The sequence below is a fragment of the Carya illinoinensis genome, chromosome 15, assembly GCF_018687715.1.
Source record: "Carya illinoinensis cultivar Pawnee chromosome 15, C.illinoinensisPawnee_v1, whole genome shotgun sequence".
NCBI lineage: Eukaryota > Viridiplantae > Streptophyta > Magnoliopsida > Fagales > Juglandaceae > Carya > Carya illinoinensis.
This window is the reverse complement of record NC_056766.1, coordinates 6,634,781-6,695,863: the sequence shown is the minus strand read 5'-3', so window position 1 is coordinate 6,695,863 and position 61,083 is coordinate 6,634,781. Positions and strand designations below refer to the sequence as shown.

General features: G+C 33.2%; 5 protein-coding genes across 8 annotated transcripts; 1 reads left to right on the top strand and 4 right to left on the bottom strand.

Annotated features, from left to right (window-relative positions):
* Nucleotides 1-10,621: 10,621 nt before the first annotated feature.
* LOC122297747 (protein NDL2) lies at nt 10,622-15,006 on the top strand. 2 transcript variants are annotated; one of them, XM_043107896.1, is made up of 11 exons: nt 10,622-10,782; nt 11,383-11,482; nt 12,228-12,325; nt 12,627-12,715; nt 13,002-13,062; nt 13,168-13,254; nt 13,344-13,421; nt 13,508-13,564; nt 13,694-13,749; nt 14,209-14,344; nt 14,440-15,006. In XM_043107896.1, exons 1-11 carry the CDS (start codon nt 10,723-10,725, stop codon nt 14,659-14,661), a joined length of 1,044 nt encoding a protein of 347 aa, XP_042963830.1. In that variant the 5' UTR covers nt 10,622-10,722; the 3' UTR covers nt 14,662-15,006. The 2 variants fall into 2 exon arrangements, with proteins under 2 accessions (XP_042963830.1, XP_042963831.1); XM_043107897.1 differs by lacking the exons at nt 10,622-10,782; nt 11,383-11,482; nt 12,228-12,325 and adding an exon at nt 12,332-12,505.
* A 5,479-nt stretch (nt 15,007-20,485) lies between these two features.
* LOC122297379 (inorganic pyrophosphatase 2-like) lies at nt 20,486-22,084 on the bottom strand. The gene is made up of 4 exons (XM_043107416.1): nt 21,814-22,084; nt 21,559-21,680; nt 21,228-21,429; nt 20,486-21,095 (listed from the first exon to the last, which is right to left on the bottom strand). Exons 1-4 carry the CDS (start codon nt 21,949-21,951, stop codon nt 20,715-20,717), a joined length of 843 nt encoding a protein of 280 aa, XP_042963350.1. The 5' UTR covers nt 21,952-22,084; the 3' UTR covers nt 20,486-20,714.
* Nucleotides 22,085-24,424: 2,340 nt separating this feature from the next.
* Nucleotides 24,425-29,770, bottom strand: LOC122297505 (homeobox protein ATH1-like). 3 transcript variants are annotated; one of them, XM_043107582.1, is made up of 7 exons: nt 29,422-29,770; nt 29,009-29,221; nt 28,215-28,287; nt 26,002-27,391; nt 25,327-25,682; nt 25,118-25,178; nt 24,425-24,838 (listed from the first exon to the last, which is right to left on the bottom strand). In XM_043107582.1, exons 4-7 carry the CDS (start codon nt 27,181-27,183, stop codon nt 24,674-24,676), a joined length of 1,764 nt encoding a protein of 587 aa, XP_042963516.1. In that variant the 5' UTR covers nt 27,184-27,391; nt 28,215-28,287; nt 29,009-29,221; nt 29,422-29,770; the 3' UTR covers nt 24,425-24,673. The 3 variants fall into 3 exon arrangements, with proteins under 3 accessions (XP_042963516.1, XP_042963518.1, XP_042963519.1); XM_043107584.1 differs by lacking the exon at nt 28,215-28,287; XM_043107585.1 differs by lacking the exon at nt 28,215-28,287 and having other exon boundaries at nt 26,002-27,381.
* Nucleotides 29,771-33,188: 3,418 nt separating this feature from the next.
* On the bottom strand, nt 33,189-34,274 carry LOC122295774 (abscisic acid receptor PYL2). Its single transcript, XM_043105008.1, has one exon. It carries the CDS (start codon nt 34,064-34,066, stop codon nt 33,464-33,466), a length of 603 nt encoding a protein of 200 aa, XP_042960942.1. The 5' UTR covers nt 34,067-34,274; the 3' UTR covers nt 33,189-33,463.
* A 4,747-nt stretch (nt 34,275-39,021) lies between these two features.
* LOC122295616 lies at nt 39,022-40,530 on the bottom strand. The gene is made up of 3 exons (XM_043104683.1): nt 40,143-40,530; nt 39,707-39,776; nt 39,022-39,326 (listed from the first exon to the last, which is right to left on the bottom strand). The coding sequence occupies exons 1-3, from the start codon at nt 40,302-40,304 to the stop codon at nt 39,226-39,228; spliced, it is 333 nt and encodes a 110-aa protein (XP_042960617.1). The 5' UTR covers nt 40,305-40,530; the 3' UTR covers nt 39,022-39,225.
* Nucleotides 40,531-61,083: the final 20,553 nt, after the last annotated feature.

Below are 61,083 nucleotides of genomic sequence, written 5' to 3'. Positions count from 1 at the left end.
TTTTTAACCCAATTTTATTTTAAATGAAAAATATTTTTATAAAAACTTAATACAAATATAAAGAAATTCTATAAAAATAAATTTAAAAATAATATAATTTTATATAACATAATTTTATATATCAAACTATATCATTTTTTTTTATAATTTTGTTTCGTATAAATAAAATTGTATATATTAATATTAAACTTTTATATTTAAAATTTAAATTAAGATTATTTTTAATAAAATTTATTTTTAATCAATTGTATTAAATTAATATATATATTAATATATAATTATATTTATAATTAGATTTTTTTATTTATTCCTTTTATTCTTCACAATTTAGGCTGAAATGTGGGGCTGAAGCAGGAGGTTAGACAGATGGAATGGAACAAGAGAATAGAAAAGTAAGTTCTAGAGATGGGAAAGCGATGTGAAGTAGATGAAAATGACATGTTTTTTGGGCCCTACCATCACAGCTTTTATTGATGAGCTAGGGAGGCTTTGAAGTGAGCTTTGGCGTAGATTACAATGATGCTGTACTTATTTAATCCAAGATTGCTATGTTTTCAAAAGAGGTCAGGACATTTTTTTTTATGGATGTGTTTGCTTCCCAAGTACTCTTTCTTTATTTATTAATTTATGTTAGTGCTTTAGTGCATGTCAGACATCATGGAGGGAAAAAGGTACACCAAATCAGAGGAACTCATTGAATACATACATATTCTTTTCTTTTTCTTTATCAAATATATGTGTTACAAAAGGATTGGAACATGATCTCTCTCTTTTTTTTTTCCATATTATTATTTTTAATTATGGCAGTATGAAAATGATAATTAAAATTATATAATTTAGATAAAATGAGATTATCTATTTTTTAAAAATTAAATAAAATATTATTATTATATAATTTTTTAATATTAATTTTATTTTAATATTTAAAAAATATAAATTATTTATTATATTTTATATGGAGATTTAAAAAAATTTTAATGATTATATAAGATGAAATGAGATAGTTTAATTTTAAATAATCAAACCAGCCTTTATAGTAGATATAAAATGAATTAAGGTCCAGTCCCCTTATCGCCAATAAAAAAAAAAAGATAGAAAGAGATAGAAAGAGATAAAGTTAAAAGAGATCGACTAACATACAAAAATGTAAAATTGACATAAAGTAAGTAGAACTCAACTATTTCAAAAAAAAAGAAGAAAATTTGGAATGAACGAATCACTACAATCATGGGGTTATACACTCTCTTGGTACTCTCTCCTCATATTATATAGAAAATGGCATCTTCATCAACTTTATTTTTTTCATTATATTGAGAGGTACATAAGGTTATGAGAATTTGTAAAATCACCAAACATAGATGATTTCACACTCAAACGAATTGTGGGTATAGACCAATGTTTTAAAAATCGTTCCGTTCCGGTCGGAATGGCCGGAATTTTTTGTGTCGGAACAATGATCGGAATGAAATAAGTATCTATTTCGTTTCGGGTCAAATTCCGGCCGGAATCCGGTATTCCGGTCCGAAATTAAAAATAAAAAAATAAAAAATAGCTCTCTTGTAAATAAATTGAAAAATAATAGATAAAATTGTACTTTTAGAATTCAAATACTCATTTCCATGCACTAAAAGTATTGTTACTTTTAATAATCTATCTATTCTTTAATTTTTTTCTTTTATTTTTGTATCTTAACTCAAGTTTGTGATTTTTTTTAATATATATTCATTTTATAAATCCTTAATTCTTCTATATATATACACATATACATGTTACACACTTACATATATATGTATTTATTTTATTAATTGTTAGTTTATATATACATATAAATATTTATATATAATATATAATTAATCCAGAAACGGTACACCGAAATGTACCGGTATTAAAATATTCTGTTTCAGTGCCTCAACCGGAATGATATTCAGAACGGATTTCAAAATTTTGGTATAGACTTTTGTGCCAACTAAGTAAATCTAAATGTCTCTTTCTTTATTTACATTTCATATGCTTTATTTGGTACTTTATTATGGATAAGCACCTAAACACTATATCAACACCCAAGCCTCATCACGAGTCATGGGCCATTCAACTGTACCGTTGGACTCCAGTAGTCACGTTTACTCCCGAAATGACTGGTTGAACATTCATATATATATGCTATGCACGTTTGAAAGCAACAAGTATTGTTCTTGTAGCTGCCGCATGTCTCCTTGCTTTCTGGGCTCGATTTATCGCACGGTATTCATTTGCCATAAGCGATGGATTATTACTAGCATTACAAGTTACCTTCCTATAAAAATAAAATAAACAAGAAAATAGAAAACAAGTTGGTTCACTTTCTAGATGTTGCACAAGCCCATTTTAGTTTTAGACAACTATACGTGTTGCTGGAAAGATATGGGCGCCCTCCATTCTGTACATTTTGAAGGAGGAAATGGAGACCTTATATGGACTTGGAACAACAACACATGGCTGAAACCTTGAAAGGAGTATCATTAGGGTAGGTTTAGAAGTGATATGAGAATTTTGAATTTGAGATAAAAATTTAAAATATTATTTTTAAATATCATTATTATTTTAAGATTTAAAAAAATTAAATTATTTATTATATTTTGTGTATAGATTTAAAAAAATTATAATAATGAAATGAGATGTTATGAGAATTTTACATCTCATTTTACTTTCAAACTTGCCCTAATCTTGGCCAATTTGCATGTGTTTGTTATTAGATGTTAGAATAGAGTACATGAAGACCCATCACAATGTCACGAACTCCAGTGTCACCCACAATCGCAACCGCCAGCTTTTACCCACGACAATGAAGTTAAGAACAGAAATTCTCTCATCTCTATCAACTTAGAGGAGGAGAAGAAGAAGAAGAGAAGAGGGAGAAGAAGAGAAATGGGAGAGAAGTCAAGGTTGAGGATGGTGATTGTAGGTTATGGCTACGAGCTTTGAGGCATAAAAGCCAAATACATAACATATGTATCAACCTAGACTGAATTTTCGGTAAGTATTTCATGTAAAGGTTATTCTTGAGATTTTTCCTAATCATTTTATCAACGACTTTACAAATGATAAATCAATTATCAGATTGTTGAAAAAATTTGAACAGATACAGTAATCTGAAAAAATAAATGTAACTTTGAGTCGTGTAAAATACTATCTTTAAGGTAATAATTACCTCTACTTGAAAGAGTTTGCTACCGAATTATAAACAATTCATTTCTGGAATACAATAAAGTCACTAAATCTAAATAGCAATTATAAAGTTTTTCTTTTAGTATTTTTCTGTAAAATTGTATAAGTGATTGCAAATATGGGAGAATAGAATGTTAAAATTCGTGAATCCCATCCTCTATATCTGTTACTGTTATGTGCCTCGAAAGACTTGATTTATTGCACAGCATTCATATGCCATAAACGAGAAATTATTACCAACATTACGAGTTACCATCTTCTTTTATAAAAATTAAAATAAAATAAAAAATAAAGAAAAAACTAGAAAACCTGTCTGAAGTTGGTTCACTTTCTAAATTTTGCACAAGCCCATTTTAGTTTAGCCATGATGTGTTGCTGGAAAGGTATGGGCCTTCCATCCTGTGGATGACTTTTTGGACGAGGAGGAGATGGAGACTATAGACTTGAAACAACAAACACGTGGCTAAAATCTTAAAAGAAATATACAAAGTTCGAGAATATTTTATTATTATTATTTTTAATTATTTATTAGCATTTAATATTTTATTATTATTTTTAATTACTATTTATAAAATAATTAAGATTATTTTACTATCCAAACTAACCTTAATCTTGACTAATTTGCATATGTTTGTTATTAGCTGTTTGTACATGACCCAAAAATATACAAAAGGAATAGATCATAGCCCAACAATGTATCCACACCATAACCAAGCCTAAGATCTCTCAAATTCTTGGCATTCTTAAATTAAATTGTATAGGTTTTTTAAATCTTTTTTTTTTTTTAATCTCAGTGTGCATTATATTTCACCTAATTTAAAATATATAAAAATAGTATAACTAAATCGTAATCATTTAATTTAAAAAATAAAAAACAATGATTGAAATTTATAAAAAAAAAAAAAAAAAAGAAAGAAAGAAAAGAGTTTATATTTCAGCTTATCCCAAAAATCATGGAGGATCTATTCTGCATAAGTGTCCATTCTTTTTCTTCAAAAAAAAAAAAATTAAGATTGGAGAGATTAGAGAATTTGTGCCCTTGAATGGGTCCTAAATGGCGTGAATAAGTTTTAGCATTTTCTCAAGATGAATTTGAGCCATAATTTAACACCATTCTCAAGAGCAAAATAATATCAAGCAAGATTTTGAATACCATACCCATGGTTGTGCTGATCAAGGCATTGAAATAAAATATTTCAGTATCGCTATCGTTTTGTACACCGTTTTAGAATAGTCGATATATGAAGAAATTATATATATATATATATATATAAATTATAAATAAACTGATCTGAATTGGAGGTTAAAAAATAAACTTTCAGTTTGAAAAAATAATAATAACAAATGCTGAAATACCGGCCATTACGAGCTGAAATATAAGTCGGTACAAATTGAAATATTAGTCGGTACGGCCGGTAATTGAGACGATATGAAACAGATTTAATATCTGTACCGGACCAGTGATCGGTACGGAATATACTGGCCCTACAGGTCGATAGGGTACGATATTTAAAACATTGATATCAAGTTGAGAATAAGAGAATGTTTGAGAAATATGTAAATAATAATGAAATATTTTGAAAATAATAATTAAATAGTTTAATTATGATATTTTATGAAATTTTTTAAAAAAATAAAAATAAAAATATTATGAAAAATAATGATAATGAATCTCGTCTCACAAATTTAAGAGGTTGAAATTCATCTTCATCCATGCATGGAAGATACGTTCCAGGATAAATGGGATTTTTTGTTTTGGCTCAATGCATAAATTATGGGTATTTTTTGTCCAGTCATAGACACTTAATTAATCACGTGTAATTCATTGGACTTAGCTCCCATCATTTGTCGGTCCACTATATTCGAGAATCGAAACCACAAAAGATGTGAAGTGAGTTGACTCACTTTTTATTCTTTCTTATCACCCTCTGATTTTTTAAATAATGCGAAATATAATTTTAAAATCTGTAAATTTTTTATTTGTTTTTAGGGAGAAAAATGATTTATTATTAAAAATTATATTTTTTAATATAAATTTTCAATTTATTTACTTTTTTTAGAAAGAGAATACGCAAGCTGAAAAATACAAATATATTTCTCTAACTTTCCCGGTTAAGATGCAAAATTATTGTTTCCTCGTAAAAAAGTCAGGTGAAAAAAATGTGTAAAAGTCATTTATGTGCGTGATATATATATAATCGTAGAGTATATAAATTTTAAAAATATTATTTAAAAAAATAATTTATTATTAAAAAATTAAATTTTTTTATACGAATTTCGCATTTACTTATTTGTTAAAATAATAAAAAAATCTAGTTACAAACACAATTATGTATTAATATGTACATCAATTTGATGTGATTGATTAAAACGTAAATTTTATTAAAAATAATATTAATTTAAATATCAAATATAAAATAATCAATATTAATACGTAGATTAATACATAACTTTATTTATATATAACAAAACTCTAAAAAAAAATTAACAATTATAAATATAATTTTATATAGATATATTTAAAGAGAAAAAAAAAAAAACTTAAATGAATAAAACAGAGCAATGTTGACGCAAACTTGTACTTAAGCTCATGCGGGGCTCATGAGTCATCAGTCTATCACCATTTTCATTTTGTACTTAAGGTCCGGATACAAAAAACAAAATTTAACTCATCTCAATTCGTTTTATTTAATTATTATAATTTTATAAAATTTTTATATAAAATATAATAAATAATTTAATTTTTTTAAATTTATAAATAATAATAATATTAAAAAAAATATTTTAATAATATTTTATTCGACGTTTAACTTTTATCTCAATTCATTTTATTTAAACTCATTATCCAAATCTTATTTAAATTATCAAAACTATTACATATTAAATTATGACTTATTTTTTATAAGTCACACTCAATTATTGGTGTTCTCAAGAACAGTTCTAGTCTTTATAACATTTTCCAAAACTTTAGTGCAGCACATTTTAAAGAAAAAAAAAAAATTCAAAGCACTTGTAAAAAGTTAAAAGAAAAAAAATAAAGTAAAATACTCATAACTTAAAAAAAATTAAAAAAATAAAATAAAATGATAAATAGGAGAGTTTCAACTGCCACAGTCAATTATAAATAGAGTAATATTATATATAATCGTGAAGTGTACAAATATTATATAGTCGCTTTAAAAAAAGTGAGTTCAATATTAAAAAATTATTTTTTCTCATATAAGTATCTGTATTTATTTATTTTTTTTAAATGATTACGTGACACTTATACAGTCACAAATAGTCACTAATACAATTATTATTTTTCTTTTATGGATAGCAGTCTTGGAAGGAAAAAGCGATAATCATCACGAGCCTATGATACATGAACTTTGCCTCCTCACATGTAATGCCTATGGCTGTGTTTGGTTATTTACAAATAATTTATAATATTATTTATAAATTATTTTTTATTTATTTTTTATTATTTATAAATAATTTGAGATCATTTAAATATCCAAATGTATGTTAGGAGCTTAGTTAGAGGAAGATCTCCCTCCTCTTATGAGGTGATTATGAACAACATTTGGGGAGTAGAAACTCCTCCACATGGAAGGCGACCACAGAGTAGTTACGGTGAACCGATAGATCTTAATTCCTTTCTCAAGCATGTTGAGGTGGATATGAGAGTATTGAGAGTATTTGAAATATTCTCAGAATACTCAATTATTAAATTTTATATAACTTTTCAAAACTCTCAAATAAAACACAAAATCCTATATAATTTTTTAAAACTTTCAAATAAAAATTATATTCAAACAATATTATAATTTTGTAATATTTTTATTTAACTCTTTCTATCTTATTTTTTAAAATTTAATAAAATATTTTAACTCAAATTTTTTTATTATTATTTAAAAATTATTTTATTATTATTCACAAATATTATGAGATATTCTTAATTTTCAAACGGATTTATTATTGTCGCTCTATGTGAATCTCCCCTCCACTCATTTATTATAAAAATTCATCCTTTAAAGTTATTTATTAGTATTATTCATTTTATTTAATTAAAAAATTCCATTGATAATTATTAAACGCTCCCTATTGGAGTATAAAGTGTAAAGACACGACACCCCACAACACTTTATAATATTGTGCTACACTTCCAAATGTTGTAAATTCTAAAATTAAAATCAAAGACTGTCGGTTGATTAATGGATTTCAGTTGAATTCAGGTTGTGTCGGTGCTACATCCTTCGATTTCTTTTCTTTTTTTCTTTTTATAAAATAAGAGAGAACCTCACGTGCAATCTATGACGAGGTGGTCAATTAAGAACAGCTGCTCTATATATATATATATATTTAATATATTTGTTCTATATATAAATTTCTATTTTATTGGCTATTTTGATCACTGAAAAAAGACAGAACCTATGTAGAATAAAAATAAATAAATAAAATAAATCCTTGAGGGCCAATGATTAGAGCTCTAACAGTTTTCAAAAGCATATAAATATTTGTGAAACAATTAGAGTCAAGATTGTTTAGATCTTTTGTCCAAATATTTCTTTTTTTTTTTTTTTTGAAGATTTTGTTGGATGTTAGGACATAACTTTTTTAGATACAAAATTCAGATGAGCTAAAATGAAATATTTTATTAAAAATTAAATAAAATATTATTATAATATAATTTTTTAATATTAATTTTTGTTTTAAAATTTGAAAAAATTAAATTATTTATTATATTTTGTGTAAAAGTTTGAAAATTTATAATAATTATATGATATAAAATAATATTAAATAGTTTAGTTTTATGTAACTAAATCAATTCTATATGATTAACTTAATATATTATTCAAATAATCTATGCAAATGACAATAAATGCTAAACATAAAATTACATGTACATGAAACCTTGAGGAACTTTTATGGGTAATTATGAGGGATCGGATTGCACTGAAATGATTTGGATGGTTATAAAACTTTTATTCTTTTCGAATTTTTATAAAAGAACACATTATTTTTAAGAGAAATGTTACTTATCATTTCCCTATCATATACCAACATGCGACTTGTCATTTTATTATTCTATTTAAACATATATATTTACATATTAATATGTATATATTTAAATAAAATAATAAAAATGATAAATTACATATTGGTGTGGGGATGTAGAGAATGATAAATAGAATTTTTTAATTTTTATTATTCAAAAGAGTGATGCTAGATACAAATCTTCAATAGACAAGTCTCGTACAAGCAATTTGAAAAAAAGTAAGTCTCATTAATAAAAAAAATATATATTTTTACACTTTTTTAAGTAATGTCTATTTTTTTACAAGAGTTTGTATGTGATTTGTCTATTTAAAATTTATTAAAATTATTTCTTTTAACATATGAAATACACAAAAAAGAAAGAAAAATTTTATTTACAAGCTGATATGAGTAACACACATAACAAAGTATTTACATAACATAATTTGATTTGAAAAATAAAATTTAAAATTTAAATGTTATAATATAAATAATTGTAGATTGTGTGTTTTATATACCGACCTGTATATAGAACAATTCTAACATATATATATATATATATATATATAATAGAATACTTCAAAATAATTATGGGCATAAAAGGAAGAAAGCTAGAAGTGACGGTGAAACTAATGGGAAGTTTATGTTGTATTTTGTCGTGATGTTTTTGGTCCATTGTTGTTCAAAAATCATTTTCTGATATTTTATTTATTTATTTATTTATTTATATTCAGTCCAAAGATTAGAAAGAAACCTTTTTGTTAATGTCTGGTGAATGCTAAAGACAGATACCAACTTGAAAGGAAAGTGATATATTGCGTAATTAATTTATGCATTAATGAACCCCATCTTACTCTTTTATTTTTATTTTTATTTTATTTTATTTTCTTAGAGCATTAATGGACCCCATCTTGACTATAGAACATAATATCTCAACTACAGAAACCTGTGGTCGAAAGCCAGTTAGCATCTTTAAAAAGATCCTTTACAAAAAATATATAACCAAAAAAAAAAAAAATATATATATATATATATAGTTTAAAAATAGTGTGTATATATATATATATATATATATGAGAAATGATAGTTACAGTTATGAGTTTACAAGTATTATATAATTATTTTGAAAAAAGTGAATATATATAATTCACATGAAAAAAATATAATTCTTTATTAAAAAAATTAATTTTTTAATAGGAAATTATATTTTTTTCAAAATGATTGTATAGTATTTACGGACTCCACAACTGTATGTAGTATTATTCTCTCTATATATACATATATATAATTGAATTAGATTTTATAATATTTATTATATTCCGTGCATTTTTTAAAAGTATTATATAATAAATATAATAAGATTCATTTTATAATTCTAATTCTCTTTCAATTTAATCTTTAAATATATAAAATTAAGGAATTATTAATTATATATACATGTCTATCATTTTTATGATCGATATAGAAGGAATCGACCAAAACTCTAGGAACGTAATAAAATATTGATAAAATGATTAGGATTATTATTAAAATAATGATATATGCATAATCATATTATAAAAGGAAGATATTTATGTAAATTGACGTTAGTTTTATAAGTTATTTTATAAAAATATCTCTAATATAAAATTAAAATGATTGTAAAAAGGATTATGTATCTATAATTTTTCTTTATTTTATTATTATGATTGTAATAACATCTTAATAAATATGATATTTTCTTGACACGTAACAATTAATATTAGATTATCCTTTTAATATCATTATTTACAGACAATCAAATTTATAATATTTATTTTAGAAATGTTTTGAAAGTTTAATTTAGCAGTAGATGAACTTTGATTAATGATTTAATTAAATAAAATAAAGAGTAATGTTATATATAATCGTAGAGTATATAAATATCATGTAGTTATTTTGAAAAAGAATATAATACATTATTAAAATATCATTTTTTTAATGTGAATTTTGCATTTATTTTTATTTTTTAAAAATAATTTTATGTTGCTTGTGTACTTAAAATTGTAATTAATATTTCTGTAGAATGAAAGAAAAAAAAAAAAAAAAAAAAAGAGGAAAGGGAAATAAATTATAATGTAGAAGAAAAAGAAAGAAATTTAAAGAGAAAGGGGGTCGTTCAAATGGTTCAATGCATGGAAACTAAACAAACGCGTCGTTGTCGTGTCTGGGGGCCACAAGGGTAATATGGTATTTGAATAAAAACTGTCGGTCTCTCTGACTCTAACTCTGGTTAATGTTTTAACCAGACACTCTGGTCGCAGAATTTCGTGCCGACCGCTCGTGAGCATAGTCTGTCAGAGCGTCGGTGACTCGGAGCGACCCGTGTGAGTTAACCACGAGTATGTTTTTAAAATATAGGAGATAGAGGGAGGGAGACTGGTATATATAAATGCCGTGGAGGCCTAAGCCGAAGCCAAATGCCGTCTGCAAATTGAGAGAGAGAGAGAGAGAGAGAGAGAGAGAGAGAGAGAGAGAGTGATGGGTGATTCGAGCGACTCTGTGTCAGTGGATATGGAGGGGATCTCTTTCGGCGGAAGGGTAACCTGCATTCTTCTCTTATCTTTGAATCTATTATTTAATGTGCGTAATGCTTTGTTTGGTTGCTTAGAAATGTAGTGCACTGAAAAAAACAAAAGACCAGTCTTTCGTCCCAACTAAGCATGCTGCAAACATCTGTTCAACTTTTGAACAAGTTTTAGTTTGGCATTGAATAACAGAGTAATAATTTATTCATTTTGGCTTCTCTTGCCATGATTGTTATATTATCTCTTTATCGTCGGTTAATTCATTGTGTTTTCAAGGCAAAATCCGATGCTATGCTTGGAAAAATTTTCAACATTAAAGTTTCTCTTCTGGTTGTTGACTGCAAATGTTGCTGTTAGGATTAAGTATTAGATTGGTTTCATTTGTTTTTTGTATTTTTTTTATAAGTTTGTCTTTATATTTTAAATTGAGATAAGCTTTACTGTAGTGCCTACAAAACTGGACCTTGCTCTGTCTTTGATTGTAAGGTTGGGAATTCACAAATAGGATGGCAGGAATGGATATTGGGTATTGAGGAGTTTATTTGCCCATTTAATTTGCTCGGTTCTGAATATGACTGAAATTGTTATGCGCCAATTGAAATATGTCTTTCAGGAGCACCGTATAGAAACTTCTCTCGGTTTTGTGTCTGTTGCTGTGTATGGAGACCCGGACAAGCCAGCTCTTGTCACTTATCCAGATTTAGCTCTAAATCGTGAGTAAATTTAACTTCATTTTTTACAAAGTTTTTTCCGTTCACGTGGATTCGAATTTTAGACCGTCATGTATGCGGCATGTCCATTGTCCAACACTGCATCTTCCTCACCAAGCCCGTTGATTTATGGTTTATCGATAGATATACATATTAATTTCCAACGCTTTTATGTTGATTTTTGGTATATATAGTTTTTTTTTTCAATCAGTATGGAGAACATGATCAAATTGTCCAAAATTTTGGGAAATATGAGTAACATAAGCATGAATTTCTGGAAATTTGCATCGCCCTGAATTTTTTGTAAATGATAGACAGCCAATTTTTTTCAGCTTTAAGTTGCGTAGTTCTGTGAATTTGGGACAATGAATGTCTTGTAACGAAAGGTCAGAAATATGTTTGCTTTCCCTCAACTCTCATCAAAATACATGTGTTCTTCATGCATGGCCATGGTTTAAATTTGCATCCACACCGTGCATGTTTTAGGGTATGAAAAATGAAAATATACATCATATCTTTTTTTTTTAATATTTTAATTTTTTTTAATTTTTTAATTTTTTAATTTTTTAATTTTTAATTTTATTTATTTATTTATTTATTTATTTTTTATCAGTAAAACAAGGATTTTATTGATAACATGTTTCTTGATTTGTTACATCAAGAAACTAAGAAGTCAGATGATACTATAAACCTGTTTCACCATGCTACCAAGCTCTAACTTATCTTTTGGCCGTATGTGATTGATCAGATGTGTCCTGCTTTCAAGGATTATTCTTTTGTCCAGAAGCATGTTCCTTGCTGCTCCACAATTTTTGCATATATCATATTAGTCCTCCAGGGCATGAGGTTTGTAACTTACTATTTGACGTATCTTGGTAATGTTGCATGTTCCTTGCTGCATATATCATATTAGTCCTCCAGGGCACGAGGTTTGTAACTTACTATTTGACATATCTTGGTAATGTTGCATGTTCCTTGCTGCTCCACAATTTTTGTATATATCATATTAGTCCTCCAGGGCATGAGGTTTGTAACTTACTATTTGACATGTCATGGTAATGTTTGATTTTCATATCTGCATTGCATCACGATGTTATTTATTAAATGCAATAATTAACATAATTCATTTCTTCAAGAGCTGTTGCAGTTGGGAGCTGCCGAAATCAGCCCTGAAAAGCCTTTGCTTTCTGCTGATGATTTAGCAGATCAGATTGTGGAGGTTCTCAATTTCTTTGGGTATTTTTTGTTTCACTTGATCCGTATCTATTCTCTTTTTAAGCATTGGCTAATCATGAACTCTCCCAAGGGTTCCCATTTGCTTCATATAGTTTCAGTTTGTATGACTATCCTAGTTGGTGGCTAGTAATGCTTATTTAGTTGTCTGAAAAGATGTGATAAGACATTTCAAATGTTTATTAAAAAAGTTCTCATTTATGTTGTTTTATTCTTTCATCATGATCTGTATATAATTAAGGGAAGTGACTGATCTTTCTCTCTCTCTCTCTCTCTCTCTCTCGCCCAGACTTGGTGCTGTGATGTGTATGGGGGTTACAGCAGGAGCTTATGTCCTGACCCTATTTGCTGTAAGTTGTCTCCCATGGCACAGCACACATGTTTTGTTTGCGACTTTTAGGTTCTGTTTTGGACACTTGAAAGTCAAATGATCGAAATATCACTCTTGATGACAGATGAAATACAGACAACGTGTTCTTGGATTGATACTCATCTCTCCTCTATGCAAAGCACCCTCTTGGACAGAATGGTTGTATAATAAGGTTCCTTTTCTGAACCTTTTTGCTAATTTTTTTTTTTTTTTTTGGGTTGGAGAATCTTATTCTTATACGAGACTTAATATAATCTGTAGGTGATGTCAAACTTACTCTACTTTTATGGCATGTGTGGAGTGGTGACTGAGTTATTGCTTAAGAGGTACTTCAGCAAGGTATGCCTGTGCTAAGTTTCCTCCATTGATCTTCATGTTCTGAGACTTTGGTCGGTAGATAACTGGATTTTAAATAATGGTGGCAGGAAGTTCATGGCAGTGCTCAAATATCAGAGTCAGTTATAGTTCAGACATGTAGAAGAGTCAGTCCTCTTATCTTTCCTTCCTTTTTTCTTTTAATAATCTATTTATTAATTGAAAGATGAGTGATAATTGTGGTCAAAGGCTGAGCACTTTGTCTGACTTTCGTGACATTATGTTTCCTTCAACAGTCTTTGGAGGAGAGGCAGAGTTCAAATGTTTGGCGGTTTCTGGAAGCAATCAATGGGTAAATCCTGTTTTTAAGATGGTTTAGCTTTACTATTTTTTTTTGGATAAGTGTGATGGTTTAGCTTTACTTTCTATAGTAAGGGTAAAATCCCTAGAATTTATTACATAGGGCATGAATGTCTAATGCATCCTTACATATTGTTTTATGGAAGAGGAAGGGACCGTGCATCCTCAAATATTAATATGCAGACTTTATGTATATTCTCACCCATATAATATATCTTAAATTCTTTATACATCATAACTGATTAGTGTGAGGATTTGCTGTCCTTTAGAAAATGTGCTATTGATTATGTGTGCATTGATTGTTTACTGCTTTATAGATGACTGTCTTACATGGTGTGGGTTACCTTGCCCTTGTGTTTTTATAATTGAAGTCCCACATTGAAAAAACGTGATTCATACACATGCTAATGCCTAGAGATTTGGAGTAACTCTATTTTTTTATGTCTATCAGGAGACCTGACATTACAGAGGGATTGAGAAAGCTACAATGCCGTTCTCTAATTTTTGTTGGGGATAACTCTCCATTTCACTCAGAGGCTCTCCACATGACTTCCAATCTAGATAGGCGATACAGTGCATTAGTTGAGGTATGCCAGAGTTCTATCCCTTCCTGTTTTATGTTCATATATGGCGCTTGAGAATGAGCTTTATTTACTGGGGGATGTGGGGAACAAACGTACAGGTTCAGGCATGCGGGTCAATGGTAACAGAGGAGCAGCCTCATGCCATGTTGATACCATTGGAGTACTTCCTCATGGGATACGGCTTGTATAGACCATCTCAATCAAGTGTCAGCCCGAGGAGCCCCTTGAGTCCGTCTTGCATTGCTCCGGAGCTTCTTTCACCTGAAAGTATGGGCCTGAAGTTGAAACCTATAAAAACACGAATTTCTCTGCAAGTATGAAATTAGAAAGATCAAAAGGAGTGGAGGAAATAAATTTTTGTAATCTACTATGTCATAGGGGTCTGCATTTTCTCTTTTATTCGTTGGGGTTGATAAGTGAGAGGGTAACCATGTTGTTGTATAGATAGAGGTCAAGAAAAGGAAAGATGTACTGTGGAGGGGTGGGGATAGAAAGAAAGCATATATTTTCATTCTTTAATTTGTAGCCATCACTGTTAGTTGAGGTGGGCTGAGCTAAGCTGTCTGTAAATCCTCAAATAATTCTTCATCAACGAGACAAACGAATGATAATAATCACAATAATAAGCCTTGGATATGGTGGCTATGCTTTTCTGATGTTTTAAATGTCTCTTCTTCTTGGAATTATCAATTTGACTGTATTCTTTTGTTGGTAGTGGAGGAATTCTTTTTAGATATATGCTGAGTTGCTAGACTCTATTTTTTTTATGGGAATTTAGGTTGGCTGATAAGTGGAAGAATTAGTGGGTAAGTGCCTTTCTATGTCTGCTCTCTTCTCTACGTAGTTAGTAAAAAGCTTTCTGTAGATGCATAAACAATGATTAGGACCTTTTTTGGCGATTAAATTCGAAAGCAATAGATGAGTGGACTATTAAGGAGTGGTTTCTGCTTTTATCGACCATATTCACATCACGTGGGTCCAAGAAGTATGAAGTTGTGATACACGATAAAGGTAATAAGTGGTGTATGGTCCCATATTATTTATAAATGAGAAGTTTTATTTTTTATAATATTTTAATGAAACTTTAATTGTATCAATAACTATTCATTTTGGAGTATAACTACGTGGTTTGCTATTTTTTTATGATGTTATAAATGGTATTAAAACCTATTTCAACGATATGTGATAAATGGTAGATGACGTGTAAGATCTCTCATTGTTTAGGAATATTGAGAAATAGCTAAGCACGATGAAGACAAATCATTTGCTGAAATGCCTCAATGGGTTGAAACTGTTTTACTCAGGTATTACAGAATATATTTCCACTACAATACAGCACTCGGTGCTTTGTACAGTATTTATAGAGTGAAAACCAAAACCAATCTTTGTAGAATAATTCTAGATGCTTCTATATTCTTTTTCCGTAGCATTTACATGTTTTGTGCATTTGTATTGTGAGGCAGTCTGTTGAGCATTTTGTTGTGGGTGCCGTGAGCTGGTGTGCACAGGTGTAGAGTAATCAGTTGTGCTAACATCCCCCGCGATGCAAGGGGCACCTCTTTGAGAGTGATACTTGATCGTAAAAGAGAGAAACGAGCCGAGGAGAGTGGCTTTGTAAGAATATCCGCAATTTGATCTTTGCTTTGAAGAAACTTGACGACAAGTGATTTGGCAGCAACACGGTCACGGACAAAATGATAGTCCAAGTCAACATGTTTAATTCGTGAGTGCATAACAAGATTAACAGATAAGTAAGTAGCACCAAGATTATCACAAAATAAAGTCGGAATATCAGTAAGACCAATTCCTAATTCAGTTAACAAAGATTGTAGCCAAAGTATTTCGTAAGTCGTGTTGGCCACTGATTTGTATTCAGCCTCAGTTGAGGACCTTGCAACAGTGGGTTGTTTCTTTGAACCCCAAGAAACTAAATGAGAACCAAAATAAATGCAAAAACCCCAGTAGATTTACGATCATCAGGGCAACCAGCCCAATCCGCATCTGAAAAGGCAGTTATTTGAAAAGAAGAAGTTGGTGATAGGTGTAATCCAAAAGAAGGGGTGAGGCGAAGATAGCGGAGGATGCGTTTAACAGCTTGCCAATGAGGGAGACGAGGACAATGCATGAATTGACATACTTTGTTAACAACAAACGAGATGTCAGGGCGGGTAAAAGAGAGATATTGAAGGCTGCCCACTATACTCCAATAAAGTTGAGGATCCTCAAATGAGGGTCCATCAATAGCAGTGAGTTTAGTGGAAGAAGCCATCGGAGTGGTCATAGTTTTAGACTGATGCATATTGGTTCTGTGAAGTAGATTAGAAATATAACGATGTTGAGAGAGAAATAAACCAGAGGAATTTCTACAAACTTGAATTCCTAAAAAATAATAAAGAGTGCCAAGATCTTTAACAGGAAAAGATTGACGCAAAGCAAGTATAAAATCATTAATCAGAGAAGAATTAGAGGCTGTAACAACAATATCGTCTACATAGACTAATACATAAACAGAGGCAGATGCATTGGAAAGAATGAACAAAGAGGAATCAGATGTAGAAGCATGAAATCCTAAATCCAACAGACGTGAACTCAGTTTAGCAAACCAAGCCCTAGGGGCTTGTTTCAAACCATATATTGATTTTCGTAGTTTACAAATAAATTGAGGAAATTCAGGATTTACAAACCCAGCTGGTTGATGCATGAAAACATCCTCCTCTAGATCCCCCATGTAAGAACACATTCTGCACATCTAGTTGATGAAGAAGCCATTTTCGAGTTACTGCAAGAGAGAGAATTAGACGTATAGTGACCGGTTTAAAACAGGAGAAAATGTCTCAGAATAATCGAAGTCGACTTGCTGGTGGAACCCTTTAGCAACAAGTCGAGCTTTTCGACGTTCTAGAGTTCCATCAGCATGTCTTTTGGTTTTAAGAACTCACTTAGATCCAAGAATATTGAGATTGGGAGAGGGAAGAACCAAATCCCAGGTGTGGTTTCGTAAGAGGGCTTCGAATTCAGTGGCCATAGCATCACGCCAGGCCGGATATTGGGATGCAACGGTATACGAAGTTGGTTCTTCAGGAATGGTAGGAGATTCGGTTAAGGAGGCCGACGGTTTGGGAGAAGGCCATGGCAAGGTGCCATCCGTGCGATGAAGAGGACGGGAGCTGTGGGTCTTTGATCTGGTAATCATTGGATGAGAGGTAGAGGTCGGCTGTGATGAGGGTAAGCTGGGGTTTGGTGAGGATGGCGCAGGAGGTAAGGAGGCAGGGGAAACATTCGGTAGATGAGAATCAGGTAGGGTTGAAGAAAGTGAACTAGGTTGGGCCGAAGGAATAAAGGGGGAGTGGGCCGGAGAAAATGAAGGGGACTGGACCGAAGAAATAGAAGGGGAGTGGGCCGAAGAAATAGAGTGGTCTGGAGAGGAATTATGAGCAGCACGTGAAGCAGAGGAGATGAGAGGGGAAGGGCACGTACCAAACGCAGGAGAAATGGGCCGACTAGAGAGTAAAGGAGAAGAAAGGCTTGTGGGCTGAGATGAGGAAGTAGAATTGGTTACGAAATGAGTAGAGGCAGAGAAAGGAAATCTAGTTTCATTAAAGCGAACATCACGGGAAACATAAATTCTACCCGTAGGTATATGTAAATAATTATAACCCTTATGATTTAAATTGTACCCAATAAAAACACAAAGTTGAGAACGCATATCCATTTTGTAACGATTAAAAGGGCGAAGATTAGGCCAACAAGCACATCCAAAAATTCGTAAAAATTTATAATCCGGTTGTTGACGAAATAAAAGTTGAAAAGGAGAAATATTTTGTAAGATAGGAGTAGGCATCCTATTTATTAAAAAGGTAGCGGTTTGAAAGACCTCAGCCCAAAATTTAGATGGAGCCGAGGAATGGGCTAGAAGAAAGCCCAGTTTTGACAATATGACGATGACGTTGCTCTATGCTACCATTTTGAGCGTGAGAATAAGGACAAGTAATGCGATGAGAAATACCAAGACTGAGAAGGAGAGAAGAAAAGGGGCGAAATTCTCCACCCCAATCAGTTTGAATGGCAATGATATTTTGAGAGAAAGTATTTTGCACAAATTTAAGAAAGACTAAGAAAATAGTAGATACTTCAGATTTAGCATGTAAAGGAAAATACCAAATATATTTAGTAAAATCATCTACAATGGAAAAGCAAAATTTAAAGCCATTAGAGGATAGTACAGGCGCCGGTCCCCAAACATCTAGAAATAAAAGTTGAAAAGCATGAGTTGATGTAGAAGGAGAAGGTGGATGAGGGAGAGTGTGGGATTTTGCTTGAAGACAAGCATTACAAGGAGTAAAATGTGATAAAGAGGTTGTGGGGAGATTATTTTGGCGAATGGTAAAAGATGTAACACGGGAAGATGGGTGGCCTAAGCGGGAATGCCAAATTTGAGGAGTTGTTCGTTCACCAATAAAGGCTTGATGTTGTATGGAACTAGTAAATCGGAAATGACATCATCATGGGATGGAAGCATGTACAAGTCATTCTTAACGGGGCCCTGAAAAAGTACTTCCTGGGAACGTAAATCCTTCACAAGAAAACCAGAAGAATTAAACTCAAAGAAAACAGAATTATCAAGACAAAATTGACGAACAGATAATAAATTTTTAGAAATAGATGAGACATGAATTAAATGACGAAGTAGCAATTTGTCAGTGGGTGTTGGAAGAAGGCCAGTGCCGGTGTGCTATATAGGAAGAGAAGACCCATCACCAATAGAGACTTGATCAGGTCCAGCATATGATGTAGATTCCAAATTTAAATTGGAAAAATCAGATGTAAAATGATTCGTAGCAGCAGTGTCAGGGAACCATAAATTGGAAGGTGATGAAGAAGCAGGAACCGAAGTATAGTGAGCTGTAAGGGAGGAAGGTGGGGATGGTTGATAATTGTGAGTGAAGCGATGATAACACTGGAATGCAAAATGACCGACACGGGTACAGATTTGACAAGTGGGTTTGTTTGAAGCATTTGTAGAAAAGAAATTGGGAGGTCCCGAAGAGAAGGTACGGGAACCACCTCGACTACGACCACGACCATGACCATGACTACGACCTTGATTGGAAAAATTTGAAGTGGGACGAAAATGAGTGGAATTAGCCGAGAAGGACGCTGAAGATAGAGTGGTTTGGGTCTGATGGGCAAGACGCGACTCATGATTTAGGAGATAACTATAGACCTGAGATGAGGACAACGGTTCAGGTCTGGTGGTGATGGAGGACACAACAGATTCATAGTCAGAACCCAAGTTAGCTAAGAGGTAGACGATGAACTCATGGGGATCAAGAGGGTGACCAGCAGAGGAGAGAGATGAGGCTAACGCTTTTGCTTTATGAAAATAGGTGGAAATCGTGTCTGAGCCTTTTTTGAGAGTTGCTAATTGGTACTGTGTCTGCATAAGATGGGTAGTAGATTGAGCCGAATAAAGATTGGTTAGAGTAGACCATATGTCGTGAGAAGTGGGGCAATCAACGACTTGAGCAAGGACAGGGTCGGTGAGGGAAGAATAGAGAGCAAAGATGATCATTTGATCCTGTTGAAGCCATGAGTTATGTGCTGGGTTGGGTTTGTCATCTATGGAGGCAGGAGGAAGGGGAAATGAGCCATCCACGTAGCCATATAATTGATAGCTTTTGAGAAAGGCCAGAATCTGAGCTTTCCAAAGTGGAAAGTTGTCATGAGAAAGTTTTACAGTAAGAAGATGGGCAGCGGAATTAGTGAGGGACGGAGGTGGGGGAGCCATTGAAGGATCGTAAATGGACAGAGGTCCTATATAGCTGCTGATACCATATTGAGAAACAGCAGAGCACGATGAAGACAAATCATTTGCTGAAATGCCTCAATGGGCTGAAACTGTTTTACTCAGGTATTACAGAACATATTTCCACTACAATACAACACTTGGTGCTTTGTACAATATTTATAGAGTGAAAACCAAAACCAATCTTTGCAGAATAATTCTAGATGCTTCTATATTCTTCTTCCGTAGCATTTACACGTTTTGTGCATTTGTATTGTGAGGCAGTCTGTTGAGCATTCTGTTGTGGGTGTCGTGAGCTGGTGTGCACAGGTGTAGAGTAATCAGTTGTGCTAACAAGGAATAATAAGTTATTGCTCTTTATAATATTTCAATGGAGCTCTAATTATATCAAGTTTTGGAGTATAAGTTACATGGATTGGACATTCGTAACATAATTATTATTTTTAGGCCTTCTATTTCAGTTTCTGTTCAAGAAGACGTAGGATTACATCATTGTAATAGCCAGAAAGATGCATGAAAAATTGATATTGATGTTCTTATTGCGCCAACAATCAGAATTCTTTGCAACTACTGGGGAACTGGGAGAGTACTATTGCTGAAGGCTTCATGGGCAGTGATTGAACTCGTGAGGAACTTGCACTCAACTGCAACCATTCGATCAGTACTGCTTCTCACGTTGTATTTCTCTTCAATGAAAAATGGGTTTATTAAATCGAGCAATATAGTCTCAAGGTCCTCCCCATCTTTCCACTCATGAACTTTTGCCTTGATGAGGCTTCGGTTGGTGCAAATTATCTCCCAGATTGGGTAATTCTTCCTTGGCATCAGAAAATCTCCTTCTTCAAGCTTCAAACCAGCACAAAAATCTGCAGTCCCATCTCCAAGATAGATGATCTTTTTCTTTCCCTCAGCTGGAAGAGAAGCTCGGATCTTTTCCATCACTAAACCCTGTTGGAAGATACATTATTATCAGCCCAAAAGATTTGGGAAACTTAGGTTGTAATAGCAAATATAAAGGAACATATCTTGGCATTGCAGCAATCGAAATTGAAAATATAGATCTAGGACAATTTATATCACCTTGCACATGTTGGGAGGACAACTACTGCAGCCATGAGAATGAGAACTGAAATCATGGTATGGTAAGATTCTAAGCCTTCCTTCCTCATCAATAAAACTTGGGTTCGTGTTGATTTCTGTGAAACATTCAATCAAACCATGATGTTTCAAAATAGTGTCGATGAAAAAGGCATTTGCGTCACTTAGTATTCTCAAATCACACCTGCAAATCGTACACATGCAAAATCCTTAAAGAGAACTCGTAACTACTGCAGCATATATAACACGTATTGCTATTACATCAAATTCTCCTGTGTATATGTTTGAAATTTGAGTCGAGGAAAGTATGTACCCAGAAGCATGGGCTGATTTAATTGCAGAGATAATCCTGGGGTTCAGTGGAGCATGTTTCAAACACACTGCAATGTCCTCAATCGTCTTTCCCCGTAAGTGAAGCTCCATCATCATCGTATCCTGAAAATATAGCCATTTTTACAGATATTATAAACATGACGAATTTGCAGGGAGAAAAAAAATAGTTGAATATATACATATATATATATATATATATATATATATATATAAAATACATGGAATGAAAACAAACCATGAGAGAATTCCAAGGCAAGGAAGGGAGGAGTTGGGTAAACAACTCGGAGATACCCAACTCATCCACAACCCAGTTATCGCTATCGCAGTCGAGAATCGTCTTGTCGAAGTCAAAAACCACCACCACTCCTGCCATTGCTACAACCACCGCTTATTTTCCTTACGTACCAGAGAGAGAGAGAGAGAGAGAGAGAGAGGAGAGAGAGAGAGGTGGGAATGAAGCTTTTATACGTAAAAGCAAATTGGTTACAGCTTAGCAAGCACCGTGGAGATTGTCATAATATATATATATATATCTTCTATATATAAAAAGTGTGTATGAAACGAAAAATCTTGTTTTAACGGTTTTTCTTGTTTTTCCGTTAAAGTTAACACCGTTTATTTTAACGGTTTGGCACATAAAATGAAGACATAAATGTTGAGAGAGATAGCATTCAATGTTGTTACATGATTTATTAATCTCAATAATTATAATACTTAATAGTTTATATAATAATAGGTAATTAAATATTAGTTATTATATTTTTCTCTTTCTCCTTAACATATACACGTGTATTAGGTGCATAAGACGTGAATTCCTAAGTATAATATACGTGTATTATACGTTTCATTAACTCAGATTATTGAGTATTCCAAATTTAAAAATCTCATATAATATATAATATAAGTGTGTTTAATCAAAGTGTTTTTTTTTCTCTATGGTAGTAGGACGTAGCTTCCGCTAAGTCATATTCCATACGTGGGCTTGCTATGATAGGCATGTGACAAAGGCCGTGACCCTTGAGCTAATCAAGAAAGAGTAAATTCGGCCAACAATTTCAAAATATATTTTATGATTTATATATTTGCTATATATAGAAAATATTATACCACAAATTTTATAAAAAGATTATGTTTTAACTTTATATTGTCCCTGATCGACTCAACCAACAGCAAAATAAGAATTTCAATGTTGTCTCTATTGATTGTCTACAGGATGACATAAATTGATGAATTATAATACAAACATCAAACGATACATATTTTGAACTACCGTTTGTGTTAGACTTTTATTAAATTTTTCGTATACATCTTTGTTAAAATTATAGATATTATAAACATGTATTGGATTATATGATACTTTGAACTAATTTTTTTATTTTCTCCAATATGCCTTAAATTATTAAGTGACATCAATAATTTTTATAAAATATATATTATTTTTTATAAATAATCATTTCATAAAATTAGACAAACGTGCTTTGCACGTTAATCTCACCTAGTATATATATATTTCTCTATAAGCAATGGTGGAGACGACTCTGGTGGCCTACTCGAGCTCCTGGCATGGTGAAAGAAAATACATTTATGATTTATATGCAACAGTTGTTCCTATGCTTGAGAAATGCGTGTCCAGTCACGCCTCCATTATTTTGTTTAACTATTCGAAAGATTGTCTCTTTATTTCATATTTTATTTCAGACGAGAAAGATGAATAATAAAATTAAAAGTTGAATTAAATATTATTAAAATATATATTATTAATGTTGTTTTTATTTTAAGATTTTAAAAAGTTAAACTGTTTTTTTTTTTAATGTAAAAATTTAGAAAAATTGTCATTTAATATAAAATAAAATAATAATAGTTGTGAAAACAAGCAAAGCCGTAAAATTTAAAATCTACTTCAAAAAAGACTTATAAAAAACTTATTAGATTAACGTGTGAGTAATTGATATGCTGAAAAACATGAAATTTAAAATTTGAATTACAAAATAAACTAACAAAATGAATTGCTCCGCCCAAGTTTCATAAAAAACCAGAAAACAAGATGCATTAGAGGAAACTCAGTTCCTTTTAAAGCAAGATGCATATTGTTGGAATATTCAAGATGAGGTCTACTACACCACTTCATTTAAAAATTTTGTATACCACAAAATACTTAAATCTCTTTAAGAAGAGGGAAATTTCTCTACCTCAATCTACAATCAATCTAAATTAATTTCGTTTAGATATTAATTTCATTATAATTTTTAGTTTATTATTGTATATTTCACTAAAACATTTGGTGGTTAGAGAAACCATACCAAGTATCCTCTATATAAACCAAGGGGGAACCTTTAACATTGTGAAATTTGAACAAGGGAGGAGGATTTTGAGTAACCAATACGTGATAAAGCACACATTGCAGTATGACAGTTTTCAGTTTTTAAGAAATCTGCTTCACCTTGACTTGGTATCGATTTGGAGCCGAGTAATGTTTTCACAAAAATGATTTTCCAGTTTCTGATCTGCAAATTACAGCAGCTGAGGTTCATGGGTCTCGTACCACAATTTTTTTCCCTTTTTCAACTTTTTTTTTTGTTCAACTTTCTCTCAGAGAGTGATAACGTTTGAAGAGTTCCATTATTGAAGCATGTTTCTATTCTAGCTAGGTAGCATTCGCAAGTCTTGATAGATGCTAACAGACTAACAGTTGAAGGATCGGTTTTCCCAGTCAGGAAAGAATTATATTCAATTGAGAGAGAGAGAGAGAGAGAGAGAGAGAGAGAGAGAGAGAGAGATTTCCAACAAATGGAGTTTGATGAAGCACACTTGGAACCAGCAACTAATGGAAGACAAGAACTCTAAACTGAATGGAAGGAAATCTTGCATTCTGCAGAAGACATGCAAAACTAAACAATTCCACGTACGCTACACAGAATTCTGATTCGCCTAAGGCATTCATGCTGGGGAGCATGTAATTAAGAGAAGTGTAATCATTAAAGGCCCCCCACACTTCAATGGAGGACTATGTACAGGTTCTAGATAAGGTTTGTTTCTTACAGAATGACAAAGAAACTGTCCTCGCAATTTTCTATGTACCTTTTCTTCCTTCAGCTTCATGTGGAACTAAATCTATGGTTGGTGATGCTCATGTTGTTTCTATGGTTGCTTTGGGTTCCTTCCTTATCTCGTTGTACCTTTCTTCTGTTCATCTCAGCGTACATTTCTTCAATCATTGGTTTCCACAGCCGAACTCGAGCATTGATGAACCAATTGGATACCTAATCATAAAATATAAAATTACAATTCTGAAGAAATAGTCTACAAAAGAAACAAAACTTCTGGTCTCCAAGGGGGAGAGAGAGGGAGTGCGAGTTGGTTAAAGAGTTCTTATACTTGCTCTTTCTATCTTTTTTCCATTTGTATTCCAAAAATGCAGTTTTGATTGATTTTTCTTAAAAGGAGGAATTAAAAAAAAAAATTGCACTTGTCATCATTAAAATTTCCAAATATTCTAAATCCTTCAATGATCAATCCACTATAATGGAGGCAGGAAGTACCTGGCTTCTAGTCAATCCACTTTTTACTGCAAGTAAATGCTTCTCTGCATCTTTAGGATACCTGACATTAATCAAACGTGCAAGAGCTCCTTGTATATCAATCCATGTACATATGTGAAATTCACCAAATATATCTATCTGATAATTGAACAATAATCTATTAAACTTGGAGCACAAATGTCAAAATGTTATGCACTAAGAGAGCTTACGGATGAAGAAAGTTTTGAAACATCCATGCCCTTAAAACTGAGACAGATCTTTCCGGCAAGCCTCGTTGGGGTCTCCATAACTGATGATCTTTACTTTTTAGCTGCTGTAGAGCCCATTGCTTTTGGATGAAAGAAGTTTCAAAAGATCTTTTCTTCTCTTTCTTGCATGTGCTGTTAAAATGTGCTCCCATTGCAAGGATATAGTTGCTAATCCTTTCTCTCAGGTTTCTATACAAGAAAGACACTGTTTGCAGAGCAAAACGAGCATGTATCTGAGGGTCCAACTCGGTAGCAGCATGAAATGCAGAAATAACAGTATGGATCTCATCCACGCATTGGCTGTATTGGTCATCAACCTGAATCAACAAAGGTAAAGATATTCAAGACTCGTAAGTGCAAAAATATGGCCTAGAACAAAAGCTTTATTACCATTGAAGTTTTAATATTGAAATTTTTAACATTGAAATCAGTAATTGAAGACACATGGTCAACCATATTGAAATTTCTATTTTGATCCACTACTGTAAGTTACAAGTTACAACGTCCCTAACCATGAATGCCAACAAGAATAACAAAATCAGAGCACTAATCTATTTCAACCAGGAAAACAATTAATACCAAGACCCAATTAGGAAAATGTTGAACTACCTAGTGGAATAAACCAAACCCACATACCACTTGTAGCAGAGTCAGCAGTTGGGCTTTCTTAGCTTCAACTGTCCGTCTTTGCAATGTGAACTCCATTTGAAGCTCCAATCCACCATCCACATCAGGAACTGTGGAAGACATCCATCTTTCAGCTGGGACACTTGAAGAGAACGGTATATTTGAACCAGCCTCATTCCTAGCAGTTGGATAACTCATATGGTCTAGATTTTCTAGTGAATGGTTTGCAATTTGAGCAAGTATCTCCTGGATTACATGAAGATATCTTGATCCTAGTATTACTTGAGAGAACTCAGGTGATCTGTAAGAGCCAAAACTTACAGAAAGCTCCTTACTGTTGCAAGTCTGTTCAGAACTTAATGTTGTTTCATTCAAGCAATGGCGTGTCACACCGGACATACCCATTTCAGAGCACTGATCCGGGATGTTAATCTCATTGAGAACAGAAGGCTCAGATGTAGCAAGAGTTAACGAGAGCTCATTATTAAAATTGGAGGAACTGTAAGGAGCATTTGTGGTCACATTTCCACTATGTGATGACATCCATCCATCTGGAATGATACTTGCTGTAGATGAAAATGGCTGAAGCTCTGCTCTTACTGGTGATTTCCCAACAAGCTCTAGTGGAGCGGGGTACTTGGTCTCCCACTTTGTGTTCGTATTACCAAGTACATCTTCATATCCACAGCTCAAAGATGTTGCAAAAGAAGCATTAGAACAGCCATTTGAAGCATAAGTTCGTAAAACATCCAAAGGACAGATTGAAGGGGCCAAAATTGCTAAATTGTTTAGATTTTCTTGAAGATCAAATTTTGCAGCCGGGAATGTAGCATGTGAAGCAGCAGATATAGCTGCTCCTCCAGCTGCTTGGTCTTGAAACTGAGTGTTACCACTGAGACGTGAATGGCAAAGTGAGGCATCTCTCGCCACGTTTCTTCCTAGCAATGTAACCAATGCATTAGAATCAACAACCCGCTCAACATTTGGATTAGTATGGAGACCATTCATTGATTCTCCTTGCAATGCAGAAAGCACTGGAAATCCAGTCATTATGTGGTTTTGGTTGTTAAGGTCAAATGAGTTGGATTGCAGGAGTGTGTTTGAAGTTGTACGTGGTGGAAATCCATCTATGACAACGGGACTTTGGCTTCCCATATCTGTTGGAACTATACACAAATTATTCTCCATCATAAGGGACACCAAAAATTAGAAGGCATCATGCATTGATGGTCTAAGGGCTGCGTAACTGGATTCTTGTGCTTCAAATGTATGTTAGGCCAGCTTCATTTCAAGAACTGCATCCCGAATCCTGGAAAATTCTGTCACTAAAAGTTCTGGGGAGATCATTACCTTCACACTTTCAATTGTTGTCTGTCAAGTAATATTAACCTGGACCAACCTAAAAAAGAAAATAAGTTAAAATCCATTATAGCACAAACATCATTACAATATTGAGAAAACAAATATTATTGTTTCAGTACGAGGGAGGAAATAACTTCGAGCCGCAGTCTGAAGGCCTACTTTGAATGAAATTACAACTTTATTTTTACCCTTCATCTTTTTTTTTTTTTTTAACAAGTTCCCCCGCCTCCCCCCCCCCCCCCCCCCCCCCCCCCTCCTCTCATCTTCTTAGCAAGACATAATACAATATCAATATTCAGAGAGGTAACATGTAAGTTAATTGAAGTTTTCAAATACTCAAGGCATAATACATAATTACTTATTAAAAAAAATACTCAAGGCATAATTAAACCATAAAAAGGTGAAGATTCCATTCGACAATAATCATTCAACACCTGCGGAGGTGGAACAGAAATTGATTAAGAACTAAAAGAAGATGCATAAACGAAGGAACTACATATAAATGTCCATAAACGATGGGAACAAAGTGAGCTGGAAGCTCATTACAATTCAATTTGCTTAGAATAGCTTTTTGAGCTCTCTACATCTTTGGACACTGAAATTTAAACGATGGGTACAACAGGAGCTAGAAGCCTAGAAACAATACCAAGTCAGACCTAAACCATGTTACTCTAGCACAACAAAGTAGCACCAAAAGATGCAGTGGAATGAACCTAAAAATCTACATCAGTATACTAAAGCTTTAGAAATCTTTCAAAGTCAGAATTATAGCAGTTAGCACCATTCTGAGCACATTGCATAGAAGGTGGAAGCATACGCCATTAGGCAAAAGGAAGAGGATACACGTAAGAACAACCAACCTCCCATTCATATGCAGAGGAACTATCACACACAGCAAAACACTCACGAAGACTGCAGATTTCTCCACCAAACCTTCCAGAAAGCAAAAGACTAGTGTGAAGAATTTTCATGCAGGTTCATAGGATCTCCCAAATTAGACCTCCGAAATCAAACAGTTTGGCACTGCATAGGTTTGCTTTTGGAACCCAAAACAAGCTACTGCAGTGCAAAGTTCAAAAGTAATCGAGCTTTCTCTTTTTCCACAAAAGAATATGAATCAGAAGTCAGAAAGCAGTGGTTTTAGAAAAAACCCTTCGTTTCTTTTTTTATCAAAAAAGAGGTGGAAAAGCTAAGAAGATCACGGACGTTGTCCAAGCTCAAACCCCAACAAATTAAAGAGCCAATACAAACAGTGGGTAAATTTCTTTACAGGAAGGGAAAAAAGTGGGTATTCCTTCAAGAACCCAAAACCCGAGAATCTGAAGTTAGAGTCTCAGCGACTCACTCAGACCCCATCAAGACCCACAATCTTTCCCTCTCTCTTTCTGTCCTCAAAATTTAAAGCTCAAAACAAAAATGGCCAATGGGTCTGAAAAATAAAGGATATCGATTCTCAGAATCCATCAAGTGCGAGACTAAAAGAGTGCCGAAAAAACGAAAAAGGCTTCTTCAGAGAGCTAGGTGGTGATGAATAAAAATGTATCCATTCATTGAGAGAGAGAGAGAGAGAGAGAGAGAGAGGGCGAGAGAGGGGACTCAGAAGCGTCAAGCGAGTAAAAAACAAGGGATAGAGAGGGGGGGGGAAACACATTACCCTTTGGTGCAGTGCCACTCATTTCTGCTGCAGTCTTTAGAGGGCCCATCCCTTCCCTCTGTCTCTGATCTCCTTTGTCCTCGCCACCACCTCTCATTATCTGCTCCTCTGCAATCATCACAATCAAAATATCTGGATTCTCTCTGTTCAAACTTCTGTTCATGCCAGGTCTCCTCAGCCCCATTTTCTGAGACAAAGTGCTTTGCTTTTCACCTATTTTAAGACGAGAAGCTAATGTGATTAGAAAGAAGAGTAAAATCGGGTAAGCAAGTCTCACACTTTCTCTTAAGAATCTTACAACTCAAGGGTTAAGGCAATGCAACTGTGCAAAGAGTGAAAAAGAACACTGTCTTAACAGTGTACTTTTTTGAGAAAGAAAGAGGAGTCTGAAATGATGATGCAAGCAAACTCACTGGGTGATGGGAAAATCTAGTGGGATTGCGAAGATCTTTGACAATTTATTGTAGCAATTACAGGCCCCATCTACTCCTCTTGTGGGTGGCAGGCATCCTTTGAGCTCGGACTCAGACTCTGGGTGATCATAATTGTCTCCTCGACCCTCGTGATTATAATCTCTATAAACCTGTAAAACAGAGGTATCGAATGATGCCTTTTATTCCTGGATCATAATTATATGCTTAATGTTTTCAAAATGTCTCGGATCTATGGGGATTTTCTGGGATCACTGATGTGATAATTCAATCTTCCCTACAATTTGGCAGTGATGAGTTTAGCTTAAATGGCCCATAAAAAAGAAGAAGGTACAATTGATTAGTAATGAATGCAGCTGAAATAAATAAACACTATAGCAGAACAGTGTGATGTGCAGTATTTTTTTTTTTTCCAGAAATGACAGTTTCTTTTAAATAATGAAGAAAAATAGTTTCTTTCTTGGAAAGTTTCTTTTAAATTCTGACAAGTGGGTGGTTGTCGTGTTAAATAAATTCATTTTGTCTGAATACTCACAAGCAGTAAATGTAATTCCAAGGAAACAATATTAGAAATGAAGTGTCAAAATTTAGTTTCAGGATATATAATTATATTTTTAAGATGTATAAATTTTTTATATTTTTTTAAAATAATAAATATAAAATTTATATAAAAATTTAATTTTTTAATAATAAATTATACTATCCTAAAATTATATCTAACATTGCTAATATAATTTTTTAAAATATGTTTTTTATGATAATTTATCAAATATATTCATTTCTACTTTTGGTCAGTAGATTTTTACTTTAAAATATAATAAATAATTTAATTTTTTAAAATAAAAAAAATAATATTATTAAAATATAATATTCTAATGATATTTTATTTAATTTTTAACTTTTATCTAAAATAATTTCATATCATCTCACTATTCAAATAATCTTTGAATCAAAAGTCAAAATTAATAGATGCCAGTGAGAATAAAACAATTTTGGAAAATGATAGTGTTATAACCATCCTATTATTTATTTACTACTTTTTTTGTATTTAATTTTTTTTAAAATTTTTTATTTGACTTAATGATTAAGAAAGTAATTATTAATAAAATTATATATTTTTTAATTTTTTCTTAATGATTAAAGATGTTAAAAAAATACTTAAAAAAATAATAAAAAAATAAAAAACTTTAAATTCTTTATAAGCATTAAATGGATAGTAGTAACCCTATCACTACCCATTTAATAATTTTTTTACATGTTAAATGCCTAATCTATACCTATAAGCTATATTTTAAAAGATATGTAGGCCCCCAAAATAATTTTTTCCACATGATAATTTTATTTTCAGTATTTGTCATCTAAATGTACTCTTTTTGCTACTTTAAAATTATGTGATTTATTTTCATTTTATTAAAAAATATTGTATCATTAAAATAATTTATATAAATATTAATGTTTTTTAATAATATGATGTCAAATAAAGTAGTACAATCACATTAATAGTATGGTTTCATCTCAAGATAATGGGGAAATATAATCCACATATTATCAATCTTCCTTCCCAACAGAACTCAAAATACAAACAATATCCAAATAGTACAATCCTGTGATTATTGATTCCTTTCCTGAATAAGGACACAGCCATGACAACAAGAAGTTAAGAATATGGCAGCAGTACTGCATGCCCTAAAAGATTGGAATGAGTACAAAGGAGTACCAATGTTTTGGCATTTTGACCTTTATCTTATCTTCACCAAACAGTTATGTAATGTGGGCCTAATCTGATCACGAATTTGGGCCAGTCAGTTGGGTTGTGCAACCTACTACCTAGGCCCATATATACCTAGCAGTTTTGAAGCAAGGGTTCATTTTAATTATATTGGAAGTCCATGCAAGTCCTACTTACTGTTTCTGTCAGTTTTACATTATTTATTTGAGGTTTTCGATAGTTTTACATTGTTTATTTTACTTTTTATTGTCTATGTCAGCACATATTTTTAAAATCTAGAGATGAAATACAAACAATTCATACCGTTTAGATAGACAAACTCTCTGTGCCATACAACCCATATGAGATAGCAACCAAACCGGCCTTAAGAATTTCTTTCAAAGTTTTAACTATGAAAACATTGCTAGGTTTTATAAACAAGACTGTAGAAGCAAAGGTTATAAATTAATGTGGCTTAATATATATTAGATTTAGCTAACACTAAGATATAACCGTACTACGTCAAACAATATTAGTTTATAACTTTTTTAAACTAAGCGTTTTTCCAACCTTATTAGCATAATCTTTTATAGCATACCCTTATCTACATATACGTTATATGTGTAGGATTTGGATTTCTTAGAGTTCTTAACTGAATTTAGGGCATAAAATAGAAAAGAATAGACACATAAAATGAACTCCACTACAGCATATAGCTATCGGGGTGAATTTCTCGAGCAACATTAAATATTTAATAAATGTTACGAGTCGCAATTTATATGTCTATCTCTCATTCTAAGGTACCTTAGATTTGAACTCTTGAAAATATATATTGTATAATATATATACACACTCTATAGATATATTATCCTATGGACAGTTAACAGTAAGAATTATATCTTAAAAACCCCATATTTGGCAGTTTAATTGTGATAATTAAATAATTGCTAAACTGTCACAATTTGGAACTTAAAAGAAAACCGTACAATCATGTCACATGTTGAAAAAAAATCTCAAAAACAATAATAAGTGGCTGAGGAGTTGACACATTTGTGAGAGATGAGGAGGCTTCAAAGTCACATGTGCCCTCCTAAGGTTACTCACAAGTCACCACAAAAAAAATGTCATGCAATCTAGCTACTCTGTCCTTGCTGTTGAATTAAGGGTTGATCACATTCAAGCCACACGATAAAATGTTGCATGCACACATGACTTGCACACCAAGTCATATATAGCTGCTCACCTACTCATGTGATATCTCGATGTATAGTCTTCAAATAATCCCAATTCTCACGTTACAATATTACATGTACATGCATATATATATATATATATATATAAGCGCACAAGGCTATTACATATTATATTCATTTCCCATGGAATGAGAACTCATGATCCCATTAAGTAGTTTTCTGTTTGGAGTACACGAAAACTAATTAGGAAAGTAACTCTCGGTGTTATGACTTATTTTTAAGATCATTAGCTAGTTTCTACTAATTAAAATATTATTTAATTAATTATGACTTACAAGCAAGTTTAAGGGTCATAATCATATGAAAAGATATCATTAGTGTCATAATGTAAATATAAATTAATTAATTAGGTCGGTCAAAGATCTAGAAATATAATGGCACTAGCCGCAAATTAAGAATCAGACACAATCGTTTGAGTATTATACATTAAAAACAATGATTGAGGTTTTAAAGAATTTGACACATGATCATATGTATAACACCATCATTAAGAACGATCTCAAAGCTTCTCGATCGATCTAATATATAAATAATATATAATATTAATATTGTTATCTTAACTCCTCATCTACACTACATAGTATTACTAATTACATAATATAATTTAATTTAAAAGATAAATTTTAAAAATTAAATTTTACTGTTTAAGTGATGATGTGGATGGTATGCTCTAATATACCGAATTCAGAATATGAAATCTTACCGTTCAATGTAAATTATATTACAATTGAATCATTAGGATAATATACATATACATATATATATATGAAATTTAATGGGATTTCTGGTTTGGCCATTGACTATTTCTCAGCATTTTATTGAATAGCAGCTGAAAATATATCTTAAACAATAGACCCAGAATTACACAATAATGACTGGATCAGAACCCAACAAATACAAACCAATCCGAACTGTCTAACCATTTAAAAAAAGAAATAAAAATCCAACTTGCAAAGTTGAAAGAACCATATACCAACCACTTGATTAAAATTAAAAAAAAAAAAAAAATCCAACCCACCCACCATTATTGTCCCAAGCAACCATGCATGCACATCAATCTCGATCATTCTTGTCCATGCAGTGAAGCCATGGCGACGACGGCGAGCTTTTGAAGGTTTAATTTCACCACAGTGTCCGCAAACATCTTCGTATCCTCGCCGGTGTTCCCCTCCGGTATATCTACAACGTAAGACTCTAAGACAATGGTGTAAACCTTCCCTTCTTTCTCAAACTCATTCACCGAAGTGACAGACCGATAATTATTCAGCCTATGCTCGCCGCCGACAACCCTAAAGCTCAGTATATGCTTCTCGTCGTCCAAAATCTCCAGCCTCTCGGTGCTCGTGGAGGCCGGGAGCCCCGAAACGACGGTGACCTCTCTTATGCTTCCGACGCTGCCATCACCCTTCATGTTGCAGCTCTTGATGAAATGCTTGTATTTTGTGGGGTTATCGAAGCTCCGGACGAAAGGCCAGACGGCATGAGCCGGAGCATCGATTCTCTGTGTTATTAGGGACGTGCATATGTTGGGCATGGGCTCGAATTTGTGGTAGTTTCGAATGACGGGCTCGAGCTCGAGGTATTCTTCTGGGGTTAGACCTTGAGGAGGAACTTGGTTAGGATCCATGGCCATGGCAGCAGCACAGAAAAACAGCAAATTTAGCATGCAAGAAGAAGAAGAAGAAAGAAGATCTCTTTGCTAGCCTTAAAGAGTAAGGCTTTTGGTGGAGGCGTTGTTCATGGAGTAAAGTAGCGAGCAATCAATGTAACACACGAGGGGGAGTTTATTAAAATTTGGCTTTGCGAGTACTGTCTCTGTCTTTTGGACACACATGATGCCCTTCCCATGCCAATTTATTTCTTCAACCCACTTGTCAGCACAGAGTGGTTGTCCTTTTACTTTAAAGGAAAATGTATTTTGCGTCTAAATGAAGAGAATTAATAGTTGGGCAATAAAATAACTATATTGGGAATATGTACTACGCCTGTGATGATCTTTAGCAACTGTTCTATAGCATGCTCTTATCTTTTAGCTAGGAACCTGACATGGCCAATATTATTGCTCTTTGATACTTATCATATGAATTTTGAGTGGCCATGCTCTCACCCTTATCAAGTTGCTTGGTTTTGAGTGATATCAGCCATTATATATATATATATATATATATAGTTCTGACCAAAAGATCAGTCCCATTGATTCATTTGAAACTCAAGTACTGAAATTGGGGACAAGAACTAGACCAATCTTCCAAATTATTATTATTCTTTGAAATTAAAGAGTATATATAATGTCATAGTATCATGATTCATGTCCTGCGACTGATCGAATTAATATCATTAACATATTGAGTTATGTCCACGTCTAATTAACATAAATTATCAATATTTTCGAGTCAATTAAAAGTTTTCAAAACCCACACAAACAGGAAATGATCAAGATCATATATAATTAATTGTTAGCAATTTCTGATAAGATCATTATGAGGGATATTTCATGTACTTAATTGTGAGGATGAAGATCAACGGGGTAAAGTGGGAGTTAAAGGCGGGGAAAAGAGGGCCAAAATCTTAAGATGCATGAAGATAGAGGTCGCAGTCGTTGAAAAGGCATGCAATTAATTAAGCTGGAGATTCGTGGATCATGTGAGAAGTCTAACTAACATGCAAAACTCCGCGTGAGAGCCAGCCTTTCCATCTCTCTTTCTCTTGTTTTAATCAAACTTCAAAGTTCAACACTACTCTCCAATATAATATGATTAGTCTAGCGTTTTGAAAATTTATCCCGATCGGTGGGCGACTAATTTATTATCTTTATGGTCCCAACTATATATTGCTACATCCTACTTTTCATCTCAGATTTTATCATAAAAAAACAAAATTTCATCATCTTTTTTTTTTTTTCCTTTTAAGAAGAGGGACGTTATTTCTAATTTTATTAATAGTCTTTATTTTCGGCACTATAAAAAAATTGCTTATTTGTAATCAATAATTTCATGCAAAAATGACTATTCATGCTAAAATAAGTTTGTTTTCATCATAAATAGTCATTATTATCAAAAACTGAAACTATAGTAGTATCAATCTGTACTAAACAAAACATGATACGAGGAAAAACAACATTAACAACTATATTTATTCTAAAAATACTACAAATGTAAACTATTAGTAGCTAGCAGCAGTTTAAAAAAAAGGTGCATATACAAAATATATACTAAAAAAAACTATAATCTATGTCTAAATTTTGGCAAAGCTGTCAAATTCAATTTCAATTCCCCCATGCATGCATGCTAATCTAAGTAAGAAAGAAGACAAGAAAAAAACTTTAGACTGATCAACGTCTTTAGCACCACCAGCTCTGCTTAACTGATCGGCAACCGAATTACCTAGATCATACGCTGTTTACCATATCAGTCAAGAGCTAGACTTGAATCCCCTCACTGAATTGATATGTGGCTGAGGGATCGGACGGTCCAAGTCATGTATATATATCAGTGTACCATGCACGCATGTGACTTTGAAATAATTCAACTATCAACTTTGAATACTTCGGCCGGATTAGTTACTTACATATCAACTTTGAATTAAATCCATATATATATAATTAAATTTTGGTTTTTAATTCGTGTGTTAATGTTTCATTCAAAGGCATGCATGCATGGGACCTGAGGGAAAACCGTGTGCTGGTATGAACGTAAATCAGATCATCAGCCGTACGTGGATGGTCTATTTTGTAACCAATCTGGGACCGGATCAGGATACCGACCAATGCTCATGTAGTATGTCAAATCTAGCTAGGGATCAGAAATCATGTTTCTACTTATAATTATGTTTCTGAAATTTTGGTGAAGTTTGGGCATTTTTACATGCTTTTCCACCTGTATCCAATATTATGGATATATATATATATATATATATAATATCATATCATATCATATATCACATTAACATGCATGGTAGCAAAGGAAACGGAGTTAAAGAATGCTATAATACTGCAGTACCAGATCTTGGCAGAAGGCTCTAGGGCTGGGCCTTGGGCATGTGTTAAATATTTTCATCAGCTAACACTCTGGTTTTCATGTCTCTGAACTGGTCTCTCGATCAGGCGTCGGGCATGCTAGCTAGGCTTAATTGCCAAATGGCTCAGTAGGATGCATGAGAGAGGCTTTAATTGCCTAGATCTCGACATTGGAGTGGGCTGCAGTAGTGGTACTTTAGGCCTGTTTGGTTGGCTGCAATTCAAACTTTTCATCACTCTATATATGCCTGTCCCTACCTTATATATATTGGCCAATTTCAAGTACTAGTACTTGTTGATTGTGCTCCAAGGGTACCTTCTCTGATCTGTTACCGATCAATGTGATCATCTATCTTTTGTGTTTAGCTTAGGGGAATGGTGCAGAATAGAGATGCTATCCAATTATTTTTTACGAAATTGGATGATTTAATTTGAAAAGATATTGATATTATACTAACAATTAATGTGCATGTTCAAGATTTTCATGAAATACTGTGATGTTACATGATTATTTAATATCATCACATTCAACTCTACTCTCCAAAATAAACTATTTAATTCGAGTGAGAAATTAGAAAGAACTCCAAATATTGATCATGAGTTGTATGAAAATGAGTAAGTGTTGTTAAAGAAATAAATAAATTCAATTATTAAAAAAATAAATTTATGTAGATTCTAGATTTATCCAATATTTTAAATAAATGATTTGGATGCATTTGGATGTTAATGTGATCTCAGATTATCTGAGTTGATATGAATAGTAGTATTTTGTAAATCCCATTAAGATGTGTTTGAATTCAAATATGTTGAAATATATATATATATATATATGAGAATAACTTCTCACCGGATACTCCTACAACGCCTATTTAACTGAGGCCAATAGGTGAAAGCCACGTGTCGGCTACATTTTCAAAATTTCTTGTCGCGATGCATGGAAACTCACTCGCAGACCCCACTTCCCCCACCCCACTCTCAAAACCTCTCTCTTCACGCAACACGAAAACAAGCAACTCTCCATTCTCTCTGTATCTCTTTTGAACCCAGAGAAGCAAAACATCTGAGAACCAAAACCCCTACCCATTCATAAAAAACTCTCCTCTGAAACTCCTTTGAAACTCAAACCCCTACCCATGCTCGGATCTCTCTTTGGCAACTCTTCCTTCTCTCTGTGTCTCTTTTGAACCCAGAGAAGCAAAACATCAAAAGCTATGGCTCGTGGCAACAGTGGTAATAGTGATTAATGGGTATCATTTGCTTGACTTTTTCTCTTTTGAAGTTAATGAGGTATTGTTTGGCTCCCTAGTGCCTGCTTTTACAACAACATATAATGGATTTATAGTTTACCTTACTCAAGGTATGGGAGCAAAACTCAGTTTCGATATGGTCTTTAATTTTAATCAAATTTGTTGGAAGGAATGTCTATTTGGTGGCTAACAAGCTTTGGATACAGAAAGAAGTTGAAAGAAACCGGGATTGCCGCGTTAAAAATTAAATAGATTTTCGAGAAAAAATGTGAACAATGATCATCGGTGCTTTCTTTCAAAAGGCACTCTATCTCTCTCGTTGGCTGGATAGAAACAATAGGAATAAAAACCCCAATGGTAGCTATTAATGGTAGCAGTTAATGGATTTGTATTGCTTGCTAGAAGTACGAGAGAGAGAGAGAGAGAGAGAGAGAGAGAGAGAGAGAGAGAGAGAGAGAGAGAGAGAGAGAGAGAGAGAGAGAGAGAGAGAGAGAGAGAGAGAGAGAGAGAGAGAGGCTGGCTGGACAGAAACAATGGAAAAAAAAATACCTGCAACGCAGCGCACCCACCTCATTGAAGGGTGACTTACGTGTCACTACCTCATTTGTCTCCGTTTATCTCCATTTAAAGGATGCTCCTGCCCGAAGTTTCTGTATATATATATATATATATTCAAATATATAAAATAAGTTGAAATGAATTTAATTCACTATAACAAATAGTACTTTTTCTTGCGAGTGATTTCATTACAATCAGTATCTATTTATGCTGGAATTAACCTTTTCCTGCCAAATCTTCTCGTAGCTCACTCCCCGAAATTTCGTGGCAACAGAAAGTGCTTTCAGCTATCAGCTATCAGCATACATCTCGTGCGAATTACTATTATTTCTAACAGTAGGTGATCGTGAGTAATACATATATTTTCTATAAGAGAAAGTATTGATTCAAGGCACCTTTGGGCTTTTTCCCACAAGCATTTTTGCCACAATTAGTCCATATTTTTGCTAGAAATGATTTTTTCCGACGATGTTTGCTTTCATAAAAAATGTAAAATTTTTTCATAAAAAGTGTGCTAACCATGGTTAACTAGCATTGTAAATTTTTTATCGATAGGTTCAATGTCGCCGGAAAAAGTCGCCAATGCGTATTTGCGGCAATTTTAAACTCGAAAAATACTTATTTGTTGCTAGTAAAATCACCATAAATACGCTTTTGTGATAAATATTACTCGCTGGAAATAATCTTTTACGTAATTAAAAAAAAAATTACTAAGTATTACAGCCTTACACCTAAAACACAAAGAATGTGAATATTATATTACAAATACACTAAACTCATACACTAAATCGATCCGTCCAACACCATAAATTTAATATTAATACGCCAAATCCACATGTAGGCATCCCTTCCAACCACATCCAAGACAAGGGGAAAATGATTTTTTAAATTAAACTAACTATTTTTTTTACAAGTGATCTTTAAATAACAAATAATAATACTAATAATGGTAGTAGCATTTCTTACATTAGAGAAAACATACAAATTCCAAGAAGTATTTACCTGCTAAAAAAAATGCATATGTGGGAAGTTCCAACAAGCTTTCATAGACTGAAAACGGTGTAAATGTGAGAAGTATTTCCAAATGCTTGTGCACTTGAGTAGAGCTGAAAGAAAAAGAATCCCAAAGAAGCAGTAAGTATAACACTAAGTAGTGAACATACCATTATTATAAACAATCCAACATCAATTATATAATTTATAAAAACTAAAAAACTGAGGAAAACAATACAAAGTGCATTCGAACCAACATACAAACTAAAAGACTGAGAGGAAAACAATACTCTATAGATCCAACTATAAACCTTTGTGCTTATAGGGTACCATAATTGTGCTCGTCGTTTTCAAACCACCATACAGAGAAAATGGCAAAACATAGACAGCATGATACCTAAGCATTTACCAAATAATTGAAAACCATGTACTCAAATTGAAAAGCAATTCTCATTTGCTAAAATTTGTAAGAAACTTCAATAAAATGGCATACCTTTAGCTGGTCTTTCTTGGTCAATGAAAGGACCATAGCTGGAAGTGATAAAATCAGTGGGACATAAACCCTACACCAGAAAAAGAAAATTACAGCATTGGAATTAGGTAAAAAATCACTTTTTAACTTTCTGGCCAAAGGAAAAAAAGTCAGCTAACATTTCCAGCCTAAATCGTCACAATGAATTCCAGCGCATTTCAGCAAGTATTTTGAAAAAGTCTTCTAACCATCGACCATGTGCTTGAAACCAAATGACAAAAACCATTAAGAACCCAACAATCACTTGGTCAAGACACACAAGAGTACTAGCCAATCACAGCAATCCCATGATAATAAAAATCAGACTCCACAAAATCTGTTTAATTTCCAATCACTCCACAATACAAGTCAACCACTCTCTTAACATATAAATGCGTAAAGAAAGAGAGCGCCTTACTGATTTTGCAGTGGTGGCTGGCTGGATTTTGTGATGGGGCAGTGCAACTACTTCTCTGAACATAATATCAAGCATTGAAAAACTTATCTTGAATTTCACTTCTTCTCCGAACATAATATAAAGCATTGAAAAAAGAAGATACAGAGTCAACCACCCAATCATCACAAAGAATCGGAAAAATTGAAATCCCTATGAGCCTCATTACTCTGTAAATGCAGAACTACCTCTTTATATGATATAAAAAGCAAAACAAATTGTCTATTTAAATATGAACTTTTAATGTTTGCAAAGATGGTAAAGCATAATCTATACTAGAATAACCGACACAATCTAGTATGCTATTGACGAAATCCCTGGTAGATGTAATAGGATAAAAAAAAAAAATTGGTAAGGAAAAGAATAACACTCAAATCCTAATTTCTAGCAACCCAAAATTCCAAGCACAAAAGCTAAAAAACAATGTAAAATCATTTTTTATGGGAAATGCTGCTGTGTGCAAGTGTACCGCTGGGAAAAATAAAATAATAATAATAATTAAGGAAATAATTTTAAATATATTAATGCATTTTTTTATTTATTAAAAAGTGATTAAAAAATATGAAAAAAAAAAAATTGAACGCCCAGCAGTAACTCTCAGGCGGTATGGTAGCCGCGTCCATTTTTTATACTCCTTTAAATTTTTTATTTATTTTTGTTTTAAATGGCTTTTTGCGACGGTATAACATCGCCACAAATAATTCAATATTCATCTCAAAATAAAATATCATCACAAACATTTAGCGACAACTTATAATGGTTGTAAAAGTGTTGGATTAAATAGTTGCAACAAAACTATTTTCATTACGAACCAATTTCGTAAAAGTGTTAGTACGTTAATGTTACCAACCAATTTCGTTACGAATTGATGAATATGTCACTATAAAAAAATATTACCAATAAATTTTTTCTGATGATCTAAATTTTGTAAAAAAAAATCTATAATTTTCACAATTGTAATGTGAGACAAATAAAATAGTCCAATATAAATATTTGCGGCAAACTCTTTTCCAGTAACGTGAATTTGAAAAGAAAATGCAATTATTTGCTACTAAATTGCATTCGCGGGAAAAATTCCTACTCCAAAAAGTCTACAATTTTCATAAATTATAACTCGTGACAAATAAAATAGTCGAATATAAATATTTGCAGTGAAAATATGAATTTGGTAAGAAAATGTAATTATTTGTTACCAAATTACATTTGTGGGAAAAATTTCTACTCCAAAAATTCCTATCATATGTAGTGAGTTAATGTCACTAACCAATTTCGTCATGAAATGATGCATATGTCATCATAAAAAAATATTATATGTAAATTTTTTTTGATGATTTGAATTTTGTAGAAAAAGTCATTAATTTTCACAAATTGTAACTTGTAACAAATAAAATGGTCAAATATAAATAATTGCTGCAAAAATTTATCGACGATGTGAATTTGATAGGAAAATTTAATTATTATTTATCAAATTGCATTCGTGAGAAAAATTTGATAGGAAAAAATCATTAATTCTATCTCCAAAACTACTATTTGTTGTAGCGATTTTTTCATAGAAAATTGAAAAATTAATGGGTCCCATCAATTATTATAAGTTTGGGATGAATTGAATTCACTCTAATAATCAAACACAGCTAAATACACGAGATTTGCCCGTTCTAAAATTGTATAAATAATTTCTCTTAACGAAGTGGTTAACAATAAGAAATAAGAAAAGTTGACCTTCTTATCTTGTAAAAGCTTATAAACCCTTCAATCAATTCTCCGGTTTTTTACTCCTCCAAATGTCCCAAAATAATAGTTCTAACATTACTAATATTCACTTTTTGTTAAATTTATTGGATGATATATTTTGTCATGAATATTTCTATTTTTTAAGATAGTGCATGTCTTAATGTATTTGGCAAGATCACATGTGAAGATCATGTGTCGTGCGAATTATCTATATATTTTAGGCCTATATATATACTTGAAAAGAATATGAAAATTAAGCACTACGAGACATTTCAAATACATTTTTATTTGACTTATTTGGATAGATTTCTTAGACACTATTGTACATGATATACTTACAAGTGATGTTGCTTACATAAAGAGATTATATAAAAGTAAATCTACAAATTGGTGTAGTTTCATGAAATCTGTTAGATATACTTTATAATAAAAGTAACTTTACAATCTGGTGTACTATACCAAGTCACATCAATTTGTAAGTTTATTTTTATATAATCTCTTTATAATAAAAATATTTTTCATATATTATATATATATATATATATATATATATATGTAAAGTTCGAATTTAATTCATGGATGTTGACTTTGAAATCCATTAATTGGGGAATATAAATATATTGCATGGGACATTAATTGCTTAATCTAATCTGTTAATATGTACCGCTACGTAATACTTTATCCAAATGATTAAACCTATAGACTTGTGCCCAGTAATATTATTGTATTAATCGCATAATCTACTTGTAATATAACATGCAGTACTACGTAATACTTCATATCCAACGTGGCATTTGATTAACTCTAATTACAAGTACACAGGTATATTTTGACATTAATGATATATATAAGATTTTATTTCTATCAATTATATATATGCTCATGATCTTTAAAAAATTAATGTCTTTTTCATCTTAAAAAATATTTTTTTTTTAATTTACTGTCAAACAAATGTAATATGTTTGTAAGTGTTTTAGACATATGATTACACTACAAGAAATTTAATTTTTAGGGACGAAATTTCTTAATTTCGTCCCTAAAAGTACTTTTCTGAGACGAAATTTTAATTTCATCTCAGAACATGGAAAACCTTATAAATCCGTTCGAACTAAAACAAATTAGTTCGAACTTGAGATTCTGAGACGAATTAGGTCGTCTCCAAAAATCTATACCGTTCGAACTAATTAAATTTAATTCGAACAGAAAATTAATTAATTCGAATGCAATATTATTTGTTCGAATTAGTATTAACGTGTTCGAACGGTATTATTTAATTGAAAAGATATATTGTTAAAATTGTAAGAATACATATTTTTTCTATTAATTTTTTTATCATTTCCAAAGTAAATAAAAAGTTCTATATATTATATATTATGATTTACAATGAATTAAAATATTTACAAATTCATAAATAATTAATTTTATGTAATTAATTTAAAAATATTTTAGTTAACTAAATATTAATTTAAAGATAGTGTCATTTTTTCAATTATCGTGAACACTAAGTATAATGAGAAGAAATGTGTTATTAACAATAAAGACTAGGCTAGCAAACACTAAAAATAAAAACTATACTGCATTAATAATTACATTCCAAAATGAGTTAGACGTTCTATACAACATAAAAAAGTAAAAAAATTACTAACAATATTTATTTATTATATAAATCAAAATCCTCCTGTAAAGTTTGCAAGCGTCCTTCTAGGTCCTTAAGCTTCTCCATCATGGGCTGAATGAAGTCCCTCAATAAAATGTCGCAGTGGTCCGCCAATATAGCTCGTACCTCATCTGGAGTAGCCCCAGCAGGGTGTCTCTCAATAGGGGCAGCAGCAGTAGAAGCTGGATCAGTAGGCAGAGGCTGATCCTGTAGGACTGGACGAGTTTTCGACAAGTGACCCTTGCTCTTACTGAATGTGATCTTGTTAACGGGCCCCATTTGTGGCGACCTCCGCTCAGTCAAAGTCACTGTAACCCCTGAATGGAGTAAGAGGTTAGATATCAAAAGCGCAAATGGTAGACTACCTCCACCCGAATAGCGTGACTCTGTGCGAATGCGGAGGAAGAAATATAATGCCAGATCAATCGGCTCTCCCTGTGCTAACCGTAACAAAAATCTGGCTCGCTCGATCCCAAAATCAGTCTTGTGTTTTTTTGGATCAATGTTATACACAACAATCAAATTAAGCATTCTGAAAAATGCTATACAGTCGGCCTGTCGGATCACTTTACTGCCATCATATGGAGGAGCCTCAGGGTCTCGCACTAGGTCACGAACCTGATCGTCTGTGAGACCATCATCAGGTACCTCATCACCGCTCTCGCTATCATCCGAGCTAGCATCCAGCTCTGCGGTCTGTACATCCGGCAGTGGCGATGAGGATGCGACTGTTGTGTCCTCTCCAGATGGTGCAGTCGTTGATCTCGCAGCTGCTCTCGTTGCTGCTGTTGCAGGATAGGCATCGGGCTCTCGTCGCAAATCTAGAAACTCAGCAATAACGCGAGGAGAGAATATAATACTCACTCCCCGGACCACTAAGTTATAGCATAGAGCATCACCAGGCTGCTCACCCATGGCACGGTAAAACTCACCGACCATCTCAGGATATGCTGTGCCACTCTGTCGACAGATCGGGGTCCATCCACGATCGGTGATGATGTCATGTATGCTCCGCCCCTCCCAAGTGAGGTCACGGAAGTCACCTAGAATGATCTCCCGCTCAACTAGTATAGGCCTGACGGCCGGCTGAGAAGGAGATGCGGAGGTACTTTCTACTGTCTGGGGTCTGGAACGTTTTCTTCCGCTGCTGCTTGCCATTAGTATACTGTTGATGTATAAAAGATATATGTGATCTAATTAAATTTAATTAGAGGAATGATGATGTTGTGCTATCATGGTTGACAACTGCTTATTCGAAGGGCCTTTAATTCCATTCGAATTAAATTATATTCATTCGAATGAAATTTAAATTCATTCGAATGAACATAAAATTAATTCGAATGACCTCAGATACTGCCATTCGAATTAGCCTAAAATCCATTCGAATAAAATTATATCCCATTCGAATGAACATAAATTTAATTCGAATGAACTTGAATTCAATTCGAATGGAATTTATATTCATTCGAACGGACCTGAGCCAAACAGACATGGCTGAGTCGACTCAGAACCGAACCGACACATTCATTTTTATGAAGGAATCCAATATTTTAATCGGTAGAAATGATTTAGGAGTAAATCCCTATCATTTCTACCGATTATAATTGTGTCATTTGCCCCCAAAACAACAAAATGGGGCCGGATTGATTCAAAATCCGAACCCCCCAAAACTAACTAAAAAACTAATGAAAATAAAGCACCTTTAACCCATACCTCTTGTTCTAGGAGATTTGAGGAGTTGGTCGGAGTTGGTGGCGGCGTTGTGGCTGCTAACGGCGGAGGAATCGAAGAGTTCGAATGAGAGGAGGAACGAAATGATCCGGAAAGGAAACTGGTTCGCGGCTTAAATAACGTGATTTCGTTCGAATGGAAGAATAATTAGTTCGAACTAAAAGGGTATAAGTTCGAATTAGTAGGGTATAAGTTCGAATGAATTATATAATAGTTCATAAAAATATATATATATATATATATAAGTACAAGAGGTAAAACAATTGAGAAGTATTAGTAATAATAGTATATAATACAGAGTATACTAGTACTAATAAAAAATTTAGTTCCAAGTATATATAATAATATATATTAGATAACTATATATCAATAGTATAGAGTTTTATACTAGTTACTTATATATATTGTAAGTATCTAGTATATATATATATGTAATAGTATATATATTATGGATTAGATGAGTATAAAATAGTATTGTCTAAAGCATTGCATTATAAAGTAAATATAGTAAGTATATAGTAAAACATTGCATTAATTATATGTATAAAAAACATATTTCTAATATATTTAGTTTGTATATTAATAATAAACCAAGTACTTGGACTATATTATAAAGTATTACAATATTATTAGTTTTCATATTTTGATGGTATCTATACTTTAATATCACTTAGTATTATACTATTAGTGATACTTAGTATTATACTTATAGTGATACTAACTTATAAGTATAACACTATTAGTGATTGTAAATAAAATATTATACTATTTTAAATACATAATATTATAGATTGATAAGAAACTTAGTATTATGATATGAGTGACACTTAGTATTATATAGTCTATATAATTTTTACATATACACATAATAATATTGGGTGTATTATGTGTATAGTTATATATTTATCTAATTATCTGTTCGAACTAATATGCAGTTAGTTCGAATAGAGATAATTTATGTTCGAACCAATATTTTTTTGTTTGGAGGGAAAATTCGCGCCAAGTTATCAGTATATGCTGGAGAATATTCATTTTTCTGTTCGAACTGGAAAAATATTAATTCGAACGGGAAAAAATTGTGGGAAAAATTAGCGGTATTTGGATTTTCGCGTTCGAACTGATTAAAAGTTAGTTCGAACTGAAATGCACATATTATTAATCCGATCCTTTCACTTCATTTTCACTCGGATTGAAGATTGAGAAAAGGAGAGAGAGCGTGGCAGAGGCTGTGAGAGAGTGTTGTGGAGAGAGAGAGTTTGAAAGCGTTGAGAGAGAAGAGATTCTTGAGAGAGAAAGGAGAAGGACAAGAGGTAAGTTGTGTTTTTTTGTATTTTTCATTCCGATTTTCGTTTACAAATATCTATAGAGTTTTTGCATTTATTTGTTGGGATAGAACAACAGTTTAATGTGTTTTATGTAAATATATAGGTATTGTGGATTGACTAAAGTTTGAATTGCTAGTACAAGAGGTAAGTTTTATTAGTTTTCTAAGTTGTTTAATAATCATATTTAGATATATTCATATAGTTTTGAGTTTGTTGTATTGAAATATGGCATCATGAATGCAGAAATTGTGTTTTGTTTATCAGTTTTGTGCTCTGTTTCGTGACTGGTTTCTGGGTTGGTTTAATTCGAACGCTCTGAATACCGTTCGAATTAATTTTTATTTGTTCGAACGGAATAAAACTCGACCAGCGTTCCATTCGAACTTATAGAGTGTTTGTTCGAACAGTATCACAGAATTAAATACTTATTATTTGCAGTGATAATTAAATAGTTTAATACTCCAAATATAATAATAAGATATTTAATTAAAAAATTATAATTAAATATGTGAAGATATTTAAGTACTCAAGTAATAAGATTATTAATACATAATGTATAATTAATTATATCTAAGTACACTGATTAAATAGCTTAATACTCCAAATATAATAATAAGATATTTAATTAAAAAATTATAATTAAATATGTGAAGATATTTAAGTACTCAAGTAATAAGATTATTAATACATAATGTATAATTAATTATATCTAAGTACACTGATTAAATAGCTTAATACTCCAAATATAATAATAAGATATTTAATTAAAAAATTATAATTAAATATTTGAACATAAGTAAGTACTCAAGTAATAAGATTATTAATACATAATGTATAATTAATTATATCTAAGTACACTAATTAAATAGCTTAATACTCCAAATATAATAATAAGATATTTAATTAAAAAATTATAATTAAATATGTGAAGATATTTAAGTACTCAAGTAATAAGATTATTAATACATAATGTATAATTAATTATATCTAAGTACACTGATTAAATAGCTTAATACTCCAAATATAATAATAAGATATTTAATTAAAAAATTATAATTAAATATGTGAAGATATTTAAGTACTCAAGTAATAAGATTATTAATACATAATGTATAATTAATTATATCTAAGTACACTGATTAAATAGCTTAATACTCCAAATATAATAATAAGATATTTAATTAAAAAATTATAATTAAATATTTGAACATAAGTAAGTACTCAAGTATTAAATATTTCAAAATCTTTAATGGCCCATCATGTATACTTGTAATGTAATCTTCCCATGTGATGTATGCTTGTTATGTTTACTACTGAGTGTTTGGATTTTGTAGTTATTTTACATGTAGTTAAACCTTAGACCCGTTCGAGAGTTGTGGCCAAATATTCTCTTAAAGAATATTTGGGTATAACTCTTGAATTGTCCAAAGTGGACAGTTTGGGATTCTATCATCTATATGGCATATATACTTAGTTATAACTCCTGTGTTAGTCAATTTAAATTTTGGTTTAGCATTTTTCTACATTCTTCGAGTATGTAGTTCATAAGCTTCTCGCCTCCTGAATAGGGTCGACAGCTTATCGTGACTAGCATACTTGGAGAATTGTAGGGAAATGCTGCCGAAATTTTTACTAACATACGAGTTCTAGACTGAGTATATATGCGATATAGATGATAGTCTCTCGAATGGGATAGGACCAACTACCTTAAAAGTACAGGGTAATTAAACACATGTATTGTAATAGTTGAATGATAGTGTTTATCCCATGATTATGGTTTTCTTTTATAGATGGACAAAAGTTGGATGTTGTTGGGAGATAGACTTGGTCGAGACTATAAGCAATATGCACAAGGGGTGAAGTCTTTCTTAGAATTTGTTTGTGGGAGTGTTGATAGTCGAGGATTTATAAGATGCCCATGTAAGAAGTGCAAAAACCTTAGTTCTTATAATATGACGGCTGTGGAGGATCATTTATTCGTAAATGGAATTGATGGTAAATATTCACATTGGGTTTTACATGGAGAACCATTTCCCCAAGGAGTTAGATTTGGCAGTCACACCAACCAGATGGATGAATGTAACGAGATCGACACGGAGGACATAAATGTTGATATTTCTGATGATAGTTATGATAATGGAGAAGATATGACTGAAATGTTAGGAGATCTTGGCGCAGGCATATTTGGTGCCAGGGTTGGAGAAGGAACATCTACCCAGTCATTTGGGGGAAATGAAGACTTTGGATCATTGTGGGAGGATGCACAACGAGAATTGTACGAAGGGTGCACCCGTCATAGCAAGTTGTCATTCACTGTCAGGTTGCTCCATATAAAGTCTATTTGTCGTATTTCTGCAAAGGCTATCGATATGCTGCTTGAATTATTTAAAGAGGCTCTGCCAGAGGATAACGTAGTACCTCGAAATTTTTATGAAGCGAAGAAATTGAAGCGAGGGTTAGGATTTGATTATAATATCATCCATGCATGTAAGAATGATTGTGTTCTCTTCTGGAAGCAATATGCAGAATGTGAATCATGTCCGGTGTGTCTTGAGTCAAGATGGACATCAGATAAGCGTAATGTACCCCAGAAAGTGCTAAGACATTTTCCGCTTATTCCTCGACTTCAAAGATTATTTACTTCCCGGATGACTGCGAAAGATATGACTTGGCATCACACAGAAAGAGTTCAAAATGATCAATTTCTCACTCATCCTGCAGATTCCTTACAATGGAAGAAATTTGATGACGAGTATCCATGGTTTGCTGAAGAACCTCGCAATGTACGTCTTGGTTTAGCAACTGATGGGTTTAATCCATTTGGCAACATGAGCACTTCTCATAGCACTTGGCCTGTCATAGTAATGCCTTATAATTTGCCACCATGGAAGTGTATGAAGGATCCTTATTTTATGATGACTCTATTGATTCCAGGGCCAAGGTCACCAGGAAATGAAATAGATGTATATTTGCAACCAATGATGGAAGAGTTGAAAGAGTTGTGGGAACAGGGTGTCAATACATATGATGTGGCCTCTTCGCGTGAATTCAAAATGCATGCTGCAGTACTTTGGACAATTAATGATTTTCCGGCATACGGGAACTTGTCTGGGTGGAGCACAAAGGGAAAAATGGCTTGTCCTGTTTGTAACAAAGATACACAGTCTCAGTGGTTAGCGAATGGCCGGAAATTATGTTTCATGGGACACCGTCGATATCTACCTCATGATCATAGATGGCGAAACAATAGGGTAATGTTTGATGGAACGGTTGATCGTAGGTCATCACCGCCAGAGTATTCTGGCAGTGATATTCTCACTCAATTGGCAGATGTCCCAGACAACAGATTTGGAAAGAATGCAAGATGCCGAAAGAGGAAAAGACAAGCAGTGGAATTGAATTGGACCAAAAAAAGTATTTTTTTTGAGTTGCCATACTGGTCTACCTTAACACTGCGTCACAATCTAGACGTAATGCACATTGAAAAAAATATATGTGAGAATATTTTGAGTACCCTGATGTCAATACAAGGAAAAATAAAAGATACAGTCAACTCTCGTAAAGATTTGAAAGAGTTGGGAATCAGATCAGAGTTGCATTTGCAAGATACTAGGTCATCAACTTATATGCCCATTGGATGGTATACACTTTCAAGTGATGAGAGAAAGAAATTCTGTGATTGGTTTATGACAATCAAATTACCCGATGGTTATGCTTCGAACATGTCAAGATGTGTCCGACCTCATGATTGGAAGATAACTGGTCTAAAAAGTCACGACTGCCATATATTTTTACAGCGATTGTTGCCAGTTGGTGTGCGCGGAAAGCTTACTCCAGATGTTCGTACAGCTATCACAGAATTAGGGCGATTTTTCAGAAATATTTGCAGTAGAACGTTGAAAGTTGATGCCTTATTAAAAATGGAAGCTGACATTGCATTGATATTGTGTAAATTGGAGAGTTTGTACCCGCCTTCATTCTTTGATGTAATGGTTCATTTGGCTGTGCATCTCCCTCGTGAGGCTTTAGTTGCTGGCCCCGTTCAGTATAGATGGATGTATCCTATTGAACGGTTTTTGGGAAAACTTAAGCGATCTGTGGGGAATAAGGCTCGTCCGGAAGGATCGATCGCAGAGTCATATATTCATAATGAGTGGCATACATTTTGTTCAATGTATTTTCGTGGGGTTGATACTAGATTTACGAGACCGGATCGAAATTATGAAGGTGGACAAATGGGAGTTTCGTCAGCATTTACCGTGTTTTCCCAAAAAGTACGACCTATAGGTGCACAAGGGGGCTATGACCTATGTGGGCGAGAGTTTGAAAGAGCTCGATGGTATGTCTTAAATAATTGTGAAGAAATTGAACAGTATTTGAGGTTCGTGATGATCATCTAATTTGGTAGTAGTATTAAGTGCATTTCTAATAATATAGTATATATTTATACAAATTAATAACTCACATTAACATATGCAGCGAACATATACAACTATTTCGCACGAATGGTGTGACTGACGTAGAAAAGACGCATGAAGAAGAATTTGCCTCATGGTTTGAACATACGGTATTATTCGGGAAAAAATTATGCTTGAAAGTATTTTAAACTTTATTTAATTTGTAGGTGTCATCATATTTATATATGATATTGATATAAGTAGAATAAAATTTATTTATGTAGGTTGCATCGAAATATAATGAACATTCAAGTGAAATCTCACCAGAAGTATATGCTTTGGCATGTGGTCCGTCTAAGCGGGCTATCCAATATTCAGGATGTTTGGTGCGTGGATATAGATTTCACACAACAGACAGAGAACGATATAGGAAAACTCAAAATTGTGGGGTTGTTGTCGAAGGAAGCCATGGGGATGAAAATATTGATTTTTACGGAATTGTGGAGAATATCATAGCATTAAAGTATGTGGGGGGATATATGGTCTGGTTATTTAAATGTAATTGGTGGGATGTCTCGAATCCTAGATTGGGAGTGCGTAAGGATGAATATTTTGTAAGTGTCAATACATCTCGCAAATGGTATGAGGACGACCCATTTGTTCTCGTATGCCAAGCAAATCAAGTTTTTTATTTAGATGATCCAGAGTTCGGAAATCCATGGAGAATAGTCGAGAAATTTGCGCCAAGAAATGTGTATGATTATATTCCAGAGGTAGACAAACCACATGAAGAAGTTGATAGTCCAGACGATGAAGAAGCATATCAAGAAAATGAATCAGGCATCAATCTATTTGTTGATCTAAGCCATTATGACATGGTCCCATTGCGCAGAGAAGATGTTCAACCCGAAGTAATTGAAGGTGACATGTCGGAAGAACATGAATCAACTGAAGTGTCTACTGAGGATGAGAGCGATTGGTCCAGCAATACTGATACCGAATGATTTTCAAACAGATATGCGTGTAGGTAAAATTCTTATAAAAATATTTCATGTATTTTGTTCGAATAATAATTTATTATAATTTCAAACAGATATGCCTCCTAAACGCAAAAGAACACGTGAGCCATCCCCACCACTTAGCGAATCCCCGTGTGCTTCACCTGCCAACAATGGTGGGCCACCGTCACCAGAACCAGAACAAGGTATTTTTTCAATGTATATCTTTCAAATACGATTAATTTAATTAAAATATATTCTAAGCCATTTGTATATATAGCTGTTGTAAACCAGCGCTGAGTTAGAGGCATTACGAGGGGTGTCTGCATAGAAAAGGTAAGGAAAGTGGGTAAAATTAAAGTTGATATATCTGATGATCACACCGGTGGCTCTGGGGATTCGGCAGCTTGGCTTGCTTCTTATGTTGGTACACTTACTCGCACGTATGCACCGATGGCTACATCATCCTGGGCTAAAGTTCCCCAAGATGTGAAAGACCACATCAAAAATCGTTGTCTGGTAATAAGTTACTTTGTATAATATTTTTATTTAAATGCGAATGTTTGAAATTATACTAATTGTTTATAATTCTTTGAAGGACGAGTTTGAATTAAATTTTGGTCGGCGGGAGGATCGACTAACGATTGAAGAACTCATGTCGAATGCATTTCGGAGGTACAAAGGTCGATGCCATGCACACTACCAGAAGTTCAGTACTACGACAGAGGCGCGTCAAAATCCATTCCAAGCAATGCCACCAAACGAATGGGAGAAAGTTTGTGATCTGTTTGAAGATCCTGCTTATCAGGTAATTTCGCTACTATTTTTTTTTTAATAATATATAATAGATGTATTAAATAAAAATTATAATTCTTTTTTTTAGAAACGGAGTACAGTGAACAAAACAAATAGATCAAATTTAACGATACACCATCACGCGGGTTCTCGATCTTTTCATCGCTTGTCAAAAAAAATAGTTAGTTCTTATTGTCTCCAATAAATCTTAATATATACACTTTTTTCGTATAAATTATGATATTAATTTTCATTTTGCAGCAAGAAGAAAATCCTACTGATTATGATCTGACCCAATTGTATGCTAAAGCACATAAAAATCGTGATGGTGTTTGGAGCAATCCTGAGGCAGAGGCAAATTATGTAAGTTTAAGTTTATTTAATTTCATTGTCTAAACATATTTTTGTTACATATACTAATTTTAATGTTTTTCTTTTTCCAGGACAAGATGATATCTCTTAAAGACACTGTTGCGGATCCATCTGATGAATCATCTGTCAACGATGCTCAAATCTTTTCTCAAGTTCTTGGATCACGTTCTGGATATTTGAGGGGCTTAGGACGTTGCGTGAAGCCATCCTCAACATCTTCATCATCTTCTAAAGCTAGATCGAATGACGACAACACTAAAAAATTAGAGGAAGCTGCACTTGAGATAGAACGATTGAGATCGAAGGAAAAAGAGTTGTTGACCCGATTAGATCAAGCAGCAGATTTAGAAGCAAGATTAGAAGAGAGGCTACAATTAAATAACCAAAAAATGTTTGAACAATTTCAATTAATGATGTCCCAAAACCCTATACCACCACCACCACCACAATCATAATTCATTTGTTTTTTTTAATAGCCTTTAATATTTACGATGTTTGTAAACATTTGAATAATTGATGTATATAGATTACAATTTGTATTAGTATCAATTTCATTTTGTTTGATCAATGCCGTTTGAATGGTAAATTACCATTTCTGCATACATTCGAACAAAAACATATCCATTCGAACTTACCGGGAAATACAATCCTTGCGTTCGTTCGAACAAATAAATACTCATTCGAATAAATTCATTTCTAAAAGTCCGTTCGAACAGAAGATTTCTGTAAATAGATTATTTGTTCGAACAGTTAATATTTTTCTTCGAACTAAAGTCGCTTACGAACTTTTTTGTTCGAACGGACTTGGTCAGATATGGTTATTGGTTCGAATTAACATTTCATGTTGTTCGAACAAAAATATTCCCGTTCGAACTTGATTCTGAGACGACATTTTTTTGTCTCAGAAAAAATTTCCCGTTCGAACGGTTTCGACCGGTTCCGCCCAATTTCGTCCCTAAAAATACTTTTCGGAGATGAAAATCAATTTTCGTCTCCGAAAACTTTCTGAGACAGCCTTTTTGAGACAAAATAGAGACGAAATTTTTTCATCTCCCAAAACTTTTAGGGACGAAATTTCCATTTTTTGAGACAAAATTTTTTGTCTCAAAAAATCATATCTCTTGTAGTGTTATCAATTAAATAGCAAGCTAGGCATGTTTGGGTGCTTGTTATTTGGATAATGAGAGAAGATGAAAATTTTGTAAATAGTAATAAAATGGTTTGACTAATTGAGTTAAGATGTCTTATTGAATTTTGAGAAATGAACGGAAAAAAAAAGTTAAATGAAAATATTATAAATTTAATATATTGTTAGAATATATAATTTTTATTTAAAAATTTAAAAATTTTGTACTACTTTTTGTGTTTTTTTTTTTTAGAATTTAGTTCAGAAAAGTTGTAATGATTAGATGAAAAATGTGAAAATTTAAAAGTGAAGAGTGTTTGCATTTAAGTGACCATATTTGGGAAGGAAATTATGAGAAGTTTTGAGATAAGGAGATCATCTCATTTCCCAAATTAAGCCCCAAATAATTATTTAATAATAGAGTTAATTATGATTAATTAATCTGATCTACAACTATAAGCCTTAAGTTATAAAAGCTATATATATGAACTACCGCAACTCTAAACATGCATTTAGTCTCTGACCAACTGATCAAATTAATTAAAACATAAATTTCAGAAGGTTTTCAGTGTCAAATATCAGAATCTTTAGATCGAGAAGATGATACAAGGTCTTTTAGATCAAACATAACCATTTCAAGCACTGCTTCTTCACCTCGGCTTCTTCTTTCTTGCAGCTAGCACACAGTTTCTTTGAAATCCTTCGGCTTTTTGTTTTCAAAGCTGAAATCGACCCTTCAACATATAATTCATTTACAAGTACTGCTCTTAAGGGTACGCATTGAACTTATAATCACAATTATCATGGAGTATATATATCTTTCTTGTTCTTCTCTACTTCTTTCACTTCTTCTTGTTTTACTACACTCTCTTAACTTTATATATAAATATATATATATATATATGTGTGTGTGTGTGTGTGTGTGTGTATGGTAGGGCCTTTAGAGCACTCTCAATGGTTTATAATATATCCTATCCTTTAAAATATATCACCAAAATTCATTTTTTTTTTTATTTTACATACTGATTTTTATAATATACCATATATCAGTTTATCTATTTTTTCTTTAGATTATTTAAATATTATATTATTTAATAGTTTATCGGGGAAAAAGTATAATGAGAGAGAAACTATTGTGGAAGACAAAGTACATGAAAAGATAAAAAATAAATAAAATATTTTTACATTTGTGTACAATTTCCGCTACATGTAGCTGAACAATGTGGCAAAATGGAAAAGAGATTTGAAAATACATGATCCGTTGGAGGCAGGGTTAGGCTCTTATAGTTGGGAGTGCTTATCTTCGAATGCATTCGCTTTTGTTAATAATATAATATGAATATGTGATAAATAACATTTTTACGTGGTATCAGAGAGGTTTTAAGTTTGAACCATGCAAATATGGTAGGAACTAGAATATGCAGATTCTCCTCATTCACATGCAAATTATATAAATTAAAACCAAGGAAGAGGTATGTTGTTGTAGATTTTTTATTTTTAAATTTTAACAGATTAGAATATTTATGATTGTGGTATTCCAGTTGGGTTCCAAGGATTATATAGATCTTTCTTTTGTAGAGGAGGAGGAGCCGAGGTCAGCCTGGAAACTTTGGGTCCACTATTTTCTCGACAACCAAACTTGTCAGTAGGGGCAGTGAAAGTGATAATATAGTACGCTTACTCTGCACTAGGAGGATGACCACTCTAGGTATTACTTTTTCTTTTGGTTTTTTGTTTGCTGGGGGAGAAGTAAAGGGACAGTCACAGAGAACATGAAAGAGGTAAAAGAATTGTCCTTTAAATTTGCTCTTACATAGAACATCATCATTTGTTTGTTTTATGTGAACCTGCGGAGATTCTTGAATGCAAATGAAAAGGGAGTACTCTTCCCTTAGACTTTCGGTCTTCAGTTCTTCTACATGCAGGCGTGCCGCAGACGAAACTGCGCACCAACGCTGAAGTGGCCGGTCATTTAAAAAAAAAAAAATACAGAACTGATACAGGAAAAGAGAGGGAAGCGTATACAAAGCTTCCGAAGCACGTTACCGAAGTCACCCATCCGTGGCTTGCAGTTCTGGGTAATCTGCAACCGGCCTCCTCTGCGACCGGCCTCTTCTGCGACAGCCTCCTCTGAGGTGACTTCCACTTATATTTTCCAACATTTTCACTGACCAACTCCTATCTCATTCTGTATTTTCATCTATCATTTTCTCTATTTTATCTCATCAGTCTCTGTTTTGCTATATTTTCTGCCATTACAGAGGTGTCTTGGGTTCCTCATTTTCTGTTTTACATTTGGCATTCCGAAAAGTGCAATCTGAAGTGCAAGGCCCGTCGTCTTCTCGAAAAGTGCAAGGTTCCTCATTTTTAGTTTAGTGATTTTTTTAGAACAAGCATGTAAGTTTTTAGTAATTTTTTGCTGTTGCATAAGGAGATGGTGTTTTCATTCCCCTGATAAAGTGTTATTGATTTTGGTTTAGAAGAAAAAATAGTCCCCAAGCTTCCAGATAGAGGAAAGGAGTCGACAAACAGAGAGTGAACTCCAACCCGAATTGAGCTTAAAAATCATAAATTACATGGAAAGTTGTTTTATTGTCATCTATGCATGTCGAAAAATCCATTTTGCTGATAAATGTCATATAGGGGTCTATGGTGAAACCTTGGCCACCACGGGGTTGCTGGAAACTTCTTTGTTTTTCATAAGTTTTGGTCATTTAGAGAGAACTTGTGTTTAGCATTCTTAATTGGAAGCCTCTCCCAATTATGACAGTTTGGATGGCTCCCTTTAATTTGATTTGTAAAAGACATCCCTTTGGCTAGACCTTGCCCATGATGGGGTGGCTATGAACTTCATATTTTTGCATGAGTTTTGGTCATTTAGAATGATCGTGTGTTTTTTCATCTAGCCATTTTCTTTGTCTATATACATTTATTTTCAAGCTTGGGATCTTCACCCAAGGAAGGGCAGAAGCCACCCTAGATGGAGCTCACATATTGGTCATTGTAATTATCACCGATTGCCAAATATGTCACCCTCTCCCAATTATGACAATTTGGATGGCCCCCTTTAATTCATTTTGAATGGATTGTTGCCCATTAAAGAGTGTGAATATAATCTCTAATTTATTAGTTGTAGATTACACTTGCCAAAAAAAGTGTGAATATAATCTGAGCAATTTTGAATGGATTGTGATGCCAATATTGAGAATAATAAATTGAGACTAGAATCACACGGGTTCCGATAGCATGTGAAATAATGTGATTTGAATTTAAAACAAATTTTGACATCTTGTATTTTTTATATTTTTTTAATATAGAATTTTTTGGGGTTCCGATTTCAGTGTAGCATTTTCCTGATATGAATACACCAACAGAATTTGCAATTTTTTTGTTATGTTTTGAATATAGAGAGGATTGGGTGCAATTTGCAAAAGATATAACATTACTTTGTATCATTTGAATAAATTTATATGATATGAATTTCAATATTCTCTAGATGGAGAAAGGGAAGGAGCATGCATCTTCTACTACACCTCCTACCGAAGAACATGCAACAAATCCATCAACGCAGGTACATATTTGTGAATGGTTAAATTCCGTACTTTTTTTTATTATCATCACTGGTCTTGGGAAGTAGTTGCCACAAGACCATTCTTGGGCATTGTGTGCAATGGCCTCTATTTCTTTCAATTACTTTGGGCAATATTCTCTAGATCTTTGTTTCATACTCATTTTTGTTTTAAATGTTTAGGCGATACCAATACAATTTTATTCGGATTTGTCAAATTATATGCATACAAGCCATCCACCAATTCCACATGCATGGTTACCACCATTTGTGGCGTGTCCTGATGCCAACCCAATGACATGGACAAGTCAGGTGATAAATTCGTTTTTTAGATAGTGGGCTTATTTTTATACTGCGAGTGTAATCAATTTATTTTATTTTGTGGGTGTAAACTGCAGGCAAGTCCGATATTCCCATTTCACTTAAGGACTAATCCTCCGATTGGGGAACACTCTGCAAGTTCAAGCCATGCTGTTGAGCCTGAAAATATATCACCTAACTCTACGGGAAAAAGTATATCTACGCCTTCATATCATGATACTGTTGAATCAAATCAAACGGACCAATATGGGCCAGAGCCACAAAATGTATTGCATACTAAAGGGGCCGAAATCGTAGAGGAGCCGAAGTTGGGTATAGTGTTTCAATCTGAAGAGGAGTTACTTTCTTACTATAAAAGGTATGGGAAACAATGTGGTTTTGGGATAATGACACAAAGGAGTCATAGGTTTGAGGATGGGAGTGTTAGATATGTGACAGTGGGTTGTGCTCGTGGTGGGAAGGCACGGAACTGTACGTCTAATGTCGCAAGACCACGTCTGATATCAAAGACAGATTGTAAGGCAAGGATAAATGTCTTATTCGGAAAAGGGGTGTTGACGTTGTCGAGTGTTAACAATACCCATAATCACGACCTAAGTCCACAGAAGTTGAGGTTCTTTCGCTGTAATAGAGAAGTCAGCGAGTCTGTTAAGAGGGTGTTAGATATAAATGATCAAGCTGGGATCAGAATGAACAAGAGCTTTGCATCACTTGTGCAAGAAGCGGGTGGGTTTGAAAACCTCAATTTCAATGAAAAAGACTGTCGTAACTATATTGACAGGGCACGCCACCTTTGACTTGGGAAAGGTGGCGCTGGAGCCCTCCGTGAGTATTTTGCTTGGATACAATATAAGAATGACGAGTTCTTTTCACTCATGGATATGGATGATGACGGGAGGTTGAGGAATGTATTCTGGGCAGATGCCCGAAGTAGGGCAGCCTATAAATATTTCGGAGATGTCGTGACATTCGATACGACGTATTTGACAAACAGATATGGGATGCCGTTTGCACCATTTCTTGGTGTAAATCACCATGGCCAGTCAATTTTGTTCGGGGCAGGATTAATTTCGAGCGAGGATACAGAAACGTTTACATGGTTGTTTCATACTTGGTTGAACTGTATGGATGGTGAAGCTCCCAAGGCTATTATCACAGACCAAGATAGAGCCATGAAAAATGCAATAAGTCTCGTCTTTCCAAATAGCCGGCACAGATTTTGTTTATGGCACATATTGAAAAAAATCCCTGAGAAGCTAGGTTCACACGGTGCATACAAGACCGGGTTGAAGAGTCAGTTGCTAAATTGTATATATGACTCTCACACAATAGAGGAGTTTGAGGTGTCTTGAGAGGTGTTCATTATGAAGTATAACTTGCAGGAGAATGCTTGGTTGAAGAGTTTATACGATGAACGTGCGTATTGGGCACCAGTGTTTATGAAAGAAGTTTTTTGGGTTGGAATGAGTACAACCCAACGAAACGAGAGCATGAATGCTTTTTTCGATGGCTACGTGCATGCTAAGACAAACTTGAAAGAGTTTGTCGATCAGTTCGATAATGCCTTGAGGAAGAAGATTGAGAATGAAAGTGCTGCAGACTTCCACTCATTCAATTTCACGATTCCCCTCATCTCTCCCTCTCCACTTGAGAAGATTTTTCAAGACATTTATACTTGCAATAAATTCAGAGAAGTTTAGAAAGAAGTGATAGGGATGCTTGCAACTCTTCCAACTCTTCACCGGAAGGATGGTGTAATTGCAACTTACCATATAGAAGATGAAGTGAATGTCGATGGTTTCATTAAAGAGGTGACCCACACAGTCTACATTAATGAGGCCGAGTGCGAAGTGAAGTGTTCATGTGCCTTATTTGAGATGAGAGGGATTTTTTGTAGACATGTCTTGGGCATTATGAGAGTTAACAAAGTCCGTTCGATTCCAGATAAGTACATACTAGATCGATAGAGGAAAGACAGAAAAAATGAACTTACACGCTTATACGAAGTAGTTATGACGTGGTTGATCAGAGGCCTGAAGTTCTGAGATATTCACGTATCATCAAGATGTGCTACGAAATAGCCACAAATGCAGCATCATGTGATGACCACACTGAGAATATGCTATGCAAGCTAGAAGAAATGAACTTAAGCTACCACAGCAACAACGCACCGTCGAAGGTTGTAAGGTCTGCACTCGATACAACGACTGAAGCAAGTTCGAAGAAAGTACCGAGTCCCCATGTGGTGAGGGGAAAAGGCAGACCACCGTCTCTCAGGAAAAAATCAATGATTGAGCGGGTGAAATCCACGACAAAGAAGGGTAGTCAGAAAGGAAAACGTAAACAAGTACATTGAAATGATAGGGATGACGTACAACAACCAGCTTCTATTTGTTCATTTAACTGTTAAGAGTGAAATATACTTGCAATAAATATTTTGGTGTATTTTTTTTGTACTTCGTAGCCGCATGGACTAGAAGGAAAAGTTGTTGGAACGTGTAGGAACTTATTTGGCCAAACAGATATTGGGAGACAACAAGATGTCCCAGTTCAGGTAATATTATAATTTTGAACGTGGCTTATAGGAGATGGAGTAATATAATTTTTGAAATTATATATTACCTTGGAAAGACTTTGATCTAACATTTTTTGGATTTCTTGTTAGCCGCCTCACAACACTACCGAAGTGTTGGACTTTAGTGCCACCGAGTATGGATTTGCCATGAATGAGACTCAAGAAATTGTAAATAGTCTTATTTAAATACAGTTTTTATTTTCTGTTTTTATCATTTGGATATTGCCATTATATGTTGGTTTGATATATTTTAAAATATTATATCTCACAGATGCAACTTGGGGCGGATGGAACCCAGCCGGATAGCTT

What these genes read in the sequence shown, in the direction of transcription:
- LOC122297505 (XM_043107582.1), bottom strand. Translation starts at nt 27,183, where the DNA reads ATGATGGAGAATAATTTGTGTATAGTTCCAACAGATATGGGAAGCCAA. An exon ending in TGCTGACTCTGCTACAAGTG is followed by an intron (nt 25,683 to 26,001) that starts GTATGTGGGTTT and finishes TTGTTGATTCAG; the next exon opens with GTTGATGACCAATACAGCCA. An exon ending in GTGGATTGACTAGAAGCCAG is followed by an intron (nt 24,839 to 25,117) that starts GTACTTCCTGCC and finishes TTTTATGATTAG; the next exon opens with GTATCCAATTGGTTCATCAA.
- LOC122295774 (XM_043105008.1), bottom strand. Translation starts at nt 34,066, where the DNA reads ATGCTAAATTTGCTGTTTTTCTGTGCTGCTGCCATGGCCATGGATCCT.
- LOC122295616 (XM_043104683.1), bottom strand. Translation starts at nt 40,304, where the DNA reads ATGATTGGGTGGTTGACTCTGTATCTTCTTTTTTCAATGCTTTATATT. An exon ending in CAGCCACCACTGCAAAATCA is followed by an intron (nt 39,777 to 40,142) that starts GTAAGGCGCTCT and finishes TTTCTGGTGTAG; the next exon opens with GGTTTATGTCCCACTGATTT. An exon ending in CCAAGAAAGACCAGCTAAAG is followed by an intron (nt 39,327 to 39,706) that starts GTATGCCATTTT and finishes TTTTTCTTTCAG; the next exon opens with CTCTACTCAAGTGCACAAGC.
- LOC122297379 (XM_043107416.1), bottom strand. Translation starts at nt 21,951, where the DNA reads ATGGCAGGAGTGGTGGTGGTTTTTGACTTCGACAAGACGATTCTCGAC. An exon ending in AAATCAGCCCATGCTTCTGG is followed by an intron (nt 21,430 to 21,558) that starts GTACATACTTTC and finishes TACGATTTGCAG; the next exon opens with GTGTGATTTGAGAATACTAA. An exon ending in GTCCTCCCAACATGTGCAAG is followed by an intron (nt 21,096 to 21,227) that starts GTGATATAAATT and finishes ATCTTCCAACAG; the next exon opens with GGTTTAGTGATGGAAAAGAT.
- LOC122297747 (XM_043107896.1), top strand. Translation starts at nt 10,723, where the DNA reads ATGGGTGATTCGAGCGACTCTGTGTCAGTGGATATGGAGGGGATCTCT. An exon ending in TCCAGATTTAGCTCTAAATC is followed by an intron (nt 11,483 to 12,227) that starts GTGAGTAAATTT and finishes GTGATTGATCAG; the next exon opens with ATGTGTCCTGCTTTCAAGGA. An exon ending in TTAAGAGGTACTTCAGCAAG is followed by an intron (nt 13,422 to 13,507) that starts GTATGCCTGTGC and finishes TAATGGTGGCAG; the next exon opens with GAAGTTCATGGCAGTGCTCA.